Source organism: Triplophysa rosa, linkage group LG24 (assembly GCF_024868665.1).
Source record: "Triplophysa rosa linkage group LG24, Trosa_1v2, whole genome shotgun sequence".
NCBI classification, from domain to species: domain Eukaryota; kingdom Metazoa; phylum Chordata; class Actinopteri; order Cypriniformes; family Nemacheilidae; genus Triplophysa; species Triplophysa rosa.
The window spans coordinates 6,953,323-7,025,411 of record NC_079913.1 but is presented as its reverse complement, the minus strand read 5'-3'; the positions used below and the strand labels follow the sequence as shown (position 1 = coordinate 7,025,411).

Sequence of the window (72,089 nt, the reverse complement as noted above, 5' to 3'; positions counted from 1 at the left end):
GGTTACGGCTCTCACGACGCTCTCTAATTGGTTGTTTATCCGGATGGGTGACAGATTTAAACAGACTGAGACAATTCCTCTATTTCCTTTTTGTTTGATGAGACGGTTTGAGATGGGAACTTCAAGAGGCGAGTTATAGATTAGAGATGTGCACCATGCTGAGACTCCACACACACCGCAGGGCACATGAAGGGCTCGGAATTACACGGCACAAAAAGACGGCGAGAGAAAGAGCGAGTCAAGGACAGGTGTTTAAGTGCTGCTTTTGATCCTTTCATGTCTTTATAAATGCAGGGGTAGATCTTTGCGGTTTTATGGGAATAGGTAAATGAGACTGCGTTTGGACAGGCTGCGTTAAATGTAATCGCCGTGCCATTGAAAATAGTGTGCATAGATAGGGGAGTGTGGGGTAAGATGTGCCAGCAAATATTGAAGAAAATGTAATAACTATAAATAATGCAATTTGATGATCAAATCTATTTAAATTACATATTAAAACTAGTCCTGTCAAATCGATTAATCGTAATTAATAAATCCAAAATAAATGTTTGTTTACATAGTATATGTGAGTGTTTGTAGATTCATATGTATATATAAATTCACAAACATACATTTATATATTTAAGAAATATGTCTAATATACATTACCATTTGTACATAATATAAATGATATTTAAACACAAATTTATATTTGTGTAAATATTTATTATATATACACATATTAATATGGGTGCGTCAATATATACATATAAATACGCACAACACACACACATATATTATATGAACATGATTAATCCCCTATCGATTAATCGTGATATTTTAATCATTTCAGTATATTTTATACTATAATTCTTATATCTTGTGTATAATAATAAACACAAATAGGGTAAAAGTAATAATTCAAGAATAAAAGTAATAAAACAACTTGTGGCACAGCTTACCCCAGTCCCCCTATCTGTGTTGTAGTGATTTGCAAAACATTCACGATACGAGGATATAATCAGCACAGACTCGCTCTGGCAGAGGAATGGGTGACATTTAAACACAGTATTAATTAGAGCCAGGCGAGACGCCAGTCATTAGCCTTGGGAAACAGCAACCGGAGAGCGAGTAGCCAAACTCAAATGAGCGTGTATAGACTGTACCTGTCATTTGAGATGGATACATTTGGGAGGACACATCTGTGTAACCTCGCTCTCTCTCCGTTATTCTTCACCAATAACCCCATGGTGCATTGCAGCACGTACCTGTCACTCAAAGCGTTCACAGGAGCTTAGCGAGGTAGCTTTGAGACACACACATGCCAACAGTTAGTCAGTGAATGTGTTGAGTCCACGAGTTGGCACGGCGCAGGAATTAAAAATGTAAATGATCTGACTTAATGAAAGAGTTGACAGAGCCTGCGCAGCTGCAGGTGACAGTGACTGATTGCGTTTCCACCAGCATTCCTCGTTCACTCGCTCAAGCACCAGCCGCCCACTCAAACACAACAAAGAATGTGTCCGTGTGCATTTATATATACGTATGCATTTTCTTTGGGACGTGCTAGAGCGAGTTTAGCAGTAATGCGTGCGTGAGGCGCATCAATGGACTTTCGCAGCATTCAATAGATTCTGCTGATCTCTATAAAACTTTCAAGGACGACGGCTTACTAACTCTCACAGGCACTCTCTAATGTCGGAAGTAGCTGTACCGGCACAGAAAGTAAATGCAGGAGGGATTTCTGGGGATGGGATGCTTGCTGGAACCCTAATATGCGCTATTGTGATTGAATTTTAATAAAACGTTACGATCAAGCCCGTTCACCTGTCTGTGTTCTCGACGTCCATTAATAAACCTGTTCTGTGTGTTTGTGTTTCCACAGATATTATTCAGACATTAATAAGATGCCTGCGATTAGCGATCAGGATATGAACGCCTACCTGGCAGAGCAGTCCCGCATGCACATGAACGAGTTCAACACCATGAGCTCCCTCAGCGAGATCTACTCTTACGTGGGCAAATATTCAGAGGAGGTACGACAAACACTTGATTTAAATCAGTAGATCGACCTGTACAATTTTTAAAAGCTTACCTGTTATACGGGTGAATCTCACAAAGGCCAGTCAATTATAATGAGATAAAATGTCATTCTCATTAGGGGGGATGTGCGAGCATATGGTCACAAAGCAAAAAAATCTGAATGCTTTGACAAAACAAAATCCTTTTCATTGAGATTGTGATGAAATATGACCCTGGCATGTTTTCATGAGATTCACCCATGAATGCTCATAATCCTTCAAGCTGACAATGACAAAGCACACTAGATCAACAAGGTCGGTGGGTGGTGTGTGGGATTGAAATGAACTGAAATAAAATCACTTTGAAAGTACATACACCAAGACGATCCTCAAAAGTGCACTAGAAGTCATGAAGATATAATGTATGAAGGTGTGTGTATCTGATATATTTCCCTCTGCTGGCAGATCGTGTCTGCGCTGGAGCAGGACGACGGTGCCAGGAAACAGAGACTGGCCTATAAGCTGGAGCAGGTGGTCGCCTTCATGAGCCTGGAGAGCTGAGGACCGCATTTCCCAGAGTGCACTGGGAGATCCATCAGAAACCGAGCCGTGCCTGAGTGAAGACTGTCCATCTATCTCATCTCTTCTGTTCGCAATCTTCCCACAAAACAAGCATTTGCATCATATTAGCTCTGCTTCCTAGAAGAGTAGAGTTGGGAACTGAAGGGTGGGCGGAGAAGCCAAGGACTACATTACCTACGATGCAGCGGACTGGGTGGTCATCCGGCTCTGCTGTGTAGAGGAGGGGTGGCTGCCTGCGAGTTCCCCTTCAACGTGTCCCCCATCCTTCTCCCTGACTGGAAAAAGACAAAAAAAAAAAACTTTTCTGTTGCCTTCGAAATTTAGCTGATAAGCAGAAACCAAGATGTTTGGTGTTAATTTGTTCTGACTTTTATGACTAGGGTAGAGTACGGCACTAATATAGAGTCATTTTAGTGCTTTTATTAAACACTGAAACGCAAGACGGCAAAGGTACTGCACGCATCTGAAGAATGCAGACCATACCATCTCAAAAGACACGAAGCACCTCGAGAATGTGGCGTTTACAGGACACGCAAGATGATTTTTGCATTTTACGCGCCCGGGCGGGTGCTTTGATAAAGAGTCCCTGCCTGCTCGTTCACACTTTGAAGAAAGTGAGGTGTATTAAACCCTTTGGGGTTTAGCAGGACACAGGGAGTAAGTGCTTCAATCGTTTCGTCTCTTCCTGGAGCTTACTTGCTCACATCTCCTCCATTTCACCCCCAGCCTTCATTTTGGCATCTGTCTGGCTTGTGCACACAAATTTAACCTCTCTTTTCTAGATGAGTGGAGAAAAAAAGCCAAGGTTCGATCCCCTTAGAAGCACACACGCACACATACACACACGTCTCCTTGCAGTTGCAGTGGACCTACGCTGTTCTGCAAGTTGGCAAGATCTTTATAAGCACACGTTCAACTCGCTCATCGAGTAGAAGACTTTAATTACAAATTAGCCAACTCTGAATTAGTTGTTAAAGGGGGATTGAAGATGATGCAATCGTGACGGGATGAGTTGCTGGCACTATTCACTGCTACAGGGTCCCCAGATAATGAACTTTCCGGAAACACACGTATGAACAAAGTTGGTCAGCGAAACACCAAAGGAGCCCAATTTAAAAGAAATGCACACACACAACAACAACAACATCAGTGCAAAGATTGTCTCTGAGAATAAATTACTCCAGAGAACCCAAACACAAGGCACTGTTTGTTTTATAACCTGCAGAATAAATCTAACGCTCCGTATCTGCAGTCCGATATTTGTTTCTCCTCATTATGCCACGCACGGCACAAAGCTCATAGTTACTCTTGTACGTCCGAGTTTGGTTATTGCACAACTGGAAGAATCGAAAAAGAAACCCTGAGCTGAAGTTTAAGGGCTTGCTGTGATATGAAAGTGTATTGGCAGCACTGTATCTTACATGGGCATACGATTCCAAACGAAGAGTCGGAGCGGCGAGGACTTACAAGTATTTGACGTTAACTTTGGCGAAGGGAAAGAGTCGAGCTGCCCTCTTTTCCATCGTCCTCTGACCTATGAGCTTTCTTTTCCCTTGACAGCGTATCCCTATGTGGTGATGTGAATGTGTGGAGCTCAGCCCGGGTCCACCTTGGGCTCTTTATTGGCTTTTTCAGCGCATGTATTTCAACTTCGAAAAAATGAAAAAAAAAACGGAAAACCGAAAAAATAAGCCTGGCAATTGATGATGTGGACGTGTTCTTTTCTTTCTTTTGCTTGGAAGAACGAGATGGAAGAAATGGCTGTCATCTTAAAAATTGCAAACCTTCGTTAAGGTGGAACCTTTATCCTGCCCTCGCATTCTACTGCCATAACCATGTTTTGTGAATGTGTTAGATGCTAATAAGACTAAGGTGATTCCTTAAGCAGATATAGTATATACCCTTGCATGCTGACCTATTTGGATGATATGAAATGAACTGCCTTGCTAGCAATTTATCTAATACTACTAGGAATTTCTAAACAGAACCAAACTCTTGTTAGGCTTTCATCAGACTCCTTTGCTCATGAGAAAAATCCTATTTCTGTCCGGCGGATTGCCTTTCTCAAAGGCTGTCCAGCCGAAATTTCTCAACAAATGTGCAGCCGGACCACTGCATCATTAGTGTCCACACACCTGTCAGGTCCAGATGCTAATTCGCTGGAGGTTCACAACAAATATGACATTTACCGATTTCGACACGCACAATATTGTTTTTACATTTATTGTTGTCTTTATTGAACGGCTCTAAGGAGACGATTCCCTTCAGTGTTCATTTGTACCCCTCCATATCTGTCCATATATTCTTACATTTCTGCATTGTTTGTTAGCCTGTAACTGTTATATGTTTGAATCGTTTTGAGGCAACCTAATGTTTTCAGGATCAAATCAGCTTTCCACCAAATTATTTGTTAATATTACTTAGAATATTGTCTGTCTCCTTTTGCCTGTGTTTTTTTCAGCGTAGCTTAGTAACAGAGGATTGTTATATGGGGTATTTCAGGAACGTGACTTCCCTAACGATGCTTTTAATACGATTCTAATTAAAAAATTCTAATTGTCGCTATTTTCATGTATTTTGAATCTTTCAAGCCAAAGCTGTATTCATAAGGGAATAAGCAAAATCTTGCAAATAAGAAGGAATTCATTTACAAAGTCAACAGAGGTCTCGAAGGAACTGATGGTAATCTACTTGAAAACCCTGTTTGAAAAACCTCATTTGATGTTCCTGGACTTCCCCACGACAAAAAAGTTACGTTATACGTTCCATTTCTCATGTACGTCCGCAGCAGGTGTCATGTGACAGGGCCACCCCCCTCCTTTATGTCCAAAAAAACCTGATAAAGTTTCCACCTTAAACATTTTGTAAGAACTGAAAAGTCCTTATAGCTCAGTGTTATAGCAGGTGTTACAGACCTGTTAGAAAATACTTTTTAATATTTCCTGATTCGATGCAAGAAAACAAGTTACCATGATGGGAGGAGAGAGAGAGAGAGAGAGAGAGAGCGAGCGAGAGAGAGACCAGCGGAAAGGCAAGCTTCTCTAACTTTGTTATAATTAATTGTATACCTGTGTATGTAAATATAATGCATTCCTATTTTGCAGTCAAGAACAAAATACTATTTGTAATATAGAATAAACTTTATTATGAAAAATATGTCTTTTGTCTTTTATTTTTATGTCCCTCTCTTGCTGGGAATTTGCAGAGTGCTGTTACCATGGAAACATTAGCTTGGTGACCACCCACTTATAAATGATGTGATTTTTGCTATACATTCTAATATAATGAGTTAGAGGAATAGTTCGCCATCAAAATTAACTTAAACATGTGCGATTTTGTTTTTTCTGCAAAACACAAAAGAAGATATTTTGAAAAAATGTTGACAACCAAAAACCGTTTGTCCCCCATTCACTTCTATTGTATGGACACAAAACCATCGGTGTTCTGTGACCAACATTTTTCATAAAATCTTATTTTGTGTTCTGCAGAAGAAAGAAAGTCAAACAGGTTTGAAATGACAAGAGGGTGAGTAAATGATGACAGATGTTTCCTTTGGGTGAACTATTTCTTCTATTTAGATCATTTTACACTATACAGTATGGTGCTGTTGAACTGAGGCAATGCTTTAAGAGACTGTGGTGCATTATAAAAGATGTTAAAGGGATAGTATATGAGACTTTCATTTGTGAACAACAAAAGAAGATATTTTGAAAAATGTCTTAGCGGTTTTGTGTCCATAAAATGGAAGTCAACGGGGGCCAATGTTGTTTGGTTATCAGTGTTCCTCAAAATATTTTCTTTTGTGTTATGTGGTTTGCAACGGCATGAGGCTGAAAAATGTATAAAATAATTTTGGTTTTTGGATGAACTATCCCCTTTAAGTAAACAGTCTATCATTAATAATATTACAATTTATCTCTGATCATTATGGATTTGTTACTCATAAAAACTACATAAAAGAGTTCTATGGACACATACGTAATAATATTATGAAAACTGAAGAGTTAAAGAAAGTTTTTGGAGCAGCAGTGGAGAGGTGAGACCTCCATATCTTTGTGATCTGATTAAAAGAGGCAGAATATGGATCTACTGATCGATCTGTTAGCTCAAACTTCATTTCCGCCCTCAAACAGACCTTTGAGGTTTTTTCCTGTAGAGGAGGTCTCGAGCATTTTTACAACCATCACCTTACAGAAAACAAAGTCTCAAGACTAACCCTTCTTCTCCAGCCCCAATGCCAGAGGGCTCAATTGCCACCTTTATTACATTTCATCTCATCGCATTGTATCGTTTCTGTCAGTTAATGAGAAACCGTTACCCTGCAGAACTGCGCCTGTACTTCCCTCTGACCTTCCTCGGAGAGAGCCAAGAGAGAAACAGCGAAAGGTCAGAGCTAGATGATTTTAAAACCTCTTCACAAAAATGTCACTCACCAACAGGTGCTAAAAGCGTCTGCCCGTGTTAAATGATGTCTTGCCTTTTAGCTTTACGCACAAGGTCGTCCGACCGGCCACTGTTTACTGCATAGTGGTCTGACAGTCCTTGACAGTCACAAAAGTCATTTAGAAGATTATTCTTTTAAGAAATAATCTTATTGAATGTATCAACGTGTAAAAACTAGAGTTTTCGTTGCAGTCAACAAGCTTATTTCTCAGTGAATTTGTGAATTCTGTCTAGCCGAGGACGCAGTGCAAGCCGGCTAATATAAATGCAGAGTGAATGACGGCAGACTAATTCCTGCTATTGACTAAAATGGCTATGGACAGCTGCAGGGGAGCAGATGGAAGCAATTAGCATTATTAGTTGGTTGTGCTTTGTCCTATCCGTCTTGGTAAACATCTGCGAAAAGACAACAGATTCTGAAAGCGCTCCAATCGAGTACACAGACAAAACCAAACAGTGATTTCAACTCGACTGAGCTGACACGGCAGCTTTATCATCCACAACCCACACAGAAAATCTACCTGCAGCAAGCAACAGACAACTAAAGAAGTGTTAAAACTTCTTAAGTAGCAGAAGCATGACTTGCAGCTTTGCATGGAATGCACATGTTGTACACTTTGGTTTTGCTGTATTTTTTGTTTTCTTACAACTTTCTACCGATATACACACCTACAGTCTTGCATACATTACACAAATCCCCTACAGTACCACACCCCTAAACACTAAGCTACGGATCTATTCCTTCTCTGTACCAAAGTGTAAAATGAATTCACACATACAGTATTGGCTATTTTGGAATCAATTACTAGCATGGGTTTATTTGTTAAAATGGATTTCATAGACTGTGCAGCTATGTATAATTTTCTAATAAATGTAGGACACGCTGGCAAATGCATGTTTCATATGAGAGAAAATTGATTGCCGGGCGCAGGCCATGTTCAATTTTTCATTTCGTTGTTGCGTTTGAAAGTCTCAGACAAAATTGCCTATTTAACAATCAAATTACAGTTTTGTTGTGTGGTGAGATCTGACTCAGGCATTCTCAGACTAATATTAAGACTTAAAGTGTCCCCTCGGCGTATTGGCTCAAATGCATAAGCAATAGGACTGATCATGTGCTCATCAGCTCGTTCTAGTTCGTCTTCATCCATTTCAAAACAAGTGCGTATTCCAAAAGTAAGGAAATGCTTGTTTTTCCTCAATTGCTCGGATAATATTGCAATGTAGCAAACCACCCGGTGATGTCACATGCCGTGGCGCTGCAAGATGGCAGCGCCCTTGCTCCAAAAGGCATAACAAAACATCACGTTTTTTCTTAAATGGTTACATGTATCGAATCTGTTATATGTTTTTTTATTTAAGTGAAAGTAAGTTTACTAAGTAATGCACATTTGATTGAATGGTTCATTTCCGCTTTAAGGCTCACAACATAAGAGCTGTATGCAATTCTATCCAAAGGCGCAGAATATAAGAGTTTTCTGATTGGTCTACGGGTCTAGAGGAAAAAACTATAATAAACGCAATTAATTAAGACATTATTTACAAATCTGAGATATGGGAAATATGGGAACAATGCTGTGTTTGAGACAACTCTTAAGTTAGAATATCTCTTTACATGTTACTTAATGACAATGAGTTAGTCACACATACCACAGTATACACAGAACAGAAAAATCTGTTGATGTTGACATTTTATTCTGTCTTAATGATATATGCTGTCATGTTGCCCAGCCCTAACTTGAACTAAAGTATGCAGGAAAAAAAATAATACAACCCAAACCCTATAATAATGAACAGCAAGGATTAGCATAATATGCTTATTAATATGTCATACACAACAAACTCATCTGATAAACAGACTTCTGCAACAAATCATCAGGTTAACTCAATGCGACCAAGAATTACACATGTGCCAACTACACCTCTTTCAACACTATTTATATATTTAACAGTTAAAAAACGCATCGATTTTCCCCAATACAGTAACAAGAATATGTCTTGGCTGGAGATTATGCATTAGTTTTCAAAAGTAAAAGGTTCATGTTGTCATACTTTTGTTATTGTATTATGTTACCATTACATTTACAGTTACACAATTGGGTAGGATTTATTTTCAAGTAACCTTCCCAACAAGACCAGTAAATTCTCGTCATATTCTACATTTATAGATTCATTTTCTACATTGTTACACAAACCCCTGAACAACAATTTTTTTTAGATCTTGCACAAAAAACCACAACGGCTTCCATCTAGCCTCATGCTTTTCCCCTGCACTTCTTCTGTACACAGATCTCTCATCTGTCGTTCTCTCTGGCCGTCTCACTCCTTCAATCCCTTTCCAGACGGCGACACTCTCTTCTCTCCAATAGAACAGTGCTGTAATTAAATTCTTTCTCCATCACTTCAGTCAAACAGTGGAAAGATGCCCATCACCTGTGCCTGCCCACCCGTTCCCAGTTTTAACCTGAATAAACCCATAAATACAAACAACTGACTCGGCATTCATTTTGATGCTATTGATTAACATCAAGATGCCGACAGACCTGAATGCAACGCCTTTGTTGCATCTCTTTGGGAATATTACATGTGCATTGGGAAGAACGAGCAATATTTTATCATGAAAAGCAACAAAAATGTTAATTTAAATATCAATGCTGACATGTTTCAATAGGTATTGGGTATTGAGGATCATGGCCTCTGTGAAGCCCTCAGGCACTTGAAATAATGTTATGCTGCAGTAGAAATTCTATTCTATTCTATTCTATTACAATTTTACTTTTTTTTTTTGGGTGCACTGTTCCTTTAAGCATACTGTAAAATAAGTTACCACTTGCTTTTGTGCCTTCCACAAAAACAGCCTACGCCACATGGTTGCATGACCCAACTGTGTACACGCGCTGAGCCGAGACCAGTTTCCATCTACCTGTGATGTGCTCTGTGTATCTTAAAATTGTTTGCTCATTCATATTCATGTGTTTGTGATGCACACATGTGGGCAGTGGTGACTGAGGTTACACTCATTTGCATGTAAAGTGCTTTGGGTGTCTACAAAAGCTCTATACAGATGCTATGACTCATACATTCAAATTTTTCTGCGTTTAATCAATACATCACACAATGCGGAAAGTTTAAAAACTCAGAGTACATTTCTGATCAATTAAACTTGTGAAACGGCACAGCCTACAGCACATAAACATCTACAGATGAGGAATTTACTCGCATATTATATACGACACGGGTATCCGGCGAGAGGCATGCGGCGTTGTCGTACCTCCGCTAACCAAAATAAAATATGCTAGCGTCTTCTTACCCCCCCCCAACCCCGCACACTCGACGCTGTTCATATTTCATTTTTGCTGTAAAGTTTTCCTTCCTCCCACTGGGTGGAAGATTAAAAGGCAGAGATGGTAGGCACATAGCCGCTGTGAAGCAGATAGGTGCATCGGAGAAACTTTGCGACGTTGTATTTTGTGAGATCTCATTTCAATTTCTCTCCCCATATGGAGGGGTCATCATTCAGAGAGACTCTGTGGTGAGATCCAGCAAGAATTCAACATTCAACAGCAGTGCCCTTCATGCAAACTGCACCCTCCTCACGGCTCGGTGTGTTAAAAGCACGTGCTTGTGGCAAGTTATCTGTTCTGTTTATGGTGCCTTCACACCGTGATGAGTGAGAGGTCTACACACAGTCAAAAGTTCATGAAGTCACGGATGAACTTAAAAGGTTAGTTCACCCAAAAAAGAAAATTCCATTGTCATTAACTCTCTTGTCATTTTAAACCTCTATGACTTTCTTTCTTCTGCAGAACACAACGAAGATATTTTGAAGAATTTCAGTAACCGAAGAACGGCGATACCCATTTACTTCTATTGTATAGACACAAAACTAATGCAAGTCAATTGGTACCGCCATTGTTTGGTTACCAACATTCTTCAAAATATCTTATTTTGTGTTCTGCGTAAGAAAGAAAGTCATACAGGTTTAAAATGACAAGAGGATGAGCAAACAATGACAGAATTTTCATTTTCAACCATCCCTTTAAGTTTGTTCTGTAAACCCATATGCTTTCATGTAGCTCTTAGAAATTTTCAGACTTGAAACAGAAATTATTCCTATTCTTCTGCTTTTTTACATTTTCCTCTATGGAGTTGGGGAAAATAATCAGTATATTATATTCTATCATTACACAGCTTTTCACAACACAAGTTGGGCATTCAAGGGTCAAATATTTTTACATAATGACCTATAAATTCCATAACTGACCATTGTCCCTGACAACCAATCATCTGCTACGCTAATTTCCAATCCCTCATATCACTCCGCAGTCTCTTTCATCCACCATAATGCATTAATGTAACTTGACGTGACAAAAATAATTACAGGTCCATCTATTTATTTGGTAAGTAGCTGTGTAATAAGCAGGATAATGTACTGACGGTCATTATAGAAAAAGAATCACCAGGGTTCTGATTGACCTGTCAGAGTTTATTTACCCATAATGACCACCTGACCTGCTATTCCATGAATGGAGAAAATCTGCATATTGTGCACATTGACATACCATTATATGTCAGTATGTTGTATGCTTCAGATCAGTACTAAATATTCAATACACCCATAATATACGCTGCCATTCCCTTGAACAATATATATGCAGTATGTACCCATGATATACACGTGAGGCCATTTCCTCAAACAAGAACTATAAAGACGGGCATATGTGAATGAAGATGTTTGATGGTAACGGTATCCCTCTGAAAATCTCATTAGTTCAAAGCAGGCGAACACAGAAAAGCCTTTTTCTCGGCCTGACATTACAATTCATGAGAGCAATTTGCCGATAATGTTTGTCCATTGATACATAATATGTTTTAGAACACGAACGCCTGCCGAGATAAAAATTTCCATTTATCTTCATGAGTGGATGAACGTCAAAATGAAAACGCGCATCTCTGACTATTAACTTTCCGAGAGGCTAATGTTTGATCTGACATTTACTATCAAGTTAAAAGTTTGACAGTGTGCCTCCTATTGGCTTCAAAACACATCAATCAACCATGTCAGAGAAGCCCAAGACTTTCCAGTTGTCATTGAATGATACGTTAAATTATTAATAGCTGGACAAAACCAATCGATTTTCGTGGGAACATGGGGTGTGGTAGTAGGGGAAAAAATGATTATTTTCTCTCCCGGTCATTTAGATGGATAGAGATACAAAAGATGGGAAGAAATACCACAACTTCAATTGTAACAAAGCTTGAGGACAAACGCAGTCATTCAACAAGTCAATGATGAGAAAAATGATGTTGAAAATGTCCCCAGGGTAAAACATGTATTCTTCAATAGAGCATTCATTTAGCCATTAAAAAGATGCTTTTGTTGTAGCTGTGTATGCAAAAACCAACAGTGAATTCCAGATGTCCAAAGCTTTAACTGCCATCCATCAGGATATACATGCAGTATGGCACACTGCCCAGACGGGTCCAATTATTGACAGGCTTAAAAATCACTAATTCAAAGTGACCCTTTCTGCTTCCACATCCGCAGTGATATTTTTGGCTAGACATATGTATGACAAGGGCACTGCAGCTGTTTTTAAAATTAGATCCATATGTTTACTCATAATTAAAAAGCGTACAACCTTTAGGCGGTAAAAGCTGTAAAATCATTGAAAATATTAGTAATAAGTGATGCGTGAAAAAGCACAAGGCTGGTGGATCAAACATAACTTCTTGCTGTTCTTTAAAATAAACCGTAAACAAAATCCCTACATTGAAAATATTCTCTCGGCCCAACGTTGTTTTAAATTAAATCTACAGTCCACTGTCAGAAAAAAAAGGTTTAAATTGTACATTTTCTGTTGCTGGGGTGGTACCCAAAGGTTCTTTTTGTACCTTCATTAAAATGTCGTACCGTTTTGGGTACATTATTGTACACTAAGGACTTATTGTGTAGGTAGGCAAATGTTTTGTACATTAATGAACCCAAAAAAGGAGCCTTCAACGGTACCACCCCAGTGACAGAGGTTTATGAAAGGATTAAAGGTAAAGTAAACAGTACTTAAATAAAACATTAAAATGCTGTATTGGTGCAGTGACAGGTTTGATGGAAGTGGTGCAAGACCTATCCTTCAAAAGATCTTTCTAAATGTACAATATGAGCCATTGGAACTCGGGGACAACCCTGAATGTTGTCTGAACTGATTGGAGTTGGGGGTTTAAGGATTGGAACATGCAGATCTTAACATATCTGTTACTTTAAATGTTATAAAAACGTGACTTTTGTCTTTTATCACAGTACCAGCGAAAAAGTAAGAAATGAAAGAGCTGGTCAATCTATGAGCACATCAGCCCTTGTTGGACAACAGGATGCTGCACTCAGAGAAAACACAGGTGTTATCTCAGAGCAGAAAAAAACCCAGGCAGTCTGATATGTATTCTTATCACATTTCCCACAATCCTTTGGGCAGATGAGGGAATGTTGGGAGACAGAATGGAATGAAGCAGTCCAAATGGCCGTGGAGGTGAGATAATTGTGTGTAGTCTTCGGCACTAGTACATGTGTTCTGGGAAAACAAACCTAATGAAAATACTGACCGATCCAACATGACGCTGACGAAGCAGACAATTCCAGTAATTTTAAGATCATTTAAATTCCAAACATTTTCCAGAGAAAAGCAGTCTGGATGGCTTTGGTTTAACACGTCAAAAGTTAAACTTAAAGTTTAAACGATCCCTGAAAGTGAAACAAAAACACTCGTGTTGGTAAAAGAAATTGCACATGATTATTTAAAATTTAGCATGACTGATGTTGCCCCCCCTCTTAATATCTTTGCACTATATTTTATCAGACTCCCACTAAAGTTGGGCTGAATATAACTGTGTGTTCACGAGAGTTAATTATGGCCGATGCTGTATATTCCAGGCGCTTCCATCTGCCGCCTGGCGAGTCATGAGTCAAGAACCCATATGGTTGTTTCTAGGGGTTTGGAGCAGAAGGTGGAAGAGGGAAAAGTCTGTGCAACCCAAGGCCTTGGACCAGAGAGATGGCTGTCAACATTCACATGACAGGTTGTGACCCCTGGGTGGTTGACAGTTAACTTTTAGATGAAGCAGAGGTCACTTCTTATGTCTACATCATCCAAAACTACATGTAAAACCACAGAATTATTTGTAATACTTGTATTGGAAACACATCATCATCAACGTCTCTGTCCTAAGTCAATCATAGAAAAACAGAAGCTTGACTCGACCATTGCACCTCAGCCTTCATTAAACAGCATCCTTAAAGTCTTTCCACTATTCTGCGCTGGAAAACCGGGAGCAGGACTTTAAAAACCTGAATGCTAAAGTGTTCTTCAGAGCACCTGCACGGTTGAATGGGTTTCAGATGGCAATTAGGAAATGGCCTGTGAAATGACTTGATAACAGCGGACTCCAGAGATGGTCGAGTCCAATTTGTTTAAAGCCGAGGGTTTGCGACTGCATGCCGGGGCTTTGGGGGCTCGCTGATAGTACATTTAAATTAGGCCTTGACCATGGCGGTCTGAAGTCAACCCTGAAAAACATCATTCAGCGGATGGAGAAAGTGACAGAACCTCTAAAGCCCTCTAATAATACGGCGACATCTGAGTGAACACGGGATAAACTCTCTCCTCAAAGTCTGTCATTCACAAGCACGAGTGAAGAAAGAAATACACATCTTTCACTGAAAAATAAAGAACGATGGATTTACTTGAAAATGAAGCATTCCGATGTTGGTCTGTTGAGTCACTGCATGGCTTCTTGGCTTGGGTCTCAGCTATGTAACGGCACAAAAATGGCTTTTAATCAATGTATGCGAATAGGAAACATTTTAATGACAACAGGTTTAAAAATGAACAGTGAGAGAAAAGAGACCCTGAACACAAACAACAAAAATATTAGAAACCGTTTTTTTGTGACAGGTGCAATTTCACTGAGACGAAAAAATTTGCTGTTTGTAACAAATACAGAAAAATCAGCTAAATATCTGCTGTCACAGAGACAAAACTTACTTTAATGGCCTGTACAGAGTATGGTCATTTACCTGTCATTGGCAGGTATGGTAAAAAGTTGTTTTTTGACCCTCTGTGACCATACTTGTGGATGCTCCATAATGTGTTCAAAATATTTTCTTAGTTTTGCTATTATCACAATATTAAATAAATCTTATTTTGTTCTAAAATAACGTTGAGTCTCGCGCATTAAACTTTGTTACTCTGACTAACGCTCGTCAATGCAAATGGAGATGCTGTAATGTGGTATCAAAACAGAGACTGAATGGACACAGAGATAAGCTAATTGGTCTCCTAACAGAGCATATTCTGAGGTCCATCACATAATTGCATTGATGTGTGACAGAGGCCCTTCCCGTCCTGGAAACGGGAGATATTTACATTCTGACTATTGCGATCAGTGTCGAACAAGCTCGCTGTCCTCAGTAGAGGGACGGACAATGACATCACATGGCACTTAATTAATTAGTGGGGAAACCGAAGAAGATCTCGATTTGTACAACAGAAAACAGGATTAAAATAGTAAACAAAAGTTTTTTGCACTATGATATTTATTGCATGTTATGTTCTTTGCCATCTGACCGCCATTCTCTATTCTTTAAAACTGCTAATTCAAGGAAATTGTTAATTTGTCCTCTAAATATCATCCAAACATCATTGCATGTGATGTCACAGCCTGTTATTAAAGAGGACTATGTATGTAGTGATCAAGTGTAATCACTGGCCAGTTAAAAGCTTATCTTTTGTTCTAGTGTTATAATTGTGGGAGGGCAGCTTACGTGATTAAGTGGCAAGTCTGAACTGACACCTCATAGCCATGTTCAATTCGCACTTGGCATTTCATTAAAACCTCAAAGCGCTTTATCTAATAAAAAGTAAATGTGTTGTTGCGACGGTTAAATTAACATCATTCATTTTAAATGGATTGTATTTTCATCTGATGTTATTTGACGAAAATTACACCATTCCACGTACCCACAGCTAATCATGTTTTACTTTTAGTTACAATGGTATCCACGGGCCGCTGAACTTAACATCATCAGGGACATGAAACTCATTGCATCACTGAAATATTAGATTTCTTCAGTGATACAGGAAAATTCTACGAGAATAATTACATTAAACTGACATGAACTGTTTTGATACACAACACTTGCATTTATTGCTTTAATAAAATGTAAGTCTCAATCAAAAATAATGATATTGCCGTATAAATTGCACATTCAAACCCTATACTATACTTACAATAAAATAATATACAATACACATATACTTACATTTATGTATACTTAAGTGAATATTTTCTGACTTGGAAATATTCGTGTGATTTTGATTCATTCATTGCTGACTTTATTCATTTTAAACATCTTGAGGCCACTGGTCACATTTCTACAATTATAAACCTGAAATGTCTTATTCTCACACCTCTGGGAATTATATTCTTTTAATGGACCCTTTATCTATGTACGACCATTCAAGAATAATGAACGCCATCTACTAGGTTAATGACCCAAAACCTGTCTTACTAATACGACTTGGTCCTGAGCTATTATGTTTCTAAACAGCCATAATGACATTTTTCCAGCGATACAGGTATTTGAAATCAAACAAACATACACTATATGAACAGAAGTCATAAAAACTAATAAACAATTTTATTCATTCCAGTAATTCCAATCAAAACAAATATTAATGCTACAATATTAAAGAATTTTGTTTCCATCTGCGTTTCAACAGTTTTGGAAGGACCGTTTGCTCAGAGCATTGTCATGTTGGGATAGAAACAGATCCTGCCCAAACTATTGCTATAAAATTAGAAGCACACAATTCTCTGGAATATCATTATACATTTTAGCATTAGGATAATGTGTTCACTGAAATGACTGAAGTAGTCAAATCTGTTTATTAGAAGAGGGTATCCCAACTTTTGTCCATATAATTTCTGTTGAAGTGCGAGATTGTAAAAAATCAACCTATTTGTTTAGTTTTCAATTTTCTACAGTCAATTCAGATACACTATATCATAAGAAATAAGACAAAGGCTAAATGTTCCTCATAAACGCCTCTGTTTAAGAGCATGACATAAACCATTTCGATAAAACGAACCTATCAGACAGATATTAAAACAACACACGTAAACCGAACGTAGTACATTGCTCAACACCGTTTAAAAAATGCAATTTTTCGCATACAAACAGGGGAAATACATTTTTCTTTTTTCAATGAGGCAATCTTTCTCGAGATCCTGCATTCATGTGGGGGCCATTTTAATATCCTGTTTTATGGTGAATGAGTATCTGAGCTCAATCCAAATGGTTCGCTTCATCTTCCTGTTTCACATCACACAGCTCTCACAGTAAAACAAATGTAAGATCAGGCAATCAATAACGCCTCGCATCAAACAACAGACTACAAGGCTTGAAAAGATATCTACGGTGTTACAATGCTAACCGCCTGACAGATCATGAAAATTAAGCTTTTTTTTGCTTTTACACAATAAAATGGACAATCTGCTTTTCAGTGGGCAGAGAAAGAGAGAGAGAGCTTATAGAAAAGAAGATTGATCCTGATACTTCTTTTTCCATCAAAGGCCTTAAACACACGTAGCATCACAAAAAAATTAAGAACACAGAGACATAGAAGGAAAAAAGTGAGCCAGTGAGAAGAAGAGTGCTCTCTGGTGCATTGATGGGAGGAAACCTATTGCTTTTTCCTGTTTCAGCCTCACTTTCATACAGATGGAGCTGGAACATCATAGGCAGTGACATCAGGACCAATCAGCTCGCAGGAATATGACACAATCGCTAATTACCAATGAAAGGGGATGACAAGAGAGAAGCATATGAAGATAAAGGTGTGAGGGAGTGGATGTGGGTTCTAATCTAATGTTGTCAGAGGGTGGTGATATTTTCAAGGGATGAAGGATGAGCATGTCGTTGAACTAATGCACTGAACTTTACCAACCACCCTTCACATCACTTCACTCTGCGGGTACAGTCTGGCCTTGATACTCTAGAAAGCGCCATCTGTATGATAATCCTGTCCAAACCAATAAACATCTCCTGGAAGCAGTTTAGTCGATGATAAACAAATAATGACAGTAAATTGAAGAAAAGCAACAGGGCTGCTGCCGATGAACAGCACGAGAATTATGTTCCTGTAGACACGGTCGATAATTGTCGCAGGGCAACTTCAAGCGGTGAGAAAGTCAACATGAAATCCAAATTTACTTTTTCAAGTCAGCACTTACATATTGCTGCTGTCCTTCTCAAACCTCGTATCTCCAATTTTGTGATTGTTTGCCATAAATCATTATTATTAGTCATCCTTTATGTTTGTCACTGGGTTTTGTAGTATTAAAAAGTGCTTGTCAACTTTGACAACACAGTTCTTAATCAAATTAAAAAGTACAATGCTTTTTTTTCATTTAGGGGAAAACTGTGAATTTAGACATCCAAGGTTTCAGAAGGATATCGACGATATGATTGTTTTAAATCGCTTCTTAAAACTCAAACAATTTCTCATTGCATAAAGACATAAGCAGGCATAATTGTTTCACTTTTATTGTGCTTTGTTTATAAATATTCTTATGTGTTTATTTTTAGTTTTGTGTGTTGTAACTTTGATGTTTGTACAGCACTTACAAACTGTTGTTTAATAAATAAATTATGCCTTTATTTATAAATAAATGTGACTTGCTGACTACTTTTAAAATACACGTTCCTGGTTTTTCTGCACACTATTGTGAAAAAGTTTCTTCGGAATCTTTCATTAAAATGTAAAACATGCTCCTCCTCTGAAACAAACTCTCCTTGTTTTTAGCCCTTCCCCTCAACTTCCTGGCTTCATTCTGGAATAAAACATCTACTTCAATTTTAATATTTATTGCCACGCAAAAATAGTTTCATGGTATTATTTCCGAATACAACTATAGGGACTAAGAGAACATTTGTATCAGTCCTCTACATTACTCAAGGAAAGATTTAAACCTTGTCTCTGTTGTTTCTCGTCTGCAGTTGCAGCTTTTATTCCCTTATCAGAACAAATGCAAAGATAATTCTAGGTAATTAGCTAGAAGACCAAAAATCTGATCTGGTTGAGGAAGTCTTTGGTAGATTTTCCGTTCAGTCATGTCAACCGGCAACAGCGATAACTGCAGCTGCTGGCCTGTTGATGTTTTATCTCTCCAACACTTGGGGAGTTTACAGAAAGACTGTGATAAAGCGAGAGAGAGAAAGTTGGTGATACACCAAGACAGCAGCTATACGCTAAATGCTTCTGATATGCTACGATACTCTCTTGTCTTGCTCTATCAGCATTTCTCGAGGCCGTCTCTCCACTCTTAACCTCCGGGCCTCTAACAGGAAATCCTTGTTCCCCAAATAGCTCCTGATGGACAAGCAGCGAAACTAGTGTCCACCACTTAAGGGCCTAATGACGGGGCAGATAAGCCACCGCTCCGGGGCCATGCTGTCATTACCTGCCCGGGCATCTGGATTGATGGAACAAAGCCGAAATCTCATATCGTCAAGACGGCGAGCCTCTCTCTCCCCATTAACAGCTCATTTCCCTTCGGACCCAAATTGAGTTTTGTCGTTTAATATTCAGAGATTTCTGTACCCTCTGCTTGTTGCCGTCTGACATTATTCATCATTTAAGTGCCGAATATTAGATTGTGTTGCTCATCTCCACTTTATAAGCAGTCGATGAGGGAAGGAGATAAATCTCATGAGGATGTTGCAGACCTCTGGCGATTTATTACAAAACAAGCGAGTGAGCGGGAGAAAGTTTCGAATGAACTTCTCTGTGTTTAGACTTTGGTTTTAGAGACTAATTTGGTTGCGGAAATTCCCAGAGGTACCTAAAGGGGGCACTATAAGAAGAATGACATAAGAAGAATGACACGAGAAGCCACAGAGCAAATAAAAGTGAAATCTAGTTTAAGAACTCTGGGAAAATTGAACGCACACACTGATCTTCCCTCTGAATCAGTCTGGGCATGCCGTGTAAGGCACCTTAAGTCAGACGTGTGTTTGATAAATGACTGGCCGTCTAAATCCCACAATGCAATGTGGAGGTAAACAATTTTCAAGAAGGCACCAAGTAAACAACACCTCTGCTGGGCTTATTACGGTTGTTTAGTGCACTTGAGTGGACTAGATGACAGAGGAGCACTGAATGTATCAAACTGACAAACACTTTATAAAGACTGTCCAGACTCCCAGATCTGACTGGACTTTGAAAATGAGACGACAAACTCACATTTGAAACAAAATAAAAGTCTCAAGAACACAAAGTACTCTTCAAGTTTAATAATATAAACAATGAATAAAACTACAAAAATACAAGTGCATGAGAAACGCTGCCTTTTTCTAAAGATCTGCTAGCATTATTTACAAACATGAGTGATGTACACACTATTTGATCTCATATTTCATAATATTTGCGCCGTTTTATTTCTGTTCGGTCAATTATCTTGCCTCGTCGGCAAAATCCCGCCCGCTACAACTCCCGTAAGCAATCTTCATACCGAGACAGCTAGCACGAGTGCCACAGTATATTGATGATCCTATAAAGCAGGCTATGAAGTTCAACATGAAATTTAATGCCAACAAAACAGCAACAGGTGTTGACAATATGGTGCCTGGACAAACAAATTATCTCAGAGTAATTGAGAGAATAAATCTCATTTTTTTAAACTCACGTCTCCCCCTCTCTCCTCACATCTCTATCTCTCTTTCTCAATTAGGTGAATTTTAGAGATTCTATTAAAGCGCGGGTATAATCTAGAGGAGTGGAAGTGGGAGGGAGTAATGAGACCGGCTAATCTGTTTGTGATTAGTGAGCTAATTTACAACATCTCCAGCCATCATTCTCTCAAACAAAAGAAAACAACAGCCCGTGGAACTTGTTGGTAGCACCTTCATCTAAAGTGGGAACATAGTTGTAAATTGTGCCTAATAGCTGTAGTTAATCCAGCAACAGCAGTACTGCTTTAACACGTTCAAGCGTCAAACAATTACCTGTGAATGTGTAAATCTTTAATACAGCACTGCATGATATACACTGCAGAAAAAAACAGACCAAACGAGTTTAAAAGTTTGTGAGATTCGCTCACGGCAGAAATCAGGGTTGCCAGATTATTGTAACAAAACAACTCAAAATATGCCCCTCTACCTAAAACACATATTTTACAGTCAATGTTATGCATTAGATATCAATCAATAAAAACAGTGTATAGTAGTAATTACTGACATCGTATAGATGGTTTCATCGGATGCACGTGCCAGCCTAATGTCAACTTCTGGTCTGTGTTTGGTTATAATAACAATAAAGCCTATTTTATATTTCATTTATATCAATAATAATTTATATTAATATTTTATTATATATTATTTGTATTAAATAAAAAAACAGCTATTGATTCTTTGCGGAGGTCTACCGGAAGTTACAATAAGTTTGGGCCACGTAACGTTTGTTTACGTATATTCACCCCAATATTGGTTTTTAAGATTCCCTTCTATTAGCTCTAATCAATCAAAACACTTCATAGGTAACCCACACTAAAATAATTTTATTGGCCCTAATAAGGTAACATTAAGTCCAATCCGGCCTTCAAACTCAAATGAGTTTGACACCTCAGGTCTATGATCAGACTCCATGTTAGTAATCAAGAGTGTTTGGGAGATTTCTAAGAATTATCACATCTGCTCCCTCCCAGTACTAAATGTGACTACTTCTTTGACTGAATGTGATGACAAATACTCCGCACATGCTAATATGGAATCCGTTTGCAACACAATGGCTATGAGCGGGGAGGACAATATGCCCACGCAAATGAAAATATGCAGAATTTTAACAAATCATTAGAGGCACTCAGCAGAGCTTGTGCGCGGCAGAAGGGAGAACACAAACATTGTTCAGACTTTTTGATTGTAATTACATGCTACCACAGAAGGCAGGCAGACACACGCATTTGTGTGATTTAGACATGATGGTGGCCTGGCTCGTGCCTCTTCCATCATCTGTTGGTGTGCGAATGAGGTGATTAAATAATAAACAGTAGGTTTGAAATAAAAAAGAAATCGCTCTTTGGCTTTGACAGAACAGAGTAGACACATGACTGCAGATTCCATCGCCGTGGTAACCTGGGTCTGTGGGCTCTCATAGGCTTCTTTTCAAGCAAAGTGATATTGGAAAAACACGATGAGTGGCAGGATGGAGGGCACTGATGCATTGTGATGCAGAGAATTACATCACATTTAGAGACTCGCTTTCTGAATTTGCAATAGACTATATAAATAAACTTATCCAATTCCTTCCTCAGAAGCTATATAGCCAGGTTGGCGTGCAATTATTTTAATGCATTACTTTATCGTTAATTCAAGCCTATTTAAAAAATATCTGTGACTTAAAGCCTTAGCCAAGAGTCCTAAAACGCATTCGTTTCTAATCACTTCATTTCCAAGAGTCTCTCTGATAACTGTTATGATAATCCAGCAAATGAACACACAGGCACAGTGTGTTCCAAAATCTATTTCTGCACTGACCCGGCTCATCCATCGCCACTATATATCTGAGCTACACGCAGTCCTCAAACACCATTAAAGAACAACCACAGATGGCATCTTAATCTTGTGCATCAGACTGACAGGAGAATTCATGGCACAGAAGGATTTAACCTGCAGCACACGCGCGCGCACGCTCCTGCCTCCCACGCACTCCTCTAAAACAGCTATATCTAATTATTCTTAATGAAACCCTCCATCTCAGTCACGGACACCACAGTGAGCAGGGTGAGAGAGGGCGGATGGATGGTGCTTGGTCACAGCTGTCTCTGTTCTTTGAAGGAACAGTTCACGCTTTCTACAGTGGACATAAAATGTGACTTGAAAAAGACTACTCTTTGTATGTTGTATGGTCCACTATTATGATAATTGTATGGTGTCTCCTATGTCATTCCGGACCATTACAGCACCAGTGCCCTTTCACTTTCAGTATATGAAGAAATACATGACATTATATTCCTCAAAAGAATTCATCTTCTGAATTCCCCAGAAAGAGAAAGTCAAGGGTTTGAAATGGCAGGAGGGTGACATGAGGGTGAAATATTTTCAATTTTGGCAGATGGACCGAGGCACATGATCGAAGGCCTGAGACTGCATTTAACATCTATAACTACAGTGTTCAGCTTGTAGATCATAACATTAAAATGCAGACTTCATACACAATACACAGGGGGGCTAAACTATAACAGGCAAGATAACATTTTATAAGTTGCTGTAGATGCCTTAATATACTAAAACATAAAAATTCCATAATACATTTTAAATAAAGGTGCTTGATGATGCCATAAAAGAACTGTTTTGGCAGAATGCACATGGATAGTTGACAAATAAATGGCACATGTGTCCTATAGTGTAATTAAAAATTACTAAACCAAAAAACTAACAATGAAGGTAAATCTCTCTTATGCCATTTTATATTATAAATATTCATATTAATCATAAAAAACATATATTGTTAACAGTTTGTTTTCTAAATTTTTGCTGTCACACCATAGGACACTTTGTACAGTGTATTTTACATATGCACAAGTTGCGTTCTAGTACCAAAAGAGAACTATCAATATGGTCAGGCTGTTGTCATAAGCTTGTGCTGAATCTAAACATCACAGACAGAATAAAACCAGCCCATCGCTTATGTTTCTAAACTCTACTTAAAGGAACCACGTGTTTGTATAATATCCTCTTCAATCACATTCTTAAACCAACCAAGGATAAACTTGGACACAAAAACTCTGGACACAAACCGACCTCAAGGATTATCACCAAAATGAAAAGCACAATTTGACAGGAGGACAGAAGCAACAATTTGATGACTTGAATTACTAGACTTTGCGCCCATGGGAAAAAACGCTATACAAGATGATGTAGTCGACCATAAGCATGTTGCATCTCAGTCATACACACACCACAATATAGACTAATTCTTTCAAATTATACTAATATGACAGGAGATATTTAGGATCTCGGTGGGAATTTACAAAATAGCATTAACACGGCTCATAAAAAATCAGTTCCTTTAAAACATGTGAAACTAGATTTACATTTCCTGACGGAAATACCAGTGCTTGCGATACAGCAAATGAAAAATGTTAAATAATCTACACTTTAGACAGATTCTGTGTGAATGAAACTTTGCGATTCGGTACGCAAAAATCAAAGCATGGCAAAACTGTACTGATATAAATCTATAGGATTTTTTTTAATCCCACAAAACTAAAATCTTTTTGCAATTCGGGTCAAATAACAACTTGAGTTTAAAACTAAAAATATACAGACTTCAACCAGAAAGTTTGAGGTCTATCAATACCATGACTTTCAACAATCACTTAAAATATGGCTTTTATTCAGACCCTAAACTAGGTGCAAGCGTGTGATGCAAGCGCGCAGAACAGTTCCACAAGCAGAAATGCACCCTCTTGAGAGCACATTTATGCTCCGCGAGTGCAAAGATTAGTATTTGCGAGTGGAAAACAATACTTGCGAGAGCACATTTCTGCTCAGCATGCAAAAACGCAGTCTGCAAGCATGGGGCTGTGTCCAGCGCTCGCGCAATTCTCTAAATGGCTACAACAGTATACCTCAAAGCACAAGTTATTATAAATAACAATATGATGTACTTTCTAAAATGTTATTTAAATAATTTGTTTTGAAAATAATCAAACTGGTTATACCAGTATGCCCAACCAATTTTGTTACACATCTCAAATTAAATGACTTAAGGAGACATTCCATTCGATTATTATATAGTAGGCCTACATGTACATTTAAATAGGTCGTACATGAAATGTATGTTCAACTATATAATATAGCATAAATTTTGTTGACAGATGAAAGAAATCAAAATGTCGACACTTGTAAAATACTAGCACATAGCTAAGGCAAGGTAATGCACTAAACATTAGTTTAGACAGGTCGGAGACTATATTTGACTGCATGTTTAGAGTGACCAATGAAAGGAGCGGAGACATCAGCCATTGTCCCACCCCCAAAGTCTCAAAAGTCAACTCAACGAGCGAGCAAGTTTTGAGCAGTTGCGAGTGCAAAGAGCCCCGTGCTCGCGAACTGCATTTTTGCAAACGGAGCAGAAATGCGCTCTCGCAAGTATTGTTTTCAGCGCGTGAATACTGTTCTGTGCACTCGCTGAGCATAAATGCGTTCTCGCGAGGGTGCGTTTCTGCTCGTGGAACTGTTCTGCGATTTTAGGGTCTGAATAAAGGCCATAATAAACAGCGTCACAATCTTGTAAACGGTTCCCTCTCTTTACAATGAATATTGTTGTACATCTTTCGCCTTTGTGTAACACCTACTGGAATGTATTCTTAACAAGCCACTTCTGCAAAAAAACGACTCCAGAACAAGCCACATTTGTTTGACCCTGGTTCACACTGAATATATTATTCTCAGGCTTTTCATCTGTAAAGTGGATATATTTTTCAGTATTTCACAGTTTGAGACACATTTCTCTGCTTTTGCACTTCTATTTGTGGTCACATGCTAGTGAAATACTGTCATCAGCTGTGTGCTGAAGGAACTTGAGAAAAAACGAGGGTGGCGAGGGAAAAAGAAAGAAGGAAAACGTAATGAAAAGAGAAAAAGCTGACACTGAGGGCGCTATAAAAAGGACAGATGATGGGAGAGAGAGGAATGAGTTGATATATTGTGTGGACTTTTGCACATTTTAAATAATGTCTCGCACATAAAGCCCAGTCAGTCATGAAATTAGGCTTTTACTGTTTCTATAGCAAACACGGAGACTAGCAGCACCAGCCTTGAACTGAGCCAATAGCTACAAGATGTTATAGAATAAAAGCACACATTCCCTGAGACAACAGTGTTGAATAAATGCCTGTCTTTTGTTAAGTAATTTTTTTTAAATAAACATTTGGAAAATATTGCATGCTAAAAATGATGTAAGGATAGCTAAATGTAAAATGGAAAGAGTGCGGTACAGTGTGTCCATCTGTCAACATATAGACAGTTTCGGTGGCAACAACATCAATCATTGAGTAGTTTTAGTTAGATTGAATACAATTAATATACGATATAAAATATTAATTAATAAAAATAAATTTAATCTAAAACAAATATAATTTATCATTATAATTTATAACCAAACACAGACCGCAGGTTAACTTTGGGCCAGCGCATGCGTCCGATGAAACAGTCTATAGCTCTAGTGTATGTAATACATGCTTAATGTAATTTCAGTAAATAGAAAACGACTTAGAAAATTATATGAAATATAATTAGGTATATTCTGTGTACCTTAATTTAATGTCTTTTTGGTTCTATTCAAACTATAGTAGAACCATCACAATGTCAGATTTTCACTACACGTTATCGTGACAGAAATAATTCGCAATAGCAATCTTATCGTGATATCAAAATGTTGTTTTTTTTAAATAAATGACTCCATTAGTCAAATTTGTCTTTAATTTGTGTTTTTTCTCCGTTATTGGGTCAATGGATGACTCAAAATACAAGTGTAAGGAGGCAGAGAGAAAAATAATTTATATAACCATTGTGGCTCTTTTAAATGGGTGCTGATGAGTTAACAATATTGTGTGGAATTAACACAATATCGATATTGAAACGTGGCTTTTAATATCACGATCAATACCGGTATATTGTGACACCCCAATGCAAACTTTAGTAAAAGGTGTCAGTGATTGACAGATCAGTCACAACACTTCCACACTCTAGAAAGCCTACGAACAAACTCCTTAAAGGTAAAGAATTTTATTTACCACAGACTCGGACTCTCTTTTTTTACACTTCATTAAATAAAAAAGCAATGAATGTGACATTTACATTTCAAAGAGATTTTCATTCTTTACAGCAGAGAAAGAAAAAAACTTTCACATAAAGGTCAATAGACACATCTCTGGGCCCAGGCGTGGGAGAGCGAGTCGAGTCTGTGTGTGTGTGTGTGTGTGTGTGCGTGTGTGTGTGTGTGTGTGTGTGTGTGTGTGTGTGTGTGTGTGTGTGCGCGCGTGTGCGTGCGTGTGTGTGCGTGTGTGTACATGTGTGTGTGTGTATAGGTGATGTGTGAATTGGAATGAGTTTGATTTATGGAGACAGTAAATGAAAAGAACGTTGTCAAATTCTCCTCCGCTCACAAACTCTCTACATCTCACTTTTTGTCTCTCGCTCACTCACACTCTCTCTCTTTGCTGCAATGCGCAAGTATGTGAGTCCACAGGCCTCGCCGAGCTGCACGTATAAGAACACAAACAGCACAGATGTCCACAACGCTGTCTTCCTATCTAAAACATCTCTTCTAAATCATTCTTTTCATTACCATGATGTTATTCTTCCTCTTTCTCTCCATCTCTCACTGCTTCCTTGTCCTACGTGACAGCGGCATTTTAACTCGACGTGTAACAATAGCTGCTGAAAGCGTTTTTCAAACTTTTACTGCCAATTGTCACTTCGGCTGGATTTCATCTCCCCACAAAAAGATAATCGTAACACCGAGACAGTTTGTCTAATGCATCTTGATCTCTTCTGCAAAAGCCCTTCAGAGTAAACTGTGCTTTGGCATTGTGCTGCAATTTGTGCAGCTTTTTTAATACACGCTCATAGAGGATCAGAACGCAGTTGCATATTAACAAGCATGCGAATGCTTTCCGCCCCTCTTTTGAATAAAACTAAGAAACAGTGTTATGATTACAATGCACATTAACCGAGTAATTTATTCCAATCTTTTAAGTAGTAAGAAAGCTAGTTAGAAAATCAAAGAAGTTTATTGTAGCGTGCTGGATGAAGTTCAAAAAGAAAAATGTTTAGACATGCTGAATCAAACATGATCATTTTAGGTGCTATTAACTATTTACTGAATATCTGTCTCAACTATATTGCAGTAAAAATATGCTGCATATTAAAGCACTAGGCCATTAAGTTAATGTTTTCGTCGTATCCCATTTTCCCCTTTAGGCCCTGTTGTAAAATGAGTGTAATCCTTTCCAGGTTTTGTAACTCACAACCTTTTATTGCTTTTATATTTTAGATGTCATTCTCTCTCTTTCTCACTCCCCCTAACACAAATACACAGCAGGCCATCTCCAAAGCACCTCAGGACCCCCCGAGTGTGCTGGAGTGTGACCCCGCTCCATGGGTGAGTGTGTGCCTTCATTATAAATTACAGAAACACCCCAGTGCCATGATGGCAGGACAATTAGTGGCCGGCGAGGACCTAATTACGGCCCTATGATCTCCTTTAATGCCCGAGTCTGAGCGTGCGCGCCCAGGGCAATTTTCCTCCCTGTTAATTAAGCAGTTATTCCATTATTGCATTATTGTGACCGTGACTACTGTATGACCTCATGAACTTCAGCAAGATGAGGAGAGCTCTTCAGAACAGGATGAGGAACCACCGGTCTCCTGCTCAGAGATGAGAGTCAACATCACTGGACAGTAAAGTTTGAGGCAGCACTTCTTATTCTTATAGGCCCTAACTGCAGAGGATCACGAAGGATAAGGGCGTATAAGACTTGAATGGAGAGAAGGGAGCATGGTAGAGAGCAACTATTGTTTTCTTAAAAATACAAGTTCCTTTAACATACAACATCACTGATAGGGCAAAGAATTTTTGTATTACTAGAACAGATAACGTAAAGATAAACTAAAGGTTAAGCAAGTCTAGGCAAGGACTATGAGGAACAGAAAGCTAGTGAACAAAAACAAAGAGAAACAAAAAAGAAATGAAATATTATACATGCACATTTTCATTGTCTGCACCAGTAAGCAAATGTAATTTATGAATATATTTACAACCCACGAAGAACTGATCTAATCTGTTGACTGAGAGATCTCCTACTGTGAAATACTTACAGCAATAGTTTACAGCAGTTTCTTTGAAATATAAATAAAAAACACCAAACAATGACTCCCCCTAAAGGACAAAACAGTTTTTTTCAGTAGTAAAGATCCGTCCAGAGACTTTAGGAAGCACTTAGTTTTAACCACATGATGTAATCATATGTAATGGACTATAATGATCTAAGCCGCCTTTATAAAGACAGCATGCACTAATGAAGTAACCTCAAGATCCTCACTGCCCATTCTTGCACCTTACACCCTGACCTAGGTGTGCGGTCACATCTACTTTCTGTAGGCTTTCATTAGCTTTCCCTGCCCCTTTGCATCATCATGGCGGGCTCAACTTTACGAGTTTGTATAGAGAATGAGTTTTATTTACCATTGTAAAGTGTCAATTTGCTGTTGTGTTATATTGCTAACATGCCTGCATTTTTCATGTGTCTTTGGGGCATTTCCATACAGTATGTGCAGGCCATCACATCCCGCATTATTAAATTTGGCATTTAATGAAAGTCATCCACGTGTAACCGCGGAGTCGTGAAGTCCCGTTAAAATGTGTCCGTGCGGCTCATGATGCAGTGACTTTATTAAGAGTGCCATGGGCTACTCTCTCATGTCAGCGTTTGATTCAAAACAGTATTTATATATGAAAAGCAAAGTGAAATGGAAAAGCATGTATAAACACAACATCATGTTTAAAAAAATAACCTCACTAAAATTAAAATAATATACAAGCAAAAAATGACAGAATTGTTCAGATATCGTCACAAAAACTGTTTGTCATTCATTGCTGCGATCCAATTCATCTTAAAATGGCATAAAAATGTGTCCAAATATAAGTGTTCTCTTTGAAGTGCGGATGGCTTGTGGCTCATCGTGGGTGTTTCGTGAATGTCCCACATTTTGCGGTGGGGGTAAGTGGGCTGTGCATGTCTAACAAAAATAAAGATGCCTTGAACCTCAATCTAATTGCCTGATGATGTTATTTTAAAGTCTCCTTGATTATAAAGCTGCAGCTAAGTGCTATTGATCTGGGACCTGTAGGGGATGTCTCAGTCGTGTGGTATTAGGACCTAAACCGTTCCACCATGCATTATTCAACAGGCAACTGACAAGCTCTACTGGCAGCCAGCAATCCCAGGGCAGCGGGAGCTCAGCTGTGACTAACCTCCCTCCCAATACACATATACACTCGCTCGTTCACATACCCACTGGCCTCTGGCTAGCCCGCATTGTTGCCGGATTGTTGTCGAGAACTCATCGACCCGGAGCAGCCAGAGGTTAATATATGAACTGCGTGTGGACCTGTTGTCTATACCTGCTGAAAACGAATCAGACAATGTCAGATCACAACCCCCCTGCTCCGACCCAGTGGAGAGCACAAAACTACAAGAACAAAAACATCCAAACAACCACCTGAAAGTCTGAAGTACAAATGAGCTGGCATGGTGAACCTACAAATGCACACATCTGATGTGTGGAGTTGTACTTTTCACATCCTATTCATATCTCCCCTCTCATATGCGTTTTAAAACTGTTGTTGTAAGAACACTTCTTTTTTGTAACCGTTCAACTGGCGAGTTGACATCCAACCAACACATCAATAAACCAGACCATCCTCCTATTCACCCATCCATCTAAAGCCCTCATCTCTTCCTTCCCTACGATCCACCGTGAGTTGCCCCACAAACCCTGTATAATGTATCTTTGTTTGCACCGACTGCAATTATCATGGGGATCAATGGATGTGATCAATACTTTACAGCAATTAACATTTAATATCCCTGCACAGCCACTTAGTCCATTAATGGGAGATTGATTATTCCTCTGCCTTGCTGGAGCTCTATGTGGAACATATTTCCACTGTCTATCACACAGAGGAGGGGAATACAACAGCAACACGGGCTACGTGTACATTTATGTTCTTACAAACCTGACGGCAATCGAGCATGCGAATCGTGTTACTGCCAAATGCTAAGACAGGTGTTAGGCATAAACACTAGCTACCTTGTCATGCTATGCCTTATGCTGTCTTGACATTCCTCTGGGAATTTTCCACTTACAAGTATACAAGTACATATTTTTAGTTGAATTACATATTTTGTCCCTCGGAGCAAAATATATGCATAAGGTGCATGAGTGATATTTTATCTATAGAGAATGTGGCGCTGACGTCACGGCATGTTAAATGCTGGGTGTCGCGGCCATATTTGTAGGTGGTAGAGGATCTTTTCTGCTAGTGAGTTCAGTTCAATGTTGTTCCATTTGACTTGATTTATATTTTCCACCGCTTCTAATTCTCTTCACACCACTGTACGCAAAAGCAAGGTGAGAGCTGTAGTACAACAAAACAATCGCTAGTAAACAACCTCCGAAGATGGCGGCGCCACCCCAGCATGCAACACGCCGTGACATCGATTGACAAACTCTATTAATTGTAGCGATGACTGTCACAGAGAATTATGGGAAATGCAGTGAAAACTTGACAGCTAATAACCTGGATAAATACACAGAATTCACTTGTCTGCTTGACTTAAAAGGATAGTTTACTCTAAAATTACTTTCTTTCTTTTGCAAAACACAAACGATGATATGATTGAAGAATGTTGGTAACCAAACAACAGCGGTAGCCATTCACTTCAATTGTATGGATGGATGCAAAATCAATTCAAGGTAATGGGTACCGCCGTTGTTTGGTTACCAACATGCGTCAAAATATCTTCTTTTGTGTTATTTAGAAAAAGTTTGAAAAAGGATTTAAATTAAAGAGGGTGAGTAAATGATGACAGGATTTTCATTTTTGGGTGAACTACCCATTTAATACTTTATCACCATTACTAATAAAGAGACACTTACAATACCTTAATGTTGGCACAACTTTCGAATCCTACAAAGACACAACTTATATATTTCAGCCTAGAGTACTGTATTGACAATTGGAGAGTCAAAATCAGTTTTTAGAGTTAATGTGACTGATCTTATTTTTTAATTTGATGAAATTTGCATCTTTCCTTTCCCAGTGTAATGCTTTTAGTTCATGAATAATAAATTAAAATTGATTTTTTACTACTAGCCTGCAGCAAGCCATTCCTGCACTTACTACTAAGTACCTGTGCATTTCACTTAATGGTGATATTCTATTTATAAATACGTATAATAGCAGTTAAAAAAGTAAATGAGAGTTTATGTGGGGGTGTAAATACAATATGAGTGTTGATGCCACAATTAACAGTCTTTAAAAATAACACAGAACATTAAAAGTTATTTAAAACTGAATGTGTTAACTGCATTTACTTTGGCAGCCCTGCTAGTTTTAAATATAAATGCATAAACGGTCATCAAAACATTTCAACCTACAGTGAAATAAAAACAATTTTACCTCAAGCCCCGAGAATTCCAGTCAGGAGTCCATTATACTCAAACCAAGATGCTACAAAAAAGGAAACATGTCCACCAAATACATTTCTTAAGCAAATATATCAAGCATTTGCTGTATACATATTTTCTACATGTGTTTTGTGTCTGTTTGCAATAAGGGATGAGAAATGGTCAGACAGGTCTAAATCACATTAATTAATTGATGATTAATTCCACAACATGCGATCATGCCATTGTTCCATCGTCCACAGAAAATAATCTTCCTCCTTTCACATTTAATTTGGCATGAAATAATTCTGTGTACAAGAGGTTAAGACTGGCCGCCGTGCATGTTGACTAGCAGACTGTGTCATTTACGCACCGTCTGACATAATCAACAATATCAGTTAAGCGACTGGAATGAGAAATATCAATCTATGCGGCAGAGGGCAAAACTTAGCCTCAGGAGTCCAGCCCCGCTTCGATGGTCACACACAAAACAAAGGACATTTTGTTTGGGTGACCAGAGAAAGTGTTTGTGTAAGCGAAAATAGAAGGATCGGGCAATTAAGAATGCTGTCAGATAAACTCCTCTTGAGATGCTACCGGCATGCTTTACGCTCAGGGGGTATCGACAGGAAGGCCGCCGCGGCCTTTGCCTCTGACGCGAGTGCCGCGCCGACGTTGCGAGGGTTCTGCTATACAAACACTGTTTCTGCTGACGATTTGAGGGATGAGCTTGGCTGCAGCATCCGAGGTATTGATCCTCTGATGAGTTTCCTGCAGTTACTGCTTTAAAAGGCTCTGTGGAAACAAGGGATTATTTTAGGGAGGAGAAAGGGATGGAATGAGAATTGGGGAAAGAGAGGAGGGAGTAAAGTAAGGGTGGGTGAGAATAGCATATACCTAAATATACTAGGGACTAGTTCTTTCTAAGAATAGTTGGAAAATTTGCGTTTTGTAAACAATTTAAAGCTATTTTCAAAAAACTTGTCTTTTAGTCTGGACACCTGTAAGAAGTCTAATTGTGTCCAGATAGAAATGTTTGGGAATGTGGTAGCATTTTATTTTTCACAATGCGGCTCCTTTGGTTTAAAGGTCCAGAGTGTGAAATTTAGCGGCATCTAGTGGTGATGTTGCGAATTGCAATCAATGGCTCACTCCAACCCTCCCTTTTATAGCACTACGGTGGCTGACAAAGAACTAAGATGTCGTCACGTTTTTGATTTTTGCCAAAGGAGATAACGTAGGCTATTTACGAAACGTGCTCTGTAGCAGTTTGTAGATTAAGGGCTAATGTAGAAGCAACATGGCGAATTCCATGTAAGGGGACCCGTGGTGTATGTAGATAGAAGTAGCTCATTTTAAGGTAATGAAAACATAACCTTTATTATGTAAGGTCTTTATACACCTTTAAAGACATACAGTTGTGTGAAAAAGTGTTGGCCCCCTTCCGGATTTTTTGTTTTTTTGCATATTTGTCATGCTTAAATGAATTAGATCAGCAAACAAATTTTAATACTACTCAAAGAAAACCAGAGTTAATACAAAATGCAGTTTTTAAATGATGGTTTTATTTATTAAGGGAAAAAACAATCCAAACATTTCTGAACCTATGTGAAAAAGTAATTTATGAATATGAATTTATGAAAGGTAAATTATGAATTAACTGTCATGAATTGAATAACCGAGTTAAATTTCACTAGCCACACAAGCCTAATTACTGCCAGACCTGTTGAATCAAGAAAACTCTTAAGTAGAACCTGTCTGACAGACTGAAGTAGTCTAAAAGATCTCAAATAGCAACACATCATGCCGCGATCTAAAGAAATTCAAGAACAGATGAGAAACAAAGTAATTGAAATGTATTAGTCTAGAAAGAGTTACAAAACAATTTCTAAGGCTTTGGGACTCCAGCGAACCACAGTGAGAGCCATAATCCACAAATGGAGAAAGCATGGAACAGTGGTAAACCGTCCCAGGAGTGGCCGGCCTACCAAAATTACTCCAAGAGCACAACGACGACTCTTCCAGGAGGTCATAAAAGATCCCAGAACAACATCTAAAGAAATGCAGGCCTCTCTTGCTTCAGATAAGGTCAGTGTTCATGATTCTACAATAAGAAAGAGACTGTGCAAAAATGGCATCCATGGGAGAGTTCCGAGGCAAAACCACTGCTGACCAAAAAGAATACGAAGGCTCATTTCACATTTGCTAAAAAACATCTTGATGATCCCCAAAACTTTTGGGCAAATATTCTGTGGATGTTCTGTGGAAATATTCGTTTACTTGTGTTATCTTTGACTAATATTTAAATTTGTTTGATGATCTGAAACATTAAAGTGTGACAAAGGTGCAAAAAAATACGAAACCAGGAAGGGGGCCAACACTTTTTCACACCACTGTAGTTATGTATATTATATTGCATTTCTGTCAATAGATCCTCCAAAAAATTACATATTGGACCTTTAACTGCAGCTAAATTTGGATTCGCAATATGGATTTAGATCTACTTTTGGTTTGTTTTTTGCACTTTGCTTTTCAACTACAAGTAAAAAGTAGAATAAAGAATATTAAAATTGAGTAACTTACTTTTTAGACACAAACATTTTTATTTTCTTTCATTGGTAGCTAAATAAAAAGGTCTAAAAACTTTAAGTCTGTCTGACATGCTGTGAACACGTGAAATGACAGTCAGCAACATTAATAACTGTAATTTTGACATTGGATATAAAACTAGTCTCATCCAAACAGTCATAACGACAGTGAGAGAATGACAGATACACAAGAATTAAAATGTGTATGCCTCTTACTCTAAGGCCTTATTTGCAAGTTTTTCTTTTATACGGATATTCAGCACATACCGCTATAGACACACAAAGCAGATTATCTTATTTTTCCTTACTTTAGTATATAAGCAAAGAATAAAATAGATACAATTATAAAGTGGCAGAGCAATTCTAAAAGGTAAGTGGCAAACACAATCGGGTGACAACTACATCTGTAAAGATTTCCACTTGTGCAATGACTCCTGTATCTGTTTAATTGTGCTAAAATGTTATTATAAAATTATACAATTGTAAAAAAGTACTGTCTATCAACAGCCTTTGCCAGGAATTAGATTATGGCACCACATCCAAGATGTCGAATAATTATGCAGTTCATTATTACATACTGACACATGGACCAATTAGCAATCAAATTATACTCACTTCATCTAATTACTTATGGTCTTAATGGTGATTTATAAACCATAGTATAGCCAGAAGCTATGAGCTGGGGAAAGAAAATGCAACATTTGCCAAATAAAAAAATGTGTCCATAATGTCATAGTTAAAAGAAATCCAATTTAATGGGGATGTTAGAGCTATAATAATATGGAAATGAAGCCTTTGAGAGAAAACAAGACAAATTTGTGTTTTTAGTTTTCTTTATAAACAAACTCCTGTTTGTTTTCAATATCAAAGAAGAATAGCAACAATAACCACAAAAATAATAATGGCAACATAAAAAATAAAAAAAAAACGTTGCCAGAGGTGACCAGATAAGATGCAAGAAATTAAATGGAAGGCTGAGTTATATACGTGCCCTGGGGTAGCTATATAAATATGTTATATTAAATGCTACATCACTGTGTACGACAGGCAACTATTTCTCACAGAAAATAGCTACACACTCCCGTTCCTGCCAATTAAATTCACCCTGGGGCGGGACAGATCTGTGGCGCGCGATGCTGTAATCTTGACCGATCCTTTTGAGAAAGTAACAGCGCACCGGTCACTTTAGGTTGGGTTGTAGCAGCGGGAAGACGGGAAGAAGCAATCTTTTGAGCTGTTTCCACATCAGGCTGCGGTACGCATTACAGCCACAGGAGGTTATTTGAATCGAATACATCACGTCCGTTCACCCCGCTTCCTGCTTTAATCACAAACACTCTTTTATCTAAGCTTTGATATTAGCTGGAGCCTTCACGTGTGGTATTCGGCGACGTCTGCCATACAGAAGGGAAAGTAAGCTGTTTTAAGTGCAATATTGTGGCAAGCCAGTAATAAAAATGACATTCGGAATCTGAGCGCGCGCTGCATGTCACCAGATCTCTGATATAGGAACATGAGGCCTGCGAAAAGAACTATCAGCTCTCGTTTGCTCGTGGTCTCGTGAGCGGCGGACCGCAGAAATCACGACAATGGCGCAAACGGGAAGCCTTTTCCTCTTTCCGAAATTCAATATGATGTTTGACAGATTAGAATAAAGAATAAGGGGGTCAGTAAAGGTCACGGTGGCACAACAATATGGAAGATCGGCCCGTTCGGGGGGACATGTTTTATAATGTAATCTGAAGTGCAGGATCAAATACATAACACAAGGAAAATAAAGCATAGTGATTTGGGAGTAAATGTAAAATCACAAAGCTGATCTACTTGAAGGTTGCCAGTATTAAAATTTACATCCACAATTTCAAAATGCAGTATCAAAACAACATTATACACTATATCTGAATTCACCACTTGCTAAATGACAATATAGTCCTAAAGATCGAATTTGAAAACCACCAGATCAGAAATTTTCAGTGTATTTCACAACACTACTCCTCAACAACGGTCCTATACTCAGCGACACAAAGCGAATAACATTTAATCTCATCAAACGCTGCCCAAAGCAATCAGAATGTAGATCTATTGCAAGCAAGTGATAAGGACTAAATTAATAAATTTCCTCAGGGGTAAAATCAAATCCTGGTCATTACCCACAAAGATTAACTTTGGGGCACCAGGCAGGAGGAAATAACAGAGAGGGAATGTTAAATTCATTTACTTGAGGCTGTAATGACTATAAGGAAATGGATTGTGCATTCGAGTAAAGTGATCTTGCTGCACAAAACATCCCTGTCAGATCATCAGAGCCTTCAGGTAGGTGTTCAAAGTGTTAATAGATGTCTGCGTGAGAATGCCTTTAATATTTTCCATTACGATATCATTAGTTCACCCAAAAATGAAAATACCAACATCATTTATCCACCCTTATGTATTTTGAACCAACAGACCTTACAGAAAGTTTGCCCTTATTGAAAAAACGAAAGCAAACAACATTACTTTTTGACTTATATCATCGATTCCTCTTTTTACCCCTGGCAGTATTTTGGAACATAACACACTTTTAACTCAACTCGCAATGTATAAAAACCCTTCCTATTTTATCTTATTGAATATTATGTTGCTTTTGGAAATGTCACATTACAGAATTATCAACCCGTTTTAATGTCAGTTAAGCACTCAAAAAGTGTCGATCAAGATGACCATATTAAATGCAGATGAGGTCAGAAGCATTATTTGTGATTACAGAAAAAGCCATTCATTAGCCAGAGCTCAATAGCGGACAGTGATAAATGAAGAGATATCTTGTAAGACAAAGAAATATTCAATATGCGCATTACACTAATGGATGTATGAACCGTGCAGGGAAAGTGTTCAGCGTGGTTTGCAAGAGTAGCAATAATTAGGACCAATATCAATCAAACTTGTCTATAAGAGTCAAGCTTAAGTGCCTAGAGTGCAGAAAAAGCCATGCAAATATGTTCATGCAGGTGAATTTAAATCCTTTCTTACCTGCAATAAAACCAGCACTGTTTTTATACACTGAAAAAAGGGTTTCATTCAACCAATTAAAAAAATTTAGGGTAAGGATTCACATCTACCTGTAAATTTTATAACTTAAGCCAATGAAAAATAATAAAGAAAAGGTATATATTTTTAATTGGCTCAAGTTATAAAATTTAGATGTGAATCCTTACCCTAAAATATTTTAATTGGTTGAATGAAACCCTTTTTTCAGTGTATATTTAATCATAGTCACAAAAACATAGTTTCTCATTTTAGTTTTGACAGGTTTTTGACCTGAATTTTATGCAAATGGTAATAAAAGTTCCAATTCCATTCTGAAAAATCACGCACGGATGCTTGTATTACTTATAGGCTGTCATTCTTAAACCATGTTACTAATAAGGTTACCAGCCAACTGGTGCCAACTCCATCTTATTTACTCATATCTGGTTCTCACCCAGTGTTAAACTGCGTGTATATTTTTCAAGATTTGCAAGAGACGTTTGAAGCGCCTACAAGACGCAGGACCAGGACAAAGACTCAGCTGGGGGCAGCTTGGTGGGGCAGACAAAAGAGACACCACCCTCCTTCATGCAAAGATGAAGAGGAATGGGCCCCTCGATCTAATGGGAGGCCCCGTCGTCCAACCTTTAGAAGGAAGGACGAGGACAGCGGGATGGGCTTCTCTTTGCTTTCATCCGGAAATGAGACGTGACCAGCGGCCACCATAGAGAAGCCATGCATTTCAAAACCACTCACATCTCCAGCACTGAGATTCATCTGCCCTGACACGAACACACACATACACATTCTTGATTTGCTTCCCGAGCGCCTGTGGAGACCGAAACGTACATATCTATACCACAAACCAACACACACACACTGTCGAATACTTAGATATCCACACACACTCATTTCCACACCTCAGTCCTTCACAGAAATGAGTTAAAAGGAGAAGTTTCTGTTGTGTGGCTCAAATGGGCTTTGAGTGCTGCATTTCCAATCAGTCACAGCTGTGTCAAAGCATTTTTCTCGAGCTCTGCTTCCCTTTTTCTTCTTTTTTTGGCGGTGGAAAAGCAAACAGAAAGATAAACACGTTCGGCACTTTCCGTTTAAGGTTCATTACACAGCCGCAATCTGGGGGCGGACGAGTCGGCGAAGAGTTAATTCCTCGCCATGTGAGAGAAAATACATTACCGGAGTCCTATCCATCTTCAAACTGACATATTCATTTAAATGTTTGCCTCTTATTTTTAAAGAGATGCGGGCAGGAGATCATCACTCAGTCGCTCTCTCGCTCACTCGCCGAACACTTGATCTTTCTTGCTGAGACACAGTTTCTTGTTTCCCTCTCACATTTAGAGTTGGATGGTATGAAATGTTCAGGAGTGAAACTTGAGCCACTTTATTTCGTCGCAGACACCTGCTAGCCACCTGTAATTCAGATGCTACAAATCAATGCTATGTAAGATATGTGCCAAAAACTGGCCATTAAAGGTGGAAAAAGATCAATTAAACCAGTGCTTCCCAAACTAGTAGTTATACTCCGGTCAGATCACTTGGATTCAGAAATCAGACGGCAAGATGAACCGAACAATACTTTGCTTTAACAACTGCTATCAGAACTGCTTGTAATGTGAAATTTCATTTGTCAATAAAACACTGACATATATTACATCAAGTAAATTTCCCATGTCGTAAACTTCCTTGCATGCAGTTTACGGACCGCTGGTATAAACAATAGTCTCTTTACAGTGATGCCGGATGCTGTAATTCTTCCATGTCCCATCAAATTGTTTCAACACGAAGCATAAATCACTCTCTGGTGCTCTACAAAGAGATATAATCATGAACTATGAATCAGAATTTGATGCCTTCTATTAATACTGACACACTTGACTTTCTATTTCTATTCTATTCGCCTTGTTATTTTGTTAACGGTGTGCTGCAATCTCATTGGGCAGTCATAGTGACCATACTATACTACTGGACATTGTGATATTGAATTTTTGCCAATATCGCATATTGAATATGGTGCAACATGCCTTTGTATATTCGTTTTACTCCCTCAGTTTAATCTAAGAATAAGAATTCACCGTTAAAAGGAAACAATTTCCTGCGACACTCTGAAATTAAGTGGCAATGCATTGAAATGGATATTTTCCTAGTTTTTTGTGCTCTGGGGAAAAATGTGCTTCTCGAACTGCATTAAGGTACCTAAAACATCTTGCAAGCTTATTTTCTTAGACTACGCTCATAAAATTAGCCGTAATGTTAGAATGGTTTAAAATCTACTTTAAAAGCTCATTTTATTTGTGCTATAAGATTTTCTAACAGGTTTTATTAAAGTAAATGCTCCACTCTAAATGATGTCATTGATTCTAAGCTCATAATGTTGAGCATTAACTTAAAATTGATGTTTAAAAATGTACCCCCAACGCAACAAATCGGCAAAAGCATCATGGGAAATCTATGTTTAAGGTCCCAAACCTCAGAGTGCTTTTCTGATTAAACAAGTAAACCTGCTGGCACACCTTTTAATACATGAAAATGTAATTTACAATACAAAAACAAAATTACATTTGTGATCACTGCATGAAGAATAAAATGAATATAACATTGGGTGAGTGATGTCTATAGTACATCTTTCGCTTCACTGTCGTTTAAACTACAGTAGTAGCTGAGTAGTGCTTTAAAATATTTGTTCTTTTTTTCTTTCTTTTTTAACTGTTAGGAGCACACTATCAAAGAAATTGCTTAAAGATAAGCATGGACTGAAAAGAATAAATCATAATCTTGGTTCCATGGGCCCTCTGCAATGCTCCCAAAAGGGCGCACAAAACAAACATTAAAATAACTAGTAAGATGATACAGTTTTTAAACAAGGTCCAATATGGTTAATACAATAAGGCCTGATTTAAACCAAGAGGATTCTGGTTTATGCAAAATACAACATTAAAAACTAATAACAGGGCTTTGAATGGCACCAAGGGAATTTGAAATATCTCACGGGCAGAAACTCTTTGTTTTTCCAATTGGTTATGATTTCTCCTCTCTGCTCTCTGCAATAAGGGTCTCAGCAGCCATAAAGCCGAAGAAAAAAAACAGACAGAAACAGACAAAATAAGACCATCCAGGCCCTGTGAAGCAGGGCAGAAAGTCTAATACGGAACACCTTTGTGCCGGAGAATGAACATGACGGAGCGCTCTAACCTTCCTCAACACTTCAGTGGCCTTCAAAGCCGCTTGAATTCTCGACAAAAGAAGAAAATAATTTCCAATACATATTAATGACTGACTAAAATCCATCCATGTCCTTGAGACTTCAGCTTGGCAAACAAAGCCAACAGCTCCACTCTGTAAACACTAGGGCCTTGTCGATACAAACAATCATTACCTGAAACACAATGAGACACGATGTGATCTAAACTTCATCATCATGCTGAGCATGCGTTTATAATATGTGCAAGGACAGCGCTGTATCTTTAAACAAAATAATTTCACATTCACATGCAAGTGGATGGAGATGTGTTTTATTTATGGTGTATAGGAGGAAAGACTTATATTCACATCTCACAAAAACAAGGCTTCGAATAGCCTTCTTTATTCACTCATAAAAACTAAAAACAACTAACAAGCAGGCGGGAAACAACAAGGGTGCCCATAAGTCATCGAACCCCCCCCTTCACTTCGGCCGACTTGACACCTCAACTGCTTCCACAGCAGATCTGGAGGTTCAGCCCAGCTCGGCTCGATTCGTTTATCAGACTCTCTGCGTGCGGATCGATCAGGCCGGTGTGAGTAGCGCTCCCGTAACGACCCTGACGCCGACACTTACGGCCTGACGGATTTACACTCAATAAAATACACATACATATTAATAACAGGTTCAGGTCCTCCTGGGTACACCCGTGTGCTGCGTCTGCACGCGTATGTATGCACATTTACGGTTGCCTACTCATTATCATTACCTCTACAGCACGGTTCTTCGTAAACATCGTCGTTTCACTTTTGGCATACGCTCAGCTCATGGGATCTCATTTGCTATGCTGTTGTGAAGCTTGTGTGGGTAACGTGCTGACCCATCACTGTTGTTATTTATAGATGTGAGAGGACGACGAAAGGGTCAGGGGAGTCAAAGCCGGCACTCATAATTACTGCTGACTCACAGCCTCGGCAGATAGAAAAGGGTTATTACAGTGAGCGCGCAAGAGAAAGAGAGAGAGAGAGAGAGAGAGAGAGAGAGAGAGAGAGCGAGAGAGCGAGAGAGCGAGAGAGCGAGAGAGCGAGAGAGCGAGAGAGCGAGAGAGCGAGAGAGCGAGTGAGCGAGTGAGCGAGTGAGCGAGTGAGCGAGTGAGCGAGTGAGCGAGTGAGCGAGTGAGCGAGTGAGGGAGTGAGCGAGTGAGCGAGTGAGCGAGTGAGCGAGTGAGCGAGTGAGTGAGTGAGTGAGTGAGTGAGTAGTTATGAATTGTGGTTTCTGTCGATGCCTTTTAAACAGACAACAACATAGCATATGACGGACCCTACATTCTGAACAAAAATTGTGTGGCTGGTTGTCAAGGTGTTGCTATGCAGTTCTTGAGGTGTTCAGGTGGTTGCTAGCCGAACACCAAGCAAAAGCAATAAAGTGATATTCTCCTTAGCAAGCACCCATAATAAATCAAAGCGTCTTAAATAAATGAGAAGAGCTCACGGAGGAGTTTTTCTTGACCATGTGTGTTTGCTGTAGGTGTATCATTTATGCTCGAGAGAATAAGGGTGAGCCACAGAGCTAATTTTTAAGTTAAAAATAAAGAATGTGGCTGAGAAAGACACAGAGGATGGAATTTGGGCTACTGAATTGCTCTCCTCTTGACCGACCGCTTTAAACGAAAATAAAAAAGCTCTCCAGATGCTTATCTCCGCACGCAGCTCATAGATCCGGCTATTCACCTTGAGCTTCGACTGCACTGCAGATGAACAACCAGGATGAGAATGGAGGCAATACTGGCAACAACCACAAGAGGGTCCACCTAGACACAGTAATATCATGCAACAATGTAAAATATTCTAAAATTATGTAAAATAATCTAAATTATCTAAAGCAGTGGTTCAATACAACAAGTTGTATTATTACTTTATCTTACTTTCTATACTTTTTCATTCCTCACATACTGTATTATTCATTATTGTTAGGCCTATGCCATTCACCCTAATGTATTTTAATTATTTTCTAACAATTAAATTATCTACAATTTTCATATTGTGTTGGTTCAATACCTAACGTCCATTGCAAAATCTGTGTCCTGAAGCAAAACAAGTCAAATACACAAATATGATTGAAAAGAGTCAAACTCCCATGTTTCCTGATCACCGATTCATGCAATTCTATGCATGTCTAATGTACGTAATTGTGTGACTCTCGTGAATTATTCATGATGTGAAAGTGAAATACTCCCACATCAGCACAGTCACATTTGAATGAGTCCTGCAGGTAAATAGCACCTCAGAACTCTTTTAAACTTGCTCCGAGAGCCTCTGGCTTTTCGAGAGAGATCTAAATGACAAAGGAGTCCTGCGCTGCAGTGAGCGCTATTGCGGGCAAACACGCACACAGCAGCGCAGCAGTCGGGCCCAGGGATTCAGTCGGTACCGCGGGGGATTACAGAAGGCCCTTCAAATTAAATCAAATAGTACAGCTCAGGATCGGGCTTACGGCCGCCTATGGGAGAGCTGTATATGACTCCAGCCGGAGGGGGTGCGGATAGGGAGAAAAATCACCTCCAAATGAGTTTCTGAAATATCTATCGAGAAATTGAATGTGAAATCTTGACAGTGAGTGATATGAGGTTGGATGAGAAGCAAGTCAAAGATGGCAGTCATTATTTAATTCTCCCCTTTACACACACACGCGCATTCACTTGTTTACCAAGCTAATAATATCTTCTATCACCTAAATCGACCCCTCAACACCAACCTGTGTATTTTTGGGGGGGTTCCATTAACATATAATTCAATGTGTTTATGAAGTCATTTCTCTTCCCACAATGTAGACAATTTAAGGTTTTACTATCATTGTGGTATAATTTCATCCTCAGATATAGGCAAAACCTCACCCGGGCAACACAGACAAGCATATGATATTTTTGTTACCAAATTAGGTTTGCTGCATCGTTGCCAAAAACCCACCGCAGCCCCACCTTGAAAATCCTGTCTATTTTAGCTATTGCTATTTTTAAAATGGCGACCTTTATTTGAAATGTTTCCAGACCTACACCTACAGATGGAAAATGTTATTTCGAGAGCCAAAATTATACCATCAATGGTTTTCACCTTTGAGTCTTTGCACAGGATGTGGGGGACACCAGCAGCCAAAACTCAACAGGGCCTAATGTGGACAAAACCTTTCCAAGTTTATGCAATTATACTTTTATCCAAAACAATTTACAGTTGGGCAATTCCAACGTTATGGACGTGACATTTTGCGTTATGGATGTGACATAAAAATGCTCAGAGAATGAATTTGTTATGAATGTATTGAACCATCTGTTTATATTTTACTGAACCCTTGTTGATAGAGTCTAAACATCAAAAAATGTCTGTCTATGAAAAAATTTTCTATTTAAAAAAAGGGAAATAAACATGCGTTATGGATGTGACAAAAAAAGGACGCGTTTTTTGGGAGACGATAAACTTTGTAGGATTTCTGTCAAAGAAAAAGCGCAATCCTGAAGCAATAATACCCAATGAATGGAGAAGGGCTGCCTCTTTATAGAACATAAAATAGTTATTTTATATTAATCTTCATGTGTCCATTTGAGGAATATGTAGCATTATGGATGTGACAATCCTGAAAATGGCACTTACCTGACTATGAAAAATCATGCACTAAAAATAAAACAAATGCTTTACAAATTTGAAGAGAGACCTCACATGGGTATTTGAACCACCAAATGTTAAAATCTGTGCTGTTACCACAGTAAAAACTGCTGGTAAACACTTCATTTTTTCGTGGTTAGGTTGACATTTTCACGGAATTGCCCAGTTCATTTAATATGTTTGTTCCATGGAATCAAACCCATGACCTTTGTGTTGCTAACGCAATGCTCTGAGCTTTAAACCTACAACATTTTGTAACAACAAAACTTCGGACCACATGCAGGCAACAACATCTAACAAAAATTATGCCATTTTTTAGAATAAGGGACAACATCCACTGACACACCTTACTCTCCCCACCTTATCAGGTTTTCTTTGGATCCCACACTTGTACGCTCACCTTGTTTGAATAATAACTTAATTTCATGTATGCATTTACAAGGTCCAGGTTTCTTCATTACTTATGATTCATATCACTTTTGCAGCTGCATACTCACTAGGTAGGTTATTAGAATACAAACACAAAAGGAGACATTGTGTGTTTTCAGCATCCTCTTGACTTTGAGAGAAAAAATTACAAGTGATTTTCTCACAAAAGCTAATCTATCACAAGTTGTGCCTTAAGAAAACTTAGGAGCCACCTATTTATGAATGCAGGCATTAATAGTATACACTGTAGGGCTTTAGCTTCGGTTATGAATGCAGTCGGTGCTTTATGTGCTAGTTGTGAAATTTTCAATACTCTATGAAAATGTTACATTTACACGCCATGTAAGTTTTCATAATGGATAATCTTAAATTTTGCATCAACACAATGTAATATTCCCTTCTAAAACTGTATATATTGGCCAAAACAAGATATAAATAGATGCTTATTCTTTATAACAGTTTTTGTCATTGAAAATTATTCATTATTCATTTTAATTTGTGTGTATCTAATGGTTTGGGGACAAACATGTCCCCAGAAGTCATTTTAATGCTTTGGGGACGTTTGTTATGTCATCGTTTGTGAACAACTATCGATAATGTTTTTATCATTTTCGAATGACAAAAAGTTTTCTTTTCGAGTCAGGGTTAATCTATAGCAGTTATAATTTCTATTTATTTATTATTTATTTCTATAGTATGTCCTCATTTAAAATAAACAAGTGTAAATCTCGTCTTCTGCAGTCTGACAAGTTGGAATACAAAATAATATGAAGTCATATGGAAAATGTATAGTTTTTTTTTTTTGTATATATTTGCCCCAGATCCCCATTTTTTTATGTTAATTAAAATGTCTGCATATAAATTCTGTCTAACCTCTCATTTTGTGCTCTGCTGAAGTAAGAAAATCCTGCAGGTTTGAAACAACATTAAGGCAAAAAAATGATATGCCCTATTTCGGCGTTAAAACAGCATTTTGAATGTGATGTGTGTAACAAATGTTCTGGCTTCATTCCTCTGAAAAAGAGGGAAGTGCAAAAACATCAAAAATGACATTTGCGAGGTTCTATTTTGTTTTTGTTTTTTGTTGTCGCTGCAAAGATTCACATATGCGATTATGAGGCTTCGAAGCGCATGCACGGGCATCGGCTTAATGTGTTTCATTCTACCACATCTCTTTATAAAGACAGACCATTAGAGCTGATCACAGAGGCATGTCTAGCATCCGTTCAGTCTTTTCTATTTGCTCTAGGGAGAATGCCCTTCATTAAAATAACAACAGCTCATCTCATGCATATGAAAATGGATCTTCCACCGGTTTCACAGGGTCCGGCCTGTCCTCTGTAAAGTGATATGCAGGATACATTTTTAGGGATTTAATAGGTCACGTGTTGACCAGCAATGCTCTAATATGTGAATCCATTGCTTATTCCATCTGATCCAGGATCAGCCCCCTACATCCAAATCCTAACCTTGACCAAGGTGATAGGGTCCGTACGGCCATGATGTAAACCTGACTCTGTACCACGTTTTAAGCACGGAACACCAGGATCAAAGTAAACCTTTAGAAAAGTACGTTCGAACTTCAGATAGCCAAATTCATCAAATTCGCCACCTGCACAGACACATTCTACGCTCTTTTGTCTCTGTCGGATAAAAATGTTTGGGTGAGTGACGGGCAGGGGATGAGGGGGCCTTTTGGAAGTGTGTCTCACTACGGGGTCAGCATAATAACAAGATTAGAGTTTTAATTTAGATTAAACAGGGTTTGGCTTTGATTGAAGAACAATTCCCCCGCTGCTGTCCCTCTGAACAAAGGACAGGCGTGTGGACATCAAACGGACATGAGAGTGACACACTGTTCCCCGCTGCACTTCATTAATCACAACAGCTGGGTAAACCCCTCAGCTTTAATTCGTGTGCGGCGTTAACTCCAGAGAATTAAAAGAATCCGTCTGTATTTGTGTGCGTCATATTTATTCATGTTCAGAATCTCAATAGTGTCCTTGCCTGTGTCATTTTGCTAAGCTCTTGACTACACTAATTCTAAGGGACTTACTTTTCATTATGTCATCAGGAATTATGATCGACGATCTTTTCGCTCGCTAGGCATAGGGTTAATTTAAGTGCCCTGTGATAACATCATTAGAGAGTCTTTTTGATTTTGCTTACCATGTAAAGCAGAGACTACAGGGAAATGAGACCAGATAGACCAAAGAGATTTTGGGATGTGTAATGTTTTTATAAAGGTCCAGAGAAAAAAAGCTTTCTGGGTGTATTGTACTCCTTAAAGGTCAAATTAATTTCAACCAGAGATGCACTTTTAAAATTTACCCTCTTTTTCAGAAATGTTAATTAAAAACAATAATAATATGGCTCATCTTGCACTCACATGCATTTAAATTGTTACTTAATTATCATTAAAAACTCTGTAGAAAAAGTTATTATAAATAATAAAAGATATAAAGTCATTATAGTGTTGTTTTTAGCTTTTAGTTTTTGTTTTAGATTTTTATGTTTATTTTAGTTACATTTTTAGCCATTTTTTTACATGCTTGTCAGTTTATAATTTATTGTTTATGTTGATTAATAAGATTATTCTTTATTTTAGTTTTATTTCAGTTTAGTTTTTATTTATGATTTAAAATTGAGTGCCTTGATCTTATTTCAGTTTATTTCTGAGGCAACATTTTAATTTTTCATTTAGGTTTTTCCAATCATTTTTATGCCAATGTTTTATTTGATTTCAAAAACAGACATGTTTTCAAAGTTTTAATTTTAGTAAATTAAAATAACCACGTAAAAAAATCTCTTCACCTTAAACAGTATATCAATACGACATGCACTAGCAAAGTAGCAAATAATGGATTATGGGTGGCAATCTGGATACAACTCTAATTTTCATGTTTGATCCCTAACACCAACAAGGATACAAAAAAAAGTGTCTGGAATTTATTCATTTTAAGGTGAAAGCCAAAGCTATTACGTCATAAATGGGACAAACATTTTCATATGTCCCTGTCCCATAGGACACAAGAAAGACATTTCTTTGGGACTCAAAATCACTTGACTTGAAAATCTTGAAAAATAATTTGGTCTTTCAGGATATGTGGTATCATGCCTGATAATACCACAGTGTGGTTAAATCTATATAGTTTCAAGCCTGTGAATTTGAAAGCCTTTCATTGGCGCTCAATTGGATGTTGAAAAACGTCTAACCTAACTGTGAACATTATTCTGATGACAGTGGGAAAAACGGATGTCTTAGGGGTTTCTAGGCTCTCTCTAAAAACACCATTCAACCGTCTGCTTCTGGACTTCATCATATTTTCCTCAACTCAATTACACCTCTGCTAACAGGGCAGTGGCGGTAAGGCAAACGCAATGCTAGGCTCACTTCAGCAGAACATTATGCATGTGCTCGATTTACGGCAAGTGCCTTCATTACCCAAAACCTGATTAAACGTTCCCTCCAGGCCGAGGTAATGATCCCTTACCCATTGTTATTCATTCGCTAAGGGTTCAGGCTAAGCAGCTCCTTGTATCGCCACTCTGGGCTCCATTAATAATGTCTATTCACAGGCCGTTTCTAAATGACACCTGGAGGAACCCGCAAATGGGCCAAAGTTGCAGATGGGGTCTGGTCGCGAGTGTATTAATGTCCATTAGTCTGTGTACGACCAGTGGACATATGTTATCTAGCATTCATGGCAAAGGCCCAGATTGCCTTTTCTAATGCTCAGATGGTCCCCAAAGAATCACATTGCACACATTTATATAATGCTGTAATGTAAAAACAATCACACGACTCGGGCGGGAGGAGGTGAGGTTCAATTTCTCTCTCCATTTCTTTCTCGTTCTCTGTCTATGATTTACTAAAAATGTCACTTAGCATTGCTGTGTTGACAAACTGTTGATGGTAAAAAAAGACGCTTCTTTGCACTGGAGAGCTAAATTGCACCAAAAGGGATTTTAGGAAGATTTGATCAGAATGGTCTTGTTTCGCTTGAAGAAAGTTTTGAAATGTTCAAAACAGCTCTGGCTACTGCTACGCCCACAAAAATCCATCACTTGAGGTTTGAAAGTTTACAGATAAAGCTAATCTACACATCCTTAAAGTGTCCCAAATTCTGTGCCACTAAGGCGTAAAAAAACCTCCCCCAATCTGTCATTGGCCAGCCAAAATGGTAGTCCCACCCCAAACTCACACGATTAGTTAAGGACTGGTATAGAAAGTTTTAGTGTAGATAGGGGTATAGATAGTGTTTTAGGGGGACAATTAACCCACAAATAGCTTATTACAGTAAACATGACATTACTTTAACATTATTTTGACTTTTTATCATTTAATTTATTTGTATAGGGTGAACAATATCTAACATCAAAGATTTACAGTTCATATCTACTTTATCACATCAGACAGCAGCGATGATTCTGTGCAGGAATATGATTTTAAAGATCTCCAGTCAAACTAACACGGTCATCTTTCTCTTCAAACGTCTTATACCACCGAGTTTCCATCCAATACATTCTCTAAATCATCTTTCCGGGTTCAATACCTCACCAGACCCCCAGCACACAGACAATCAAGTGTTTTCTGATTCACTCAGCCCACCGCCTGATAAATTATTCAGGTGGATATAAGTAGATACTAAAAATTTAATGATTCGCCAAGTTGGATTCTGTAGAACAAACCGGAATACATAGACAGGATCGATGTGGCTTGGATCTTAATTTTTTACTATAACGGCACAGCCCGGTTGTTTTAATAAAAGCCGTTTGAAATATTGGCCCTTACAGGCAAATTTACTGATTTGTGATACTGTGAGCAGATGATAAACTCGGTAGGCTATGATATATACACGTTCGGAGGTGAAAGTTATGTTCCTATGAATACTAATGCATTAACAGGCCATATGTAAGGCGGCCTCAATCGCCATGTAAAACTGCATAAATAAATAAATACTCAATCTTCCATTCATCATCTCGGAAATGAAAGGTAAATTTAGATTTAATATGGGGTTGTGATTTCACACACCTGCTGAACCCACATATCAACATGGCGGCGCACGCCAACGTGAATCGGAGTGTGAAGGCGCCACATGGGTATACAAACAAACACACACACAGAAGTGCAAAGATTTTAAAAAGTAAAGTTCCTTGCCTATTACAGTGATATGCTGTAAGCAGATCAACTCAATACAAACAAATAGAATTAGTCATCATGAGACTTTTGTCAATATATTAAATGTGACTAATGGTGTAAAAATATTTTTTTATTATTCGTGGAAACAGAATCAGGGTCAAATACTACAAGAAACATGCTGGTCAGAAGGAAAGCATCTGCTAGGAGTGTCTCAAAGTGCCATACAGTTTTGAAACGAACATTTTTAAAACGCAAAACAAAATCTTCATATCTACTGTGGTGCATCTGTCACTATGGTTACAGGTTCTCTCTGTCTCAACACAGAGAGAATTTAGAGAAAGGGATTGGTGCCTGACTGATTAAATAGTGTCACTGTCATACCTGGTAATACTTTTTGACTAAAATGTATAGATTTGTTAACATTTTCAGTATACCATTCCTCAAGTCACAGAGGTTTGATGCTTTTGTTCTACACACCATAAAACGCCTAGTCTAGCTGCACAGAATAAATCAATATGATCAGTATCCTGCCTAATATCTAACTTGAATTATTCTTACCTTTTCCTGTGTAAATGGTCTGCTGATCTACTGTACAGAAGGTCCATCGGCTTCACCAGCCTGCATCCGCCCGGAAGTGTGCTTACACGCCTGACTGATCCAGAGTCATACGGCAGGACCCAGCGTAACAATCTGGTGGACGAACAGAGTCTAAAGTTAAAATTAAACAAATGTAATGTTCATTATCTGCATTGATGTGATTATGCAAAGTTCTAAACTGTTGGGCAATTGTTTTCTTTTTAATAAAACATATGCTTTTCAATATATAACACACAACATACCTGTGTGGTATTCATAAGTCTTACAAATAAAAATCACAGATTTGAACAACTGTAACAGTACAATTGGTAGAGCATTGCATACTAATAAAAATGTACCGTGAATACACCGTTAAGTCACTTTGGATAAAAGTCAAATGGTTAGATGTAAATATAAACAACACAGTAATTAAAGATGCATCCAAAATGCATCCGGTGGCCAATGGTTAATAACTCATTGTTTCTCGTTGATGACATCACTTCCCCTCACTTCCCTGAAACAGTTCAAAGGTGCAAACCAAGCAATAACCGTCCGGTAAAACAGCCTGCGGCACTGCACGGATCGATGCCTGATTTTTGTAAACCCAAACACGTAGCTGCAGAGTCAATTACACAAAGGACAGGCATGTGCAGACCCTCCGCCTGGACTTCTGACCACATTCCACCCTTGTAGTCCTGCCTGGAAAATCACCAAAAAACACCACAAACTACCTTTCCCACAAAAAAACACAATAAGTAAATGTTGACACAGTTAAAACAGCTGTGCGCATCTTTTGTACACCAATAAGTGTGTTTGCGTGTTCATGCTTGCTCAAGCCTGTTTGTGCTTTGTTTAAAAAGCTGGCAAAATTATGCTGTGTAAACAAAACCCTGCATGCAGAACAGATTTGGTCAACATGCTCGGAATAAAGAAGGAACCAGAAAATAAGTGCTGAGTGCAGGATCGCTCTTCTCGACATGCGCGTCAACACACGTTGTGAATCGATAAAGAGAAAGAGCGCTTGGTCTCCACGCTTATTACAAGAGTACAGCAGAATAGCACTTCTAATGGTAGCTAATAAGTTCAAAATAGAAGACTTAGCAACTTTCTTGGGCTTTATCATATTGTGTTTCAAATCCAATGCACGGAATGCACAATCGTTCAGTGCAATGTCAGCCGAACTGTGTGCAAACAGGCCTAAAGTAATAAGGTCTCCTGTGGGTTAAACCTGAGAAAGGTGCCGTAGGATCCGTTGCTTTGAATAAGCAGGGCTGCAGAGTTAAAGGCCTTTTTGTGTATGTGACCTAAAATCCCAAATATTTATTTTATTTGAACTTCGGCGACCCTCGTGGTCCTTTCTTGACTCCTGTTCCCCTCTCTCTCATCGCATAATTTCCTGTCTCACTCTCCACAGTCCTATCTATATAAAGATTCAAAGGCCCAAAAACATATATATATATATTTTTTTTTTTAACTAATGGTAAGAATAATTTAAAAAATAACAACCATAAGACGACTCCAGGTCAACGTATAGAAGTTGGGTCTGTTCGTGCACATACTCATCCACAACATGACTGTATCTTTCAGTCTGTCATTTTCTCTCTCTCTCTCTCTCTCTCTCTCTCTCGCTCGCCCTTAACCCCCTCTCACTTCCTGCCATGTCCTGTCATTACGTGCAGAGCAAGAAATGTCACAGTGGGGCATTGATGTCAGAGTGCCACTATCCCCTCCTGAGCGTTAAATTAAGCATTCACACCGAAGAGAGACAGAGAATGGCCCTTTTAGTTTACTGTAGACATGCGATACGAGACTGCTTAGACCACCCAGTCACATCTGCAGATCTATTTCCCTGTTTTGTACACTTCTTTTGAACTTGCACCTATAATAGAAGTCTCTCTTTGCTGTGACCTTCAAACCAGATACTAACATCTCTGACTTCGATTTCATAGTCTCTGTTCTTCCTTTCAAATTCGTCCTGTGCATTAATTTATTTTCTTGCGATGAATACTCAACTACATCTTGACCATCACAGTATTCCAGAATGCAAGACCACTCAAATTACATTTTGCCTGTTTCTAAAGAAGGAAAATAGATTTTTTTGCAGGTGCAAAAGTCAACATCTCAATGTTCTGAGTGGTTTAGGGCGTGTTGAGGATGCTAGAATGCCTGTCTCTTATATTCTAATACGGTTTGGCTCAGACCATCAAATGTAAGCCTAGACGGTTTCATCGGACACTCGTGCCTCGCCCGAAGTTAACTTCCGGTCTGTGTTTGGTTATAATATATCATTATTTTATTTAAAATTATATTAATATTAATTTATATTAATATTTTATTGTATATTAACTGTATTAGATAAAACTACTCAACATTTATTGATTCTTTGCGGAGGTCTACCGGAAGTTAAGTTTGGGCCAAATAACGTTTATGTTGTTGCCTCTAAAACCTTCTATATTGTTTAATTTTTGTTGTGTTATTGATCTGTCAACAATTTTAACTAATCATAAAAACAAAATACACAACTCTAGTAAACATCTGGGCCCGTATTCTTAAAGCTTCTAAGAATCCTCTCAGAAAGCTCTTAATTTATCTTAAAAACTTCTACGTAGGAGTCTTATCTTAAAAACGATTCAGGATCAATCTGAGAGCAACTCTGAGCAAGGAAAAGACAAAAACTTTTATCTTAGTGAGGAGGCGTGGCTGACCCCGTTGCTACGTATGACACAGTCTTTTAAAGACTGTGATTGGTTGGTTGACCAATAAGGGAAAAAAATAGCTCTTTACTTATAGGGTCATTAGTTTGAAATTGCACAAGTAATTTTTCCTGTTTTACCGTACTCACGCGCACACACACATGCACTATATATATATCATGCAGGGTTCATGTTTGTGACCGAAGAAACTTTTTGTGTCACTGTTCATTTTCTATCAAATACGTTGACATTAACAGCATGGTAAATAAAAAAAGAAAGAAAGAATATTTATATATATTTTCTGTAAGTGCTGTAATTGTTTGTGTGATCACTATAGAAGGTTGTGACAGAACCAAATCATATCTGCTGCATAGTTGCATTTCTCCAGTTGCCAAATATGTTAATGTAGTTATTTCTTCTATTTCTGGCACTATGGCATTTCTGTGCTGTCTTGGAGATGTTAGCGTGTCTCTAATAGGATCGGTCACAAACATGAACCCAGCACTATCTAATGTGTTGAGTCTTATTAACTCACTGTCATTCAATTCAATGTCATTTTATTTTATAGCGCTTTTACCATTTGCATTGCATCAAAGCAGCTATACAAGAAAACCAAAACCAAGATAAACAAAAGTTGAACACACACACACAAAAAACAATAAAAAATCTGATAAACCTTAAAAGTAATATGGAACTTGTAATGCATTGCAACACATTTCTTCTCACTTTTCGTGTTTTGTCCATTTTCTCTGCTGCTAAAGAAACTCTTAAGTCTCTTAAAGGTCCTCCTCGCTACTCCTAAAATTTTGGACCTCAAGAGCTCTTTTAAGGGTTATGAAATACTTTTTTCTTTACTAGGATCTTTTCTGTAATTCTAAGGGGAAACGCCCACATTTCTAAGAATTTTCTTAGAATTTTGTCACTAGGAGCAACTCTTTGTGCTAAGATTTTTCATCAATACGGGCCCTGAACATTTTTACGCATGCATTCTTGTCTTTATCTTTCTGTTGACAACTACAAATGTGCACATGCTCAGTCCTTTAGCCCCCTTTCGTACACGTGACAAGAGACTATACGCGAAGGATTTTTGTCTTCTGTAAAAAAAAAGGAGGGAATCATTTTCCACACCTGTTCACCACAAGACCTGCAGGGGATTAAGTCAGAGATGGAGAAAGCCACAGGAAAAAAGTGGGAACATTCAAGAGGAAAAGAGAGAGATGATATGAGATGAGACACAGGCATGGCAACAGGTTACATGGGAAAAAAGTGAGGTGCTGATATCTTAATGGCTCTGCAAATTGGCTGTTTGCTACACATCAGCCCACAGACAGCCACTCGGCACCACAGGTCCTCCCAGAAAACAGCAGAACAACGGAGAATCCTCCCAATTATGAGCTGATTGCATTGACAGAAATCTGCGCACTGATTACAGCTGGAATAAATTACACCAGCCTCTATAATGGTTAAAGGGCTTAGGCTATTTCAGGCGTCATTCCTTCACCCCCAACACAGATAAGGCAAAGATGAGACTAGACGGTCGATATCTGTAAATATTGGCAGTCCTTTCTTGTGCTTATTATCTGATAAAACATTACATTCATCTATGCCTCATCATGTAATATAATATAATAATGTACTAGCATTATGCATGGTGAAGACTAAATAAGCTCTAATAATGTAAAAACGTATCACTTTGATCTCAGCTTAATATGCAGATAGAACCGTAAGCCATTTGTAGGAGGATTACGATTTCCCCTCAAAATGTGGTGCTATTAAAACGTTACCGTTCATTAAAAAATGATAATTAAATTGTCTGAGTTTGGGTTTGTCCAACCATTTGAACACTGGGAAAACCTATTTGGAAACAATTATTTTTGTAATTCCATTTGGTGTCAGGGGGACTCAACAAACTCTTTTAATATAAATAACTTGCAGTAATCAATAGCAGTGTTACCTCAACTAGGGGGCCTTCCCAAACTTCCAATGGGCCTCAAGATGACTTTAAATGATTTACAATTAGACAAAACAAGCATTAAAATAAACAAAAATCGTATTTCTTACGTTTTGGTTATTTATATAACATCTGAACAGCCTTCTAGATATGCCAAGTTCTAGAATATTTAATTGGGTAGTAGCTTAATTGTGAGCAGGGGCTTCAAATATTGCTGTGGAAAATGAGGAGGCCTTGAAGTCGAATAGGTAGAGATTCACCAATCTATAGTTTTCTAGTGCACTCTGGTGGTTCAATCCTAATTCACAAGCGTATTAGCGCGAATTGATGTTTGATAAGCAAAGCACAATCTGTTTTTCTCTCAGTTCATTGCATTTACACAGAGTGCTTAAAAACTAATTGTGACTCTTCTTTTGGTCTATCTGTGTAAGTGAGAAAAGCATCTGTTATCCCTCCCTCAGCGGCTTCAACTCGTGAGATTCTCACTGGCCTGACAATTACCATGAATTATCTTCACTTCCAGACAATCAATTAAGCAAACTATTGAACTCCTCTCATTCCTCAGAAACCTTATCGGTTCTACCCAGCAGGGCAGCACGTTGGAGATAGATCGCAGATTGTGAAACCTCTAAAGACTGACTCTTTATCACCTGAGAACTTGCTTTATGTCAAGCACCACATGGCCCCACAGTCACACATATTTCCGGTGTTAGGTTAAGCTTGGTCAAAACCCAACCTTGTTTTAAATATTGAGATAGATTAAAGTATTTTTCATGTATTCGGCCACAATACCGATGCTCAATGAAGTGAATTATATATAGTTTATTATATAAATTCCCCAGTGAGATTAAAAGGCTTTATAAAACAGTAGTTTGCAACAACTTGCTTAGAAACAGAGACTAACAATGTTATTAAACAAATCCTCTGCTTCACACAAGATGGTTTGTTATGTCTTTGAGTAGTTTAACAATTACTGACACACAAATAAACACATGCACACTGATGTCATCACATTGGCGTGCGCCATCAGCTAGTAAAGAATTCATGATCGTTTTCTGCCATCTAGTGTTACACAGACAAACAACTGTGTTTGTAAATCATTTGCGATACAATATTGCCATCTTATGGGCATTTTTATAATTATATAGAGACATTAATGTCTCGAAAACACATACATACATACATTCGTTTTAACTCTTTTGTCATCGTGTGGGTTCGTTCTCGTTACCAACGTTTCTTGACCGGATAGGACTTTTAAACTGGCTTTCAAGCTGTTTAATAACGTTTCGGACATTGTTAATTTATGGACTCAAGCTTATTACAATGAAATTATTAAAGTATTTACCAAATTGGAGAATTTACACAGAAATACGTGTCTTTGTGGTATCAGGAACTTCCAACGTCGAATCATCTTGATTAGTAACAGGTGTGAAAGTGGTGCGCCGCAAAAGTCACTGCTGTATTTGTTTTTTAACTTTCAAAAATTCAGCAAGTTCTGGAAACATTTCACAATTTAGAAACAACATTTTATAAACAATTTACACATATAAATCAGCAACAGCTCACAAAGACAAATAAAAATAGAATTAAAGGGCAACACAACACAAACTACACAAACTATGTTGTGTAACAAAGTTGTGATTGGATTTTTAATTTTTTTAAAACACTTTATAGATTTTACATAACCTTCAAATGCTCTGCTGTAGTTCAAACATGTTTCAAGCAAGCTTGGGGACTTTTATTTTGCATTACATTTGTAATGATTTGCTCTCGTACAATATTAGGGATTAAAAGGAAAATTCTAGAATAAAAACCGAAATCAATGGGTTTTACAACCAGAAATATTTTGGAATCAATCATTTTACTATAACACAACAATTTATAAAATATATATTATTTACTCAAATAACCCCTACACTGTACCAGCCTTGGTACAAATACAATTCAAAAGAGATCTTAGGAATGCTAAGGAATCCAAATAAATTATTCTTATATTGCTTTATTGCATATACAAAAATTAATAATATCACATTCAGACCCATACAAATCCTTCGTATTCTCAGGTCTAAGTAATTTAACAGCACGGGCTTGTGCAATGCACTGGTATTAGCCTACTTTGTCCAAACTGACTGAAAGAGGTGAGGGAGGGGACATTTGTTCAGTGCACACGGCTCGGGGTCGCGCATCAGCGCTGAGCTCAGGACGCGCGCTCACTGCTGCCGCTCGTTCTTTGTCCTCCATTGCAGTTGATGTTCACAGCTCCGCCGCACCGCGCAGGCCCGAAGTAGCGCAGCCGCTCTGAGGTTAGTGCCCTACCGCGCAATCTCCAGCCATTTCAGCCCGGCGCAGCCGCAGCAAACAACCCGGCAGCGTTTGGCTTTCACACACTCGTACGCGCAGATGCAGATCGCGACGATGCAAAACAGAGCATGGTGTGATGTCGAGGGCATTTATCGGGATGGCAATTCTTTACTTAACGTTACTCCGTTCAAAAAGAATCATGGCGTTGTCGCAGGCCTTTGGCCTACCGAATTTAGATGAGCATTCATGCAATCGTCTGTTTTTGTCCACATGCTAAATAGCATTGCTGAGCTTGATGGGTTGTGTTTTGTATCCGATTGAGGAATTAAAATGAGTGCATGCTAAAAACAATACTAACACCAGTTTTATCGATCACTTTTGATCGGAAAATAATGTCGTGAGCTATTTAGATTTTATATACGATCGACAACGGTAGCCGGCTTAAATTTGACCTATAATACAATTTCGATATTTTGCATATTATCTAGATGTTTACTGTGTTTAAAAGAGCAGACAGAGGTCGGTGTTTATTGTTTCAATGATACGCTTCTTTTTTGCGCGCTCTTCACATATTATTCTCAGCCTGAGCTTGAAAATAACCGCCATTTAACTTGCGTCAATTATTTTTGCTGGGCTGAAGCACTGTATATCTTCATTTGTTTAAGAGATTCAAACATATCTTCAAAACGATTTTTAGTAATCGTGAATCTAGCGGGTTTTTCGTTCTTTTAAACGCGGTGTTTGGTGAATTTACTACATGTAACCTTACGTTTTCCCAGAGCTTCAGCGTCAGGCCTCTGAATGGAACTGAATGTTGCTGCACGAGCTGGTTTGTGTACGTTAGATCAGTTACAGATAATGACAGAAGCACCAACATCATCTTTGTTTGTACGTTTTAGGGTTGACTAGTCATTTTTTACATCCTAAATGCTGCAATAGATGTGTTAACCCACAGTGCTTGCTGACATGTAAAAACAGTGACTGTTTTTTTTAAATAAAGCTTTTAAAGGTTCTTGTTCTGTGTCATTTAGTTATTAACCGATAAAACTTACATTGACGTGACAAAAGCTCTGCTGTTACTAATAATGAATGTTTACAATACCTTTGCAGTCAGATACAGCCAGCTTCACAGAGTACAGACAACCGTGACCAAAAACAAATATTACTGAATATTAATAAGGTTTTAACACAAATTTGTTATACAGTATTATGATCTGTAGTGCCCCCTACTGGAAGGATGTTTGAATACAACTGGGTACAATACAAATTGTATGTGAATGTAAATTTGTGTAAAAAAATGTTTTTACTGGACACTAGTTCAAACATTTCCAATGCCGGCCCATCAATGATCTCATTTTCAATAAAAAATAAATGATTGTTACTCATTTTGAACACCCCTGTAAAGAAAATACTACAGCAAAAGTATTAAAAATGTAGGGTGGTTAAGTATTTTGTAGACCTAAATAAGAGTATTCTTTTACTATACAGACTTTATAGTAAAGGTCAATGGGCTCTATGCATGCGTGACTTCTGCGTTTCACAGGAAGAACCCCGTGGCAGTTTCCGGTTGGGGAGACTTAAAGGAGAGAGTAATGGAAAAATGAGAAAATAGTTCAATTTAGCAGATGCTGTACGTTGCGGCACACAGCAGTGGTATATAGAAGTGGCGTTCTACCGTATTTGTTATAGCGAAATGTTAACTTATGAAACTATCATTTCAAATGCGTTAGAACAGCACTTCTGTATACCACTGCTGCGTGCCGCAATATACAGCATCTGCTAAATTGAACTATTTTCCATTTCTCTCTGCTTTAAGCCTCCCCAACCGGAAACTGCCTAGGGTTCTTCCTCTGAAACACGCATGCATGTGTCCTCAATGTCAAAAGCTTCACAATTTATCTAAACTTACCATACATTGTAACCAGTTTAGCTGAACAATGACTTGAGGAACAGTATTATGTTAGAAGAGCATATGAATATATGAACCATTAGTTGGTAATGATGTCTGTGTTTGCCCAATGCCCATGTACTGTATTTGTGTGTCTCAGTGTGTTTGACTGAAACTGTATCGGGGATGGATCAGACAGAACACATGACCACCATCGAGGCCCACGCTGTATCTCATCAGGTCGGCCAGGTGCACGTTGCCACGTACACAGAGCATGGCATGCTGAGCGCGGATGAGGATTCGCCTTCCTCTCCTGATGATGATGGGTATGATGACTCTGACATCCTCAACTCAACCGGGACAGATGAGGTCACTGCACATCTGGCTGCTGCAGGTGGGTTTCCTAGCATTCATGCAAACACGCTTTCACACTAATTTTATGACTCGTGCTTATAAGACACGTTGAAAGGAACAGGTAGCCCAGGAGATACTTTAAAAATGAAATTGTTAAATATAAGATCTGTCAAAGATTTAAACTGCTTTTTAACTAATTGTTATGTAATAAGGATGCTGTGATGGGACAAAGAATCAAACGGTCAACTTCTGTACTGAAGTTGACCACTAGATGGCACACTTGAATCAGAAATGGTCATTCTGCTTGTTCATATCAAGTAAATGGACACTGGTTCCATAATAACAGTTTATCTCTTGCATTATTTTCACTTTAGGGCCTGTTGGCATGGCAGCAGCTGCCGCTGTGGCAACAGGGAAAAAACGGAAACGGCCGCACATCTTTGAGTCAAACCCCTCAATCCGTAAAAGACAACAGACTCGACTGCTTAGGTACAAATCTACATATATCTTTCGTTTTTTTATGTAAAGCATAAAAATGACTGACTCTGACTATTTTGTTCATAGGAAGCTGAGAGCAACATTAGATGAGTACACAACACGGGTTGGTCAGCAAGCTATCGTGTTGTGCATCTCTCCTTCTAAACCAAACCCGGTGTTTAGAGTCTTTGGAGCAGCCCCACTCGAGAATGTGGTGAGTGTGTGCTTCCTTCTCCATAGCTTTTACTTATTGAATTATCTTGTGAGTTACCATGTTTTATTCATGTCCTTTCCTGTGATTAGGTGAGGAAATACAAGAGCATGATTCTGGAGGATTTGGAGAATGCTCTTGCTGAACATGCGCCCCCTGGGGGTGGGGAGCTCAGCTCTGAACTTCCTCCACTTACTATTGACGGCATTCCTGTGTCTGTGGACAAGATGACACAGGTAAGCACCAGGTGGCGCTGTAAGACAGAGATATTTGCGGTGAATGATGCTTTCTTATGCCTTTAAATAAGCCCATTTAGGTTTTTAAATCATGTTTATGGGGCAGCATTAAATCGAACTCCCATCAAAATAAAACCTCATGTATTTTAAAGACTTCTTATCAAAAGGCACAATAAGATTCCTCTATGTCATATGGTTTGTAAATTGTCCCCATTATTGTGCATTGTTTTTTTTATTCTTAAAAAGACATTTGTTTGAGATCGTAGTAAATGAAGCAGTGCCAACAAGGTTCCTTAAAAAAAGTTCTCGTTTTTTAAGTCATAGGCATAAATCTTTTTGGGCTTGCAGGTGGATGTATTGTACCATATACTCCAGAGTCTTTGCTCAGGTCTATTCCCAGAATCTCTTGTTTGTCTGTGTGATGTTGCTGATGCAGTGATTCATCATCTCCGATTCATCAGAGACCATAAGCAGGTCTCACGTCATTCACTGCCATTACCGTACTACCAGAGTTCTGCGTCCCCCTAGACGAGTTCTTATTTTTTCCCTGATTAAAGACCATAAAACTAGTTTAACCAGTATAACTAGTTCATTAACCAGCTTGCCCATTACTCAACCCCCCATGCTGTTCTGGGGCTGGCTGCTGATAGCTGATATCCCCAGGATGGAAACACCTTGCTTGGTTTGTGGCAGTTGGAGGCAGGTCTGTACAGGGATCATCAGGTGAGGCTTGTGCGCACGAGTAATTATCGGGCACACTGTGGCCGAGCACAGAGGTTTCTGATTGGCTCCCAGGTGGATTAAGAGCAGAGCAGGGGAAGGGAATGGGCGGCTGAGCGGTGTGTTTGGGCTGCGAGATTCCTCTTAATTCCTACGCCGTGTAATTAGACCATCTGCACAAACACAAGGAAGAGCCTGCTACATGATGCAGCTGTGTCTGCTTGACCTTAGTGTTTATTTAGTTTGGAATTATGTTTTTTTGGGGGGGGAATTATGTTTTTTAAGTGAGCAAAGTTTTTTTTTTATTTGGTTTTTGATTTTAGGTTTTGTTTGCCGGGTTTTCAGGGTCATGGAGATTTGGGGTAATTGTAACATTTTCAGAATAGATTTTAAAATGTAATAAATTCTATTCAAATGTAATTTTGTTATTATTATTATTATTAAATTAAAATGTGAACTTTCCAAGCCTACAAATTTTCAAGCCTGGTTGAAATAAATATTTTTATATATTTTTTCCGAATACAATTATATTGTTAAATACAAAAGCGTTGTTTATTGTTAAATAATTCTCACATCTTGATTACTCGCCTTTCCACTGGCATTTCAGCATGTGGAAGTGTGTTTGTGAAGTAGCAGAAGGGGGAAGCTATGTTGGGAACTGATTTATTCCCCTCAAGCCAAATTTAGCCTGTGATGTCAGGTTGAACAGACGTTGCTATGGAGAGCCGTGCACTTCAATCCCTACCCTGCCTTCGGAATTACCAAGGGCGCTGAGGACACTAGGATTAGCTCCGCCCTCAACCCTAGGGTGGGGCCGTCACTGGCCTGGTGGACTGTCCACCAATTTGTTTTGCAAAACCCACCATTGCATTTATACCTCATTCACTGATTCATCCAAAAACATCTTGATTCTTAATCGTCATGTTAGTTGTCTAAGCAAATCTCTGAACAAATCATTCTACACCCATATCAATCTACTTCAGTCGTACTGGAATCTTAAAGCTTTTCCTCTAAATTGAAATTTAATAGTCTTCTTAAAGAGGCAATATGGGTGGCCAGACTGTCTGCAGCCAGCCATGCATCGAAGAGGAAAATCAATGCTTTATTGTAGTCAAACTCATTTTCACACCCATTTATATTTTCCAGAGGTCTCTGATGGTCTGAAATCACCTGAACTGATTGTGTTCGTCTTTGCAGGCTCAACTCCGAGCGTTCATTCCAGAAATGCTGAAGTATTCCACAGGCCGTGGGAAGCCTGGATGGGGGAAAGAGAGTTGTAAGCCAATTTGGTGGCCCGAGGACATTCCCTGGGCCAACGTACGCAGCGATGTCCGAACTGAGGAGCAAAAGCAGAGGGTAACGTTGACAGAATAGTGATCACACGAAGACTAAAGTTACTGGTTATTATTAAAACTATTTAATGCATTAAAAATGTGAACTTATTGAACTTACTTATTGTGAACCGTGACACAGTCTTGACGCAGCGCAGTCATTGTGAATATTCAATAAATCGCCCTGTCATGGCACACTCAGCCTATAGTTTAAGGATGCAAACTAAGATCATAATTTCTTGTTTTATTACAATTCTAATGCTCAACCATAATTTGGCCAGAATGACAAATGCGTCGAAACAAAGGAGGTAATCCTTACATCACACAAACCTATTGATGCTCCATCTCCATTGGCAACAGGTGTCATGGACACAAGCCCTGAGGACTATAGTTAAGAACTGCTACAAACAGCATGGGAGAGAAGACCTGTTGTACGCCTTCGAGGACCAGATCACCACACAAGTTGCCACAACAACCACACACAGCATTGCACACCTGGTTCCATCACAGACCGTAGTGCAGACGATCAGTAATCCTGATGGTACGGTCTCGCTTATACAGGTGAGCTCGGGTCCCAGCTGTGGGAACAACTACAGGAGTGTTTGTGACTACTGTATAAACAATAAGGGTGGTTTTTCAATATAGCGTTCAAATAATATAGTGCTTCATTGGATTATTTTGAGTTACAACATTTAAAGTAGAATCCAAGAGCCTCAAGATTCTGTTTACTTTCTGAATGTGCATTGGTTTTTATTGATCAACACACATTATTATGATGTTGATTATGATATTTTTGCAACCTCCTTTCAGCCCTCTCTATTCTGTTATGAAATGGCCTGTTTTAACAATCCAAACAATTTTTGTTGGGTTAAGTTATTTAAACAAAAAAAACATTGTTATAGGTCATTGGATCATTTTTGGCGTCACAAACAGGATTGGCGCCGTAATAAAGTGATTTTGGATCACTGGATAAAAATATATGCTAAATGAATATATTTAAATTTAATGCAATTTAAACCTTTCTGTTAAATATCGTTATTCTAACATCCAAATGTAACGTTCTTAACAATTTCTAGGTCGGCACTGGAGCCACTGTAGCAACGTTAGCAGATGCATCAGAACTTCCTGGTACAGTGACAGTCGCCCAGGTGAACTACTCCACGGTCACAGATGGAGAGGTAACGTCAACACGTTTCTTTATATTTCTGAATATGGAGTGAATTCACTTCCTTTCCGTGTTACATTTTAGATCCCTAGTTCTGTTCTTCCATGTCATAACTCTCCATTCTTATTGTTTCTCTCAAGGTGGAGCAAAACTGGGCCACACTACAAGGTAGTGAAATGACCATCCAGACCACACAAGCATCAGAGGCCACGCAGGCGGTGGCCTCCTTAGCTGAAGCAGCAGTCGCCGCGTCGCATGAGATGCAGACAGGGGCGACTGTTACTATGGCCCTCAACAGGTACTCATGGTAAATATGAATGAAGTTGCTGTTTGAAAAAGCGATAGGAAATACTGTACTGAAGCAGCATCCAGCTCCGTCGCGGGTGCGAGTCCCCGGGGTCTCGTTAACGGCCCTCACCTGAGCCTATTCTTCTGTTTATCACAAGCAGGTAACAGCACCAACAGCCCAGAAATACAGCACAGTGGGAACAATTGGTTCATGCTCCATTCCCACAACAATTAGGCTGAGGAGGCAATGTTTTCTGCCCTGTGCTAGTAGAGGCCTTTATTACTGCAGTAAATCTACCGTCGGCCTTCTGGGTGCGGTCAGAGCATCATCAACATTACCAAAAGAGTTTTGACGTTCCCGTCTTTACTAAATTTTTTGTGGCCACTTTTATAAAGAGCCCTTCATCCCTCACCCAAAGACCACTGGCATTGATACACTTTTAAACATAAGAAAACTATCACACATTTACAACAGCCCAAGGTACCAGCTCAGGTCTCTGGTTATATTCTGGCATTTCTGGACAGTAAAAAAATGTCCTGCACTAGGGGGCAGTACACATCAGTCTGCCTGTCAAATCCTGATCCACAATGTTTATGGAAGTCAGATTGTCATTATAATGTGTTTTGTATGTGTTGCAGCGAAGCGGCGGCTCACGCAGTGGCAACATTAGCAGAGGCGACTCTTCAGGGCGGAGGACAGATTGTGTTAGCGGGAGAGACCGCAGCGGCAGTAGGAGCGTTAACTGGAGTTCAGGATGGCAGCGGTACAACTTCCACTTTCTGTCTCTCTCTCTCTCTCACACACACACACAAGCTCCATGCACTCCAGTGTGTCTGTTTCCCTTTACAAGTTTAGAACAAGACACACACAAACATGTGTTTATATTTAATTTATACCAATTTAATTTATAATCATTGTACTAAAGTTTCATTAGTTAGTAACAATCTTAACATTTTACTAATATTTCAATATTATTATATAATAATATAGAATGTTATATATGGTTTTTCAAAGGTGCAATCTGTAATGTAAACATTTCTGTCGCCATCAAAACAAAGTTGCAGGCCTATTTATGTTTATGTTGGTTGAACCCTCTCAAAAAGAATGCGTTAAAAAATAATAATAATTCCTTTTTGGGGGGGAAATTTTAATGTTGATTTTTAACACATTGAGTCATTTTGTGTTGGTTTTGTGTTTAATAAATAAAAGCACAAGTTTGAGTTTAAAGTAACGGACATCAAACTGATATTTTCTGACTTGAAAGCTAAACTTAAATCATTATAAGCTTTCCATTGCGAATCAAGGGAACATGAGGAAACCGTTTTGAACTCTGATTTTTATGTACTTCATGCTGAATAAGTGAAATTATGCCAATTTAACCAAAAACAGATCACGAAGTTACGGATTGCTACTTTAATAGTAATGTAAATGTCAACCAAATAAATTCAAGTAAAAATCGTACTAATTTTAATACTGTTAGTACATACAATACACGATACTCTTTACCTCCTTGATGCACTCTCACCTGACTTACATCTGATACGTGTAATCATGAAAGATACCTGTGGATGTATAACACACGGGTAAAGCCACACACGACAGCCTCTGAGGAAGGCTGTCTTCAGCCATCCAGGTCCTCAGTGATGCAGAAGCTGTTTTCTTAAAAAAAATCAGTCTTTTTGTAGGGAGTGTGACACGCAAAGTCTTGCATACAAAGTTGAAGCATTGCTTTCTGTTCCTCATCACGTTTGGGGTGATATAAGGAATTTATGATGAAATGTCACGTCATGAATTGCACATATAGGCGTGCGACCATGCATCTCGTGCGAGTTGTGTGAAGTCCATGGATGTCTACTGTAATCCCCTGAGTGTTTGTGGGACAGATGGTGTGTGTGTGTGTGTGTGTGTGACCTGTGTCACAGACTCAAGGCTCTACACTTCTCTCTAATCTCAACCACTAAGCGCTCTACATATGCACATCAGCCTGTAGTACTCTAGCTAGGAGTGGATGATACTTACACATGCATTAGAAGCAGTGATGCAGTCTATTCAGTCTGCGACGCTAATGTGTACTAAAGGCATTTGTTACAGCGTAATGAAATGGCAGATGAGATGCTTCCACTTTTAGTCACAATAAACTGAATGTTGGATGGAAAGAGGCTAAAATGATTGTTATTGTTAGTTCGTGTTAGCTAATGCGTTTGGCAAAGTTGTTAAATACAACCTTATCGAAATATATTGGTATATAAAATATAGATATAAAATATGAGTTTTTAATAACTATGCACAACATTATGAATCACATTATTATTGCATGGTCACTGATGTATCGCCAGGTCCCTGCTGACCCCCATCCCTAAATGGTTTGGCTCAAAGCTGGTCCTTTTCTCAGTGACCTGCCCTGGCTTCCCCGTTGCCACCGGTGACCAAAGAGAACCCCCTCCTCCTCCTAACCCCTGAGAATCCCTCTTAAAGGGCTTTGATCCTCTCCATTATCAGTGCATAGTCTAATCACAGAGCCAGCTGTCAACACTGGGAAGGCCGGTCTATAAAACACACAAACACTCACATGACATGAAGAGAATAGACAGAAGCAAGGGCTGTGTTCAAACATTAAAGCTGATTAGCCGGTATTAAAACTATGGTTAAAGAAATGGACATCAGGTCTTTCACACAGAAATATTTAACAAGAAATATTAATTCTGCTGTGAAAATACTTTAGTAGTTTATTAAAGTGTCTCCCGTGTTTTAAAAATATAATTTAACAACCACATTTTGGTCCTGTCACTTGAAGAGGATTGTATGTTCATCTCTTGATAGACCATCTGTTAAAAAATCCCCCATCCATCCTTTTTTTTGTGAATGAAGCAATAGTCTTATATAACGTCGTACTGACCCCACCATAAAGTTTTTTCCGGACCGAAAACACGGAGTACACTGTGTTTCCCAAATATGTAACAACCACGATCAACTGTTTATCCGAGCCACTAAGTCCCGGTGATCTGTCTCTGACCAAAATGAGGATGTCGCTTTAAAAACTGCACAGTTAAACCTAATTTACTCTATGGTTCAGGGAGGTTGGTGGGAGCACAGATGACGACAGACCCTCGATGGGAAGCCAGCGTTTATTGACCTTGTTCAATCAGCGAAATGGCAGTGCAAGCGCAGCTTTGAAGTGGCTGGTCTGAAGTAATCGTGACTGATTTCCCTTCTTTTGCTCCAGTGTCCACGTAAGCGCTCGTAGAAACCCTCCATGTCAGAGTGATGGAGGGGTTGCTGGTACTCCACCCAAAAAACAATGCTTCATGAAGCCCCAGACTATTATTGAGACGCAATGTGATTGCGAGAAATCTGAGCATTTGGATTCGCTTGTAACTGCCGGGAACGTTTGAAATGAAATTTTGTAAAGCTTTAAATGGAATATGTTTTACTTATTGCACTTTGAAGTGGTGAATTTTGCAAGAAATAAATATATATATTATATTATATTTATTTATAAAAGTATAATCTATAAAGATATAAATCAAAAATTTATGAATTTAATTTAATAGAATATATACCAAAATGTGTTAACATATTGTAATTTAAAGATTTTTTTTCTTCTTGACATTGAAACAAAATGTATTCATTTTGGAAATACTTTTATCTTTGAGTGACAATGCTCTACCAAACAAGCAACAGGACATTTAAAAAAGAAATGTGCTTAATTGTAAAAATAGGCGTTATTTGTCTTTATTTTATTTTGAGAAATACGACCTTCACATGTACAGTATTGTCCGTGTACCTAATTTAAGATGCATGTAAGGGTCAAAACTGATCTTCTTGAGTGTTAAAATGAGATTATGGGTGAATGTTTGTCTTGGGGAGTTTGTGCCGATACTGGGAGGAGACACAAAGAAAGCGACAGACTAAATGGAGAGTTTGATTGAAATTTGAGCTTTTTCTATAGGTCGTGGTACAGTTTCAGACATCTCAGTTGCTTTGCAAGTCACTACTGTGTAAACGCACAGAATGAAAGAACGCTGTAGGCTTTTATCCATAATTGTAAGCATTACTGGATTGGGTAAATGGGTGACGGGGACTCCTAATCTTTCATTTTGCTCGTATTAGCTTGCGGATAGACTGCCCACCCTTCCGTCCCACGTGACTGCAACTGTAATCCAGACTGCTCTCCTCACAGCTGGGCATGGAAAAAGATGTAAAGAGAGAGAGAAGTTGGGAGCGGCCCGTTTCAATTACTCCATTGTTCCGCATTGCAGTGTGATGCAGTGGCCCAGCCCTCGGCCCCCTATTTTTCAGGTCTGGCCCTGTCTACGTAGTGTGCCGACTCTGAACACGCAATCTAACATGGCCGGTCGATCACTCGCGCACTCGTCGTCCGGCCCACAGCCTCGTATTACTGAAGCTTAAAAGCGTCCTGCTTTCCTCTCTCTCCAGCTGTCTCGGTTTCACGGCTGACGTATGTCACACGGGACACTAAAGCATTTTTAGTAGGCACCCTTGATCATGTTAGGTGTTGGGATACATTTTTCTAAATCTGTACTACGTTTATCGAGATGTTCAGCGCACAAAAAACTGTTTTATCACACAATGAATTTTAACACCTGTTCTCTCATTGCAGGTCTTGTCCAGATTCCCGTCAGCATGTATCAGACCGTCGTCACCAGTCTGGCCCAGGGAAATAGACCCGTTCAGGTGGCCATGGCTCCCATAACCACACGCATAGACAACACGGTAACGCTTGACGGACAGGCAGTCGAGGTGGTGACTCTGGAGCAGTGACATAATCTACCCCTGCTGCTGGGTGGGACAGGAAGTTCCGCACCTACGTAAAGAAAGTAGCTGCTGGAATATTGTAAAAAATAACATTTTAACCTGTTACCAAACGTCTGCAGGGGTTGTAGGGCTTTTTCTTTTTTACCTTGTAAACATTACATAGTCTTATTTTTCTTCCTAGTGTTGTTAACGTTAATTTTTTTTTGCCGATGTTTGATCAATGTTTTGCAGAGGATGCTTTTCGGATATCATGGACTAATTCTTTCCCAACAATTAATGGCAAGCAAAATGTTCACCCATCAAACATTTACTGGTATAGTTTTGTGGTTATATCCCATATAAAGCATTAGTTTTGACACATTTTCTTCAGGATTTATCTTAATTTGTGTGTATATATATCTTGAACCATCTTGTGCCATATTTGTATAATTTCGTTAATATATTGTGTAAAGTGCATAACAGTTTTAGTATTGAATCCCATTTATTCTTGACTACTGATGTGAACATGCATGTAATTTTTTGTCAGTCTGTATAATGAAGAATTCTCTTTGTATGCATTTCACATGAACCCCCAATGTAAAAAAAAATCTTTACCGATGATGTGGTACTTAATTGTATACTGAGCGCTATCTATAGTTCATTGAATTTACTGTTAATAGAGAACTATAAATGTTGGCTTGTCGATGAGAAAGCAGATGATGTAGCACTCCATCTCATTTAACCTTTTTATACTTCAATAAATTAACAGAACTTTACACATTCACTAGCATTTTGTAAAAGGATCCTGCAAATATTGTTAAACTAAACGGTTTTATTTATTTTATTTATACTTTTTGTAAGCTCGTACTCGTCGACTCAAACACACCAATGAACATGTTGAAAGAAATGTTAACACATTTTTTCTTTTGAGTGCTTTTATTAATGCTTATAGTGCATATAGTACAACCATATTTTCTTTTTCTCATACACTTTTGTTTTGTGTAAAATGTAAATTTGTTCGAGATATTCATTTTTTTTATGGTTGGGCAAAAACTTCCTAGTCTGATCATTTTCCCTTTGTGCATTCGTTGATCTGCTCCGCCACACCTGTGACCCCACATACCATTAACATTTTTATGTAAAACTTGTATGATATATAATCTTGTATGATGCGAACGTTTAATGAACCCAAACTTTCCCATCTTGCTGATGGGGACATTGATGATGGCCCCACATATCAGAGTTTGTCTTTTTCCCCTCTTGGAAATAAAATGGCCACTATTTACAAACATTCTGTCCTTGATAGATTCAATGTATATTTTTTCCATATTCTTAAACTCCTGTCACTGTTTTACTGGCTGATCCATAATAAACCCTAAAATGTCAAGAATCTAATCAAGAAATAAGGTTTACAGAAAAAAAAACATTCACTAAACATATGGATACATTAGATATAAAAAGTCTCGGTATACTGTCAATATATGACATTCGCAACATACAACAGCCTCAAATACCTTATTGCTTTAAAAAATAAATGAAGAGTTTGGTTCCAAAAAGAGAACTCCGTTTTAAAAAAAATCATGTTTTTTTATTGTGCATTCTAATAAATATCAGTCAAACTGCAGTTGGTTTGTTTTGATTTATGCCATTATAACTAAAAAAATACAGCTAACCAACAGCAACCAGCAAAAAAAAAGTAAAACTTGTCTCATTTTGGAATCAAACTCTTTAAATATACTAGACATGTTTTCCATTACAACAGTTTATTCAATATTTGACCGTGTCATTGTACTGCAGTTATTCTATATTTTAACATGGCTGTAAAATTGACCAGACCTATCCATTGTATAACATGAATTTCTTATACAAATCATTCAGTCCAGAGTTTCTGCTAATTTGAGACCACAGTTCACCAGAAGTTTGCAATCCATGAGTATTATATCAAGTTACTGTACCCTTGTTTTTATGAAGTCAAGTAATCCAGTCATGAAAACTCAATGACCTCTTTACAAAATGCACACGGTCACATCCGCACCCCACCTCCATTTCGGATTGAGCTCCTGTTGAATCATAAGCCCTGATCCCTCCCTCCTGGCTAAAACCTGGATTTAAAGTCTGTGTCCTTCTGCTGGTGGAGGAGGAGGGACACACACACATACACTAATCCATCAGGCATCACACACATCCCAGAATCCCATTCCACTTCCAGATTATCAACGCAGAGAAAAATAAAGCATGCAGCTGTCTGGCCTCCTCTTTAACCCATTACAAGTCAGAACACATCCGTTCTGAGCCGGGGGGGGGGTTCGGGCAAGTGTGCGAGAGTGCTAGGTACAGTATATATATATATAAAGAAAGCGTGAGTTATTGAGTCAACTGGTGCGAGTACTCGTTTGTGTTTGTGGTCTTCAGGTCATGTTGGCAGCTGGCATGACACTCGGTGTACGCGTGCGTCACCCATGAGCTGCAGATTAGAGGACTCTTATTAGCACGCTTTGTGAGAATCTCCTTTGGCCCCGCCCACATCCCGTTCAAGTGCTCGGCCAATCTGTCCCTCAGATGGGCCGTGTTCGTAGAACAGTGTTCAGTTTGAGCCCTAATCCTAATACATAATCGCAATTCTGATTTAACATCAGTGTTGCGTACCCAATTTCACCGTGATGTCATTCATGAGATCATTGACAAGTTTTCTGCAATCACTAACCTTAATTTCATCATGATTTCCATTAGATTTATGAAAATTCTTCTGTTTTGGATTTTTCTCAAATAAAAACTTAAATTTCAATTATCAGCATTATAGACCTC

The 72,089-nt window shown here is 38.6% G+C and overlaps 2 protein-coding genes across 4 annotated transcripts in view; both read left to right on the top strand.

The window, feature by feature from the left end:
* plxna4 (plexin A4) overlaps positions 1-2,763 on the top strand; it is a 195,584-nt gene extending 192,821 nt beyond the window's left edge. Inside the window, exons 31-32 of the mRNA XM_057324159.1 lie at positions 1,865-2,015; positions 2,466-2,763. Of these exons, the coding sequence (XP_057180142.1) occupies positions 1,865-2,015; positions 2,466-2,561 (247 nt within the window). The 3' untranslated portion in view covers positions 2,562-2,763. The remainder of the gene's footprint in view (positions 1-1,864; positions 2,016-2,465) is intronic.
* Positions 2,764-57,721: 54,958 nt separating this feature from the next.
* nrf1 (nuclear respiratory factor 1) lies at positions 57,722-70,575 on the top strand. 3 transcript variants are annotated; one of them, XM_057324162.1, is made up of 11 exons: positions 57,722-57,860; positions 59,907-60,140; positions 60,475-60,589; positions 60,665-60,791; positions 60,881-61,024; positions 62,942-63,100; positions 63,436-63,636; positions 64,152-64,253; positions 64,381-64,547; positions 65,168-65,292; positions 69,151-70,575. In XM_057324162.1, the coding sequence occupies exons 2-11, from the start codon at positions 59,933-59,935 to the stop codon at positions 69,309-69,311; spliced, it is 1,509 nt and encodes a 502-aa protein (XP_057180145.1). In that variant the 5' UTR covers positions 57,722-57,860; positions 59,907-59,932; the 3' UTR covers positions 69,312-70,575. The 3 variants fall into 3 exon arrangements, 2 of the variants coding, with proteins under 2 accessions (XP_057180145.1, XP_057180144.1); XM_057324161.1 differs by lacking the exon at positions 57,722-57,860 and adding an exon at positions 57,913-58,693; XR_008961945.1 differs by lacking the exons at positions 57,722-57,860; positions 69,151-70,575 and adding an exon at positions 57,910-58,693 and having other exon boundaries at positions 64,381-64,689; positions 65,168-65,250.
* The last annotated feature ends 1,514 nt before the right edge of the window (positions 70,576-72,089 follow it).

Excerpts from the sequence above, each read along its gene's own strand:
- nrf1 (XM_057324161.1), top strand. The coding sequence starts at position 58,660 with ATGGAACTGAATGTTGCTGCACGAGCTGGTTTGT. Across the intron at positions 64,548-65,167 it reads GCCCTCAACAGGTACTCATG|CGAAGCGGCGGCTCACGCAG; the intron begins GTAAATATGAAT and ends TATGTGTTGCAG. Across the intron at positions 65,293-69,150 it reads TGGAGTTCAGGATGGCAGCG|GTCTTGTCCAGATTCCCGTC; the intron begins GTACAACTTCCA and ends CTCTCATTGCAG.